General features: G+C 41.1%; 1 protein-coding gene across 4 annotated transcripts; it reads right to left on the bottom strand.

Moving 5' to 3' along the window:
- Window positions 1-13,449: 13,449 nt before the first annotated feature.
- On the bottom strand, window positions 13,450-60,432 carry LOC127644743 (single-stranded DNA-binding protein 3-like). Of its 4 annotated transcripts, none has more exons than XM_052128087.1 (18): window positions 60,280-60,432; window positions 59,746-59,818; window positions 58,905-58,966; window positions 58,600-58,684; window positions 21,254-21,343; window positions 18,749-18,823; window positions 18,434-18,493; window positions 18,296-18,350; window positions 17,805-17,878; window positions 17,463-17,524; window positions 16,003-16,051; window positions 15,872-15,907; window positions 15,715-15,781; window positions 15,500-15,570; window positions 15,315-15,384; window positions 15,142-15,170; window positions 14,915-15,016; window positions 13,450-14,809 (listed from the first exon to the last, which is right to left on the bottom strand). In XM_052128087.1, exons 1-18 carry the CDS (start codon window positions 60,333-60,335, stop codon window positions 14,780-14,782), a joined length of 1,146 nt encoding a protein of 381 aa, XP_051984047.1. In that variant the 5' UTR covers window positions 60,336-60,432; the 3' UTR covers window positions 13,450-14,779. The 4 variants fall into 4 exon arrangements, with proteins under 4 accessions (XP_051984047.1, XP_051984046.1, XP_051984049.1 ...); XM_052128086.1 differs by having other exon boundaries at window positions 17,463-17,548; XM_052128089.1 differs by lacking the exon at window positions 18,749-18,823.
- Between the last annotated feature and the right edge of the window lie 744 nt (window positions 60,433-61,176).

Here is a 61,176-nt window from a genome sequence, read left to right on the forward strand (position 1 = left end):
GTCATTGGCTGTGCTGCGGCAACTTGCTCGAACCAACGACGGGGCGACTCTGAACGCGCGATCAATGAGCGCGCGCTCAGAGCCAGCCAAGATTAGCATGGCTAAGGCTATATATTAGGCGCCCCGTCATGAGAGTTCTTTAGATTTAATCTCCTTCAGCGCTGGATCCTCCGGATTGTTGGAGTCTTTTCGCCCGCCGTTGACAAGCCTACAGCAGGACTGCTAAGAGGACACCGGCGCCTTCAGCCGCCTTCGAAGCCTTCTGCTACTCCATCCGGCGCGCATCACTGATATCCTTTGTACTTACAAGTGTTTGCCTCTGCGACGCTTTTGATTTAAGTAAAAGAGCAATTTTTGAGGCGTTGCTCCAAATGCCTTTAACCTGCGCCTCGTGCAGAGGCCCTCTTCCTGACAGGGACCGTCACGTTATCTGCACTCGCTGCCTGGGACCTGACCACGCAGAAGCTGCTCTCATTCAGGGCGGATGCCCCGAATGTGACTCCCTGGGCCTCGCCGAGCTGCGCGCTCGCTTTGCCGCCTTCGCCGCAAACGAGCCTGCTTCCACCGTGCTGCCGTCTCCTCCGTTCGAGCTGCGCAAGAAAAAGCGCCGCTCACAGAGGCTGCCAGAGCACGTGGAATTCAGTGACGTCACGCCGGACCAGCCCCCGCATGCTTCACCACTACCCAAGATCTCCCCGCATCCTGTCCAAAGCCGTGGAAGACCTCGGGCTCGACTGGTCTTCTCCGGAAGAACCCGCCCGCAGCCGGCTGGACGAGTGGTTCCTGCAGCGCCGGCAGGCCCCTCGACAGAGACATTCCACTTTCTTCCCCGAAGTTCACGACGAACTCACAAAGTCGTGGAAAGCCCCGCACTCTGCTCGCCTGAAGCCTTCTTTCTCTTCCTCGCTCTCCTCGGTGGACGGCGCGAGAGGCTACGAGGGAACCCCGCCCCTCGAGGAGGCTGTGGCCAACCATCTGTGCCCACCCTCCACCGCTGGATGGAAAGCCAAAGCTTCTCATCCCTCGAAGCCCTGCCGATCTACCTCAGCTCTCGCCGGCCGCGCATACGCCGCCGCCGGCCAAGCTGCATCAGTGCTTCATTCCATGGCTGTTCTACAAGTTTATCAGGCCAAACTTCTCCGCACCATGGACGAGTCGGGACCTGAACCTGAGGCTTTCAAGGACCTGCGCAGCGCCACTGATGTAGCCCTGCGAGCCACAAAGGCCACCGCCCAATCCATCGGCCGGGCCATGGCTAACCGGACTGTCCTTGAGCGCCATCTGTGGCTGACGCTAATAGAGATGAAGGACGCGGATAAGGCGCCATTTCTTGACGCGCCTATCGCTCCAAGCGGCCTGTTCGGACCGGCGGTAAAAGAGTTTGCTGAACGCTTCACTGAAGCTCGGAAGGATTCGCAGGCTATGCGTCACTTCCTGCCCAAGCGCTCCAGCTCGTCTCAGAGCCGCCAGAGACCGCCTCAGCAGCAGCAGCGAGCCAGGGCGGCGCCTCCCGTCTCCCAGCCAAAGAGCAGACCTGAAACGGACGCTCGATGCCGCTCGCATTCCGCTAACCGAAGGAAGCCGCCTGAGCAACGGGGTCCTCGGCCCAAGATCGTGCTGAACCCGGAGCCTCGTAAGTCTTCCTAGCAATAGGAAGAAAAAGAGAGAGTGCGTGTCTCGCAAAAGCCGGACCACTCTCTCTAAAACGTGTGAAACATTACCCAGTCCCCTTACAGGCGGCTGGAAATGTCTGTACAGCAGTCAATGGGCCAGTCACAGAACTCGCTCACCTGCAATCAAACGCCGTTTTAACGGCAACACACAGAAATCACAAAAAGAGTCATTTTCTGCGTGTGTCACTAAGGGGTCACGTGTCCACACTAAAGTGCGCATTCCCACGTATCAATACTGTCCAAACAGTGCCGAATACTTCCCCAGCTCCAGCTGGACGCACCATATATGTAGATCTTGTGCCTATTGTCATGTATGCACCACTACACGCAAGCACTGTTCCCACATTTATAAACACTTCCCCAGTAAAAGTGGGAAATACTATAAAGGTAGCGCGCGTGCCTGCTGTCCTGCATGCATAGTGTTGCCACCTGTCCCGGTTTTACCGGGATTGTCCTTCTTTTTAATAACCTGTCCCGGGAAATTTATCCACTCTCCCGGGACACTAAATGTCCCGGTTTTCGAAAGGCTACGTGAATATGTATATTCAACTATCTATTTTCTCTCCACTTGAAATAGCCTATGCGTTGTGCACAGAGTGGTCCGTGTCTCTTGTGTGTAGAATCCGCTATCATTGGCTCTGGGACGTGTGACGTGACGGGACGTGTTGTCTTCTTGGAAGCTAGCCAGTTACTACAGGCGGCAATTTGAGAAGCAGTGTGAAGAAGATTGTACGTCAACGTCGTTCGTTAGCGTTAACATGGGTGGCGAGACGGAAGACGAAGATGACAGTGTGTTCACAAAGACGGACAGGCCAGTAAAAAAGAAAATTAAACGTTCGACATACTTTAATAATGACTGGTTGAAAAATGACAATTACTCCACAACACCAGGCGACCCACTTTATGCTACCTGCTCCGTATGCTCAGTTAAAATTCTGGTTAAACATGAAGGCAAAACTGCTTTGGATGACCATGCTAAAACAAAGAAACATCAGAGTCGCGTTCAAGTAACCAGACAAGCCAAGGCAATTTCATCATTCATGATTACAAAAACTCAGAGGACAAGATTACTGTCGCCGAATTAACAGCTACCTATCACGGTGTGCGACATGGCCATAGCTACCTGTCAACTGACTGTGGGAACAAGGTCAGTGCAAAAATATTCAGTGACTCTGATATTGCAACTAAGATGTCTTGTGGCAGAACTAAAAGTGAGGCCTTAGTGGAAAATGTGTTGGCACCATTTAGTCAGCAAAGATTAGCTGCAGAGTTGCAGAAAGCGCACTATTTTGCGGTATGTTCTGATGCGTCCAATTCTGGGCACACAAAATTGTTTCCCTACACGGTCCAGTATTTCTGTGCATCCGAGGGAGTGAAGTATGGATTGTTAGACTTTTACGACGACTCCAACGAATCCAGTGAAGCCATATTCAAACAAATAGTGTCTATTACTGAGAACAATGGACTTTCAGTCAGCCAGATCAGTGCCTATGGTGCAGATAACGCATCCGTTAATTATGGTTGGCACAACTCAGTTTTTCAGAAACTCAATGAAGCTAACCCACAAATTGTGAAGGGCAATTGCAAGTGTCACATCATAAACAACACTGTCAAAGTAGCTAATCGTGTCTTTAGTGCTGGAGGGTGTAACGTGGAGGCCTTTGTGCTGAAGGTGTATAGTGAATTCAGTTGTTCTGCTAAAAAGTGGAATTGCTTAAGGACTTCTGTGAATTTACTAATACAAAATACAGGGAGATTCTGAGGCATGTCCCCACACACTGGCTGTCTTTGCTGCCAGCGATACAGAGGATTTTAGAGTGTTGGCCAGCTTTAAAGTCTTATTTTGTATCCCTGGGAAAGGAGGACTGCCCAAGTATCATCTGGACATTTGTGTGTGGTGCAAGTGATGCAGAAAATGTGGACTGTACTGTAGCTGAATGCATCCTGGCATTCATGCACAATGTGATGCAAGAATTTGATTCATCTATTAGGGTGCTTGAGAGTGACAGTGCTACTGTGATTGACGTTTACTCTGTGATGAACCGATTGCACAGTCAGCTTATCGCAAGGCGCACAGACAAATTCTATGGCAGCAAAGCAAAACAAATACTGAGGAGCCTTTTACCCCAGCAACAGGAACAGTTCAGGAGCCTGGTAGACAGATTTTTTGAGAAGGCAGTGCTGTATCTTGAGGATAAATTTGACTTCAATGACCAGGTTCTTGCACACATTGGCTGTCTCAGCCTTCACGGAGGACAATCACTCCAGTGGTCAGAGTTGGAAGTTTTAGTGGAAAAACTGGCCTTGGATGTTGAAGAAGACAAGCTGTATGGTGATGTAATCATTCTGAATGAGGCATTACACACCATTCCAACAGACCTTACCCCAGACAGAAAGTGGGCCTATTTTTTTAGCAAGGCAACTGAATCCACTGAGCTGTTGAAAGTAGTTGCTTTTGTTTTTTCCATACCAGTCAGTAATGCCTATGCAGAAAGAGTGTTCAGTCATATGGAGGATGTTTGGTCTGATAAAAGAAACAGACTGTCATTTGCAATGGTGAAGTCTGAGCTTCAGGTCAGATTGAATTTCAAATTGTCATGCACTGAATTCAAGACATTCATTGAAGAACAGAAACCACTGATAGCTGCAGCAAAGGGAAACGCCAAGTATAGATGGAAGACTACTAGTACATAGTCTTACATAGTCTTAGACTAGGTAAGCTAAGGCCCATTTATGTATGATTTTGTTATTCCAATGTCTGATTGAGACATACTAAATAAAAGTGGCTATAGATGTGGCTAAGGTATGGTAAATGCAAATCTAATGTCATCCCTCTACTTATTTCTTTAGCAAAGCAAAAGCAAGCAGGTAAGCTATAAGTTAAGTAAGATAAGTGAGAATACTTGAGATGTTTAAAATATTCACGACTATGCACAATCTTACTGCACAACGACCAATTGTGTCTTCTGAGTCTAATGTCTAATGGACATTTTCACTTGTGAGCAAAGCTGTGGCCGGGTCATTGATTTGTCCAGGTTTTTTATCAGACATAGGTGGCAACCCTATGCATGCACCCCTACACACAAACACTGTATGCATAGCCAAAAACCCCCCGCCGCGAGCGGGAGGCTTTATGAAAGTGGCGCACGTGCCTACTACGGTATATGCACCCCCACCCATAAGCATTGCCCATACAGTTTCAAACAAATAATTGTCTCATGCCGCAAGCATCACAGATGCGACGCGCAAGCCAAGAAACTCCCCGCTGAGAACGGGAAGCTTTATGAAAGTGGCGCGTGTGCCTATTACAATGTATGCACCCCCACCCATAAACACTGTCGATACAGTTTCAAACATTTCTCTGTCTCATGCCGCAAGCATCACGGATGCGACGCGCGAGCCAAGAAACTCCCCGCTAAGAGCGGGAAGCTTTATGACAGTGGCGCGCGTGCCTATTACGATGTATGCACCCCCACCTGAAAACACTGTCCATACAGTTTCAAACATTTCTCCAGCTCATGCTGCGAGCATTTCGGAGATAGCGCGCGTGCCTGTAATCTCACACGCACCCCTGCACTCGGCACTCAACAAGGCTGCTCAGCGCGCGCCCGCGCCTCTGACAGCTGTAAGCTCAGTGTTAGCACAAGGCAATTTGCCGGTGGGGCCCATACGTCACTGCGACACGCCCCCAGCCAGCATTCAGCCCATATCTGTGCGAGCAAAAGCCCCGACATGCCGAAATGGGTTTTGAACATAAAACACGGTTACTCGCTTCAATTCGCTCGCAGACCACCCCGCTTTTCAGCGGTGGTCGAGACGAAAATGAGGAGAGATGTGTCACATGTTCTACGCACCGAGGTGCTCAAACTAATAGAGAAGGGCGCTATAGAAACTGTTCCTCCCTCTATGAGCGAGGCAGGTTTTTACAGCCGCTATTTTCTCGTCCCGAAAAAGGACGGTGGCCTCCGCCCCATCCTAGATCTCAGACATCTGAACAAAGCTTTAATGATTCGCTCATTCAGAATGTTAACGACCAAACATATCCTCGCGCAAGTTCGCCCCGGGGATTGGTTTCTATCAGTGGATTTGAAAGATGCTTACTTTCACATTCCGATAGCGCCTCATCACAGGCATTTTCTGAGATTCGCTTTCGAGGGACAGTCATACCAGTACACAGTACTACCATTCGGCCTATCATTGGCCCCCCGTACATTCACGAAATGTATGGACGCAGCACTTTCCCCCCTGAGACAGCGGGGAGTGCGAATACTGAATTACCTCGACGATTGGCTAATCATAGCACAATCAGAGAGTCAGTTAACGACGCACAGATCTTGGATTATCAGCCATCTAGAATGCCTGGGTCTGAGAATCAATTTTGCAAAGAGCATGCTATCCCCCAGCCAGAATATCTCCTTTCTGGGAATAGTGCTAGACTCAGTGCAGATGACGGCGCGCCTCTCATCAGAGCGCATGCTCTCTATTCGACGCCTTGCAATATCATTCAGACCGGGCGCGCGCGCCCCCGTCAAACGATTTCAAAGGATGCTCGGTCTCATGGCCTCGGCATCAGCTGTACTCCAGCTAGGATTGTTGCACATGCGTCCTCTCCAACGCTGGCTCAAGAGCCGTGTCCCCACTCACGCGTGGCGCTCGGGCCACTTTTCAGAGCAAATCAGAGCAAATCAGAGCAAATCAGAGCAAATCATGGCTGTATAAAAGCCCTGACACCCTGGAAAGCCGTCGACTGGTATCGAACTGGCGTGAGTCTGGGCGTGAACACACAGAGAAAAATTATCACGACAGATGCCTCCAAAATAGGATGGGGGGCCCTTTACGAGGGCAGGCCTGTCTCCAGCTTTTGGTCAAACCCGGAAAAGTGCCTACATATAAACTGTCTGGAAATGAAAGCGGTCGCCTTGGCTCTCAGAGCCCTGCTTCCGTACCTGAAAAACGAACACGTCCTGGTCCGAACGGACAACATGACGGTAGTATCATATATAAATCGCCAGGGTGGACTCAGGTCGAGCTCCCTGCACTCTATGGCCAGGGAGCTCATCTCATGGTCACAGCACCACTTGCGCTCGCTGAGAGCAGCGCATGTGCCAGGTGTCCTGAACCAGGGAGCGGACATGCTGTCCAGAGACAAGGTTCTCCCAGGAGAATGGTCTCTCCACCCCCTGACGGTTCAGTGGTTATGGCAAACCTTTGGCAAGGCGGAGGTCGACCTCTTCGCCTCCAGGAAAAATGCGCACTGCCCCCTTTTCTTCTCAAAGAGCACGGACGCGCTCGCCCAAGTCTGGCCATATATATATATATATATATGACCTCCATGGGACCTTTTACCCAAAGTGAGGGAGACACCTTTTTAAAAAAATATATAATAATAATTTGATTCAAAATAACCTTCTGTGGTTATTTCTTTTTACACCAATTTTGTTCCATCAGTATTCAATACAAATAAAATAATTTCTTGAGTCTTGATACACTTTGGGACCAGGACAAAGGTAATTTTCATTAAGGTGTGCCTTTAGCCCCATTGTACCCTACATCATAAATATGCCCATGTGTGAATCACTCACACTCCCTCACACCATCTACTGTCCTCTCTCACCCAGCGCCGCATAATTGGTTCAACGGCTTCAAGGTGGAAGGTGGCATTTGGCCCAGGTCTTGTTGCTCTGATGGTGTGTTGAATATAACGACGGTCTTTAAACAGAGGCCAGTCTGCATCCCCAGCAGGGAGCGGCTCAGTAAAGCCTTTATTAATTAATACTGTTCATGGGAGGTCTGCAATTCATAAAAGCTTCTTTGATATCTCTCAAAATCTGCCCTTTGGTGGCTGTTTTATCTCCCAACTACTGCTGGCCCTTAACATTTTCCTTTTCACTAAAACCCATCGCACCACCAACATAGAAAGGCCATATTGACATAGACATGAAATCACATTAAGCTTGGGAAGGGTTAGGTTTGGTCATTTGGTGAAAAGAACTGAGAATGTTCTTATCCTGTTTTACATACAACATCTCTGTCCTCAAATAATTAGAATTCAAATAATTTATGTAGGTTTTCAAATAGAGGTCTGCAAAGGAGCTGCAGTGGATCTGTGGATAAGATCGTTTTCTTAAATAAAAAAAAAATGTATAAACTAAAAAAATTGTATTTAAATAAATATTAATGACCTGTAGAGCATTATTTTATGTAATAATTAGGGCTGTCGATATAATGTGTTAATTCAGTGCGATTAATTGTGTAACCTGACAGACAGAAAATTTTCGAGACTCAGTTAGCAGGGGGCAGTCAGCGCAACTCCACCTCTACAGGCAAAGCGCAGCTGTTAAGGCAACAAACCACACAGAAGGCTCAAGATGAGGATCCCTTCTTGCAATCAAACACAGCTGGACAGAGTATAACGCCAAATGCAGGGGTCTTAAGATGTGTTTATCCAAGTTTCAAACTACGTTTAACTTTACACAGCATCCTAAATATGCTGTGTTTATGATGTGACGCAACCGAAGTGAGACGCCCCAAAAGCATTCCGTCTGATGCATGTGTACATAGATGTGTCCTTAGAAAAACCCTTATGAAAAGTCTGTGTGCTGTGGACTGTTGGCCAATGATAGGCTCATGTTTTATGATATGGAAATAAACCAAACAATATATTGCTTTCTAAAGCCACTTTTTGTAATGTCTAACCAATGCTTGACACAATAATTTAATGCATTTTAATTGTCTGAATAATTGCATTAATTATGTCATATTTATGCAATTGAAGTCAGAAGTTTACATACTGTACACCATAGCAAATACATTTAAACTTTTCACAATTCCTGACAGTTAATCGTAGAAAACATTTCCATGTCTTAGGTGAATTAGGATCACTGCTTTATTTTAAGAAAGTGAAATGTCAGAATATTAGTACAGATAATTATTTCTTTCAGCTTTTATTACTTTCATCACATTCCCAGTGGGTCAAATGTTTACATACTCTTTGTTAGTATTTGGTAGCGTTGCCTTTAAATTGTTTAACTTGGGTCAAATGTTTTGGGTAGCCTTCCACAAGCTTCTCGCAATAAGTAGCTGGAATTTTGGCCCATTCCTCCAGACAGAACTGGTGTAATTGAGTCAGGTTTGTAGGCCTCCTTCCTCTCACATGCTTTTTCAGTTCTGCCCACAAATCTTCTATTGGATTGAGGTCAGGGGTTTGTGATGGCCACTCCAATACCTTGACTTTGTTGTCCTTAAGCCATTTTGCCACAACTTTGGAGGTATGCTTGGGGGTCATGGTCCATTTGGAAGACCAATTTGCGACTGAGCTTAAACTTCTTGTCTGATATCTTGAGATGTTGCTTCAATATATCAATATAATTTCCCTTCCACATGATGCTACATATTTTGTGAAGTGCACCAGTCCCTCCTGCAGCAAAGCACCCCCACAACACAATGCTGCCACCCCCATGCTTCACGGTTGGGATGGTGTTCTTCGGCTTGCAAGCCTCACACTTTTTCCTCTAAACATAACGAATGTGATTATGGCCAAACAGTTACATTTTTGTTTCATTAGACCAGAGGAAATTTCTCCAGAAATTTGCACTTGCAAACTGTAGTCTGGCTTTTTATGGTGGTTTTGAAGCAGTGGATTCTTCCTGGCTAAGCAGCCTTTCAGGTTATGTCGATGTAGGACTCATTTTACTGTGGATACAGATACTTGTTGTGGTGATGCGGGTGTGGCCGAGCGACGTCTGAGGAGAACGAGGCAGAGAGAGTGAATGTGGTAAGGGTTGGCTCCTGTGTGAAATCACCTCTAACAGCTGTTTTGTGTTGAGATGGGCAACACCCTATAAATTTTCCCTGAACAGCTCCGTGCTAATATGGTAATGTTCACCTTTGGGAACGCACTGGCTCGAGCCCAAGCACTGTATGAGGTAAGATCCTTGTATGTATAAAAAAGTATATATTGACGTTTTGAACATCTTATTACACTTATTCAGAAAATGACAAGCTTGGGATCATCTCTTTGAAGTATTTGTTATTCAATAAATTACTTTTTAAATTTGTGTGTAATAATAATAAAGTAGAGACGAAGGTTAACAACATTCTGCCCTCTTCCTGCATAAGGAGCCCAGAGTTCTGGAGAAACCTATTGTGGTGCAGAGTGTGGCAACTAATTTAGTCTCGGAGTTACGTAACTATGAGTCCAGTCTCGCCGGGTGACTAAGCTTTAAACTAGGGCTGTCAATCGATTAAAATTTGTAATCGAATTAATTACATGGTGTCCCGATTAATTAATCGCGATTAATTGCATAAACAAATATTTGCTGAGAAAGCCCCTCATATAACAATAATTCAATATATAATGATGAAATAATTATACATAGTTATCTTTAAATATAAAAAATTATATATATATATATATATATATATATATATATATATATATATATATATATATATATATACATACATATATATATATATATATATATATATATACATATATATATATATATATATATATATATATATATATATATACATATATATATATATATATATATATATATATATATATATATATATATATATATATATATATATATATATATATATATAATAAAAAATATTCAGATAATTAAAATGCATTACATTCTTCTAGCACATGAGTTACTCATTGATAAGACCATTCAAATAGCGGCTTTAGAATACAATGTATTGTTCACTACCATATTATTGAACATAAGACAATCATTGGCATACAGTTCACAGCAATCCATTACACAAGTGAATTTGTCAATCAGCTGGAGATTTATTAAGATTGCTTGTTTAAGAGCCCGTCAATCTACACCTGCGAGACATTTTTTTTTTTTAGAAACAAGCCAGGGGTATACATAGACTATACTATTATACTATATATTACAGATATATTTTACAATAATGCCAAGACATTATATTCATTACATAGTGCAATGGTTTTCAATGCTTTGGAGTTGTTGGAAGTACAAAGAGTATTTAAATAATATTTCAATTCTTCACAAAAAAGTTAAAATAGGGGCTTTATAGACATAAATTTACATTTATGTATAAAAAAACTTTGCAAGAAAAATAAACAGATTAATCAGCAAATATTAACTTAAGTTATCAAAACTGTGAAAACCAAATAAAATGTCTTTATAAAGCAAAGAAAAACTAGTTAAAATTGAGGTACATACAAACAAACAAAATTTTCTCCAAAATACTACAGCGTGGACACATTTCCAAAAAAAGGTGATCTACAGCATTACTGAAGGAGCAAAGTGGATCTATTTCAGGGAGCATGTTTCTTAAATAAAGATTGACTGGGTAAAAACGGTGTAACAGTTTAAAGGACACCTCCTTAACCTTGTTGGTAAAGACCATACATCCTGCTTCAGACATGCTTGTGTCGTGTCTCGGGTGTGTTGCGTCATAAAAATAAAATGTTTAGGTCACTGTGTCAAGTTAAATATAGTTTAACACTCAATCTTTAAACACATCTTGAGATCCCTTGGTTCGCATTTGCGCTCCTTCAAGTGTTTTGAACGCAAGAACTTAACGCACGTTTGTGTTGTGTGTCTGATTAAGGGTTGTTAAAGTTTTGTTCACTGTAATAAACTGCGCGTTGCTCACACAGCAGAAATTTCACTTACTGCCCTCTGGAGTAAAGAGGTGGTACTACAAGATTGCATTTTTCAGGAAAGCATTGCGATTAAATGCGTTAATGTTTTTAAGCGTTATTTTTTGTAAAATGTGTTGCATGTTATTAACGCGTTAAATCGACAGCCCTACTTTAAACTCTTCCAGTTTGTGGTGTTCCAGCTCAGCATGACTGACCTGCAGTCTGACAATGGAGTGAAGAACCTGGCATGGGTGGATGAGGATCAGCCTCTCTATGAGTTTGTCAAAGTTCGGCCACTAATCAAAAAGAAAGTTGTGCAGGGAAGGACTTAGCTTCTAACAATTTATTTACTTATTTTGATTGTGTGAATGATGGACTAATCTCAAAAGTGATTCTTACTGTGTGCTTATATAGTATGGGCTGTCCAAAATGTACTTCATACTACTACAAGGGGTAAAGCCAGTTTCTTTTCGGTTTGTAAATTCGACAAGTAAGCATTAAGATCTTGGAAAGTCCTGATTTAGATTTTGTGTGCAATGGTAGACATATGAGATCAGATTCTCTTGAAATGGCAGCGTTTAGAATCATGCTTCAGTTTTATCAGCCACCACAATCCAAAGAAGATCCAGTAAAATATATAAAGTCAAGAAATTGTATAATAATAAGTCAGGAATAAGTAGAATAAGTCATACATTTAAGGAATAGTTGACCTAAATTCTGTCACCCTGAAAAGTTTGTCATTATCTTGAATTTTGCTCTACTTGAATCATTAAAATAGCTCAAGTTGGACAACGATGACAGTTGGACCACTGATTTTCTGATTATGAATTCACACTGTGTTGGTATCGTGGTGATTTGGCCGTAATACCTCAGGTTGTGAATTCTTTTTCAATAATTCAATGATTGGAGTCAGCTTATACTGTGGTTACCACATGCAGTATGCGGAAAACATGAAATCTAGTCATTAAAATGGCATGAGCAATAGACATATTTGGATGAAAATTAATGTTTGAATGTACAATTAATCAAAATAAAATTGTGGTATGTCCTATTGTAATAATTCAACTAAATACTCTGTGATTTCATTGAATAAATATATAATCTGCAAGTGATCCACGCTTCAAAATGATTGTGTGGAGCCGGCCTCTAATACACTGCAAACACCTCATCATTATCATTTTGTGTGTGAGATGACATAGACATAGAGCACTCTGAAGTGTACAGCATATACAGACTTTGTATTTATTTAATTCAATCATAGCTTTACGGGGATTAATAATCACACCAGGCCATTGAGCAAACTGCTTATCTGGAGGTGAGAAACTTCTGTCAAAAACACACAGAAATGGCAAAATAAAAGCTTTAGATGTACACATGTGTTTTTGCTTAAATATTACGCTCGTTGTGCACATAAAATGTCCTGGAAATGTCTTGGAAAATTGTGCCTTGAAAAGAGTGGGAACCCTTAGATTTATGAAAGAAAAGGATGCAATTTCTTTTGCTGTGCATTCTCAACAGGACATGTCTTTAACAAACCACAAAACATAGCAGATGCTGCAGACTCTTTGAGAAATATAAAAAATTACCTTTGAATTCAAAAGCTTCAGAATGATTGGCTGTGAAAATGGGGCGTGACAGTGAAGCGTTGAGAAAAGTCATAGGCAGTCCTTAAATGCAACACCTTCCCTCTGTTTTTAATCTGTAAGTGTGGCTGGCTCGCTGACTAGGAGGGCAAGATCAGCGAAAACAGTCACGAAGCGTAACACCTCCCACCCAAGTTGGTTTTGGTGCATGCACTGCAAACACTGTACTTTTTGTTCTAGGTTCCTGCTGGTTTGTCAGGATATCAGCCTAACACCTTCAAGAAGTTCCTGGCACTCTACCTACATGGAGCAGCATGAACAGCGACAAAAACACCTTTGCCAGAATATAACAACATGTATTGTAATATATCATTTAACTCACATAATTGAAAAATAAATAAGTGTGAATGTAAAGCCTTACTGATGATTAAATTCCTTTGCACATCTTGAGTTTTGAGAATATTTACATTTAGCTTCTGCACTTTGCAATGTTATTATCAGTGGTCATAACCAATATTGAAAGAAAAGTTTGTATCATATATATTTATTTGTAGAAGACATATGAAACAGAAAAAAGAGTGGTATTTTAAAACAGATTGGTATAAACAGAAAAATAATTTAATCATAAAAAGTACACAAATCCTTTTACTTTGTCTTCCAAAGAACATAAACTATATACACAATTAAATGGTTAACATAGTACAAATGTAACAGGTCAAGTGTGGCTGTACTGTGACTGACTAGCAAAAAAAAAACATATAAAAATAGACTAAACTAAATAATTTTAAGCAGAAAGTCTTCAAATGTGACTAAGAGCAAATGGAAAACATAAAACTACAATAACACAAAAACATTAAAAGCCAATGAGCAAAATACAAAACATCCACAGTTATGTGAAAGGAGCACACACACAGGAGCATAATTAAGAAACAATGATTGCAAAGAACAAGAATCAAGTAGTGAAAAGTCAGCCTGATAGATTATAGGTCCAGTGGAAGTAAATACAGCAAATCCGTCCCTTTATTCACTTCAATCTGACTGTCATTTTTGTTTGTAATCTATCACTTTAATAAAGTCATCTGAGGTTCCCATGAAAAAGTCGATCATGTTATAAATGACAGACTTCTCCAAATGTCCAACCTGTCAACACATTAGAAAGGCTTTAGCAGTTAAATTCAGTGTTAAATATATAACCAAACCTTGGAAAAACATGGCATGAGACAGTAAAGGAAAATAAAATAGATTTATGTATCCCAAAGTCAATTTTCTTTCCAAGTAGGTGATAGTAGGACAGCAGTTTTTTTTTTGCCATTCTTTCAGCAGTTCCACTGGTCCATACCTTCAAATCGGCTACTGTCAAAGCCATTTCACTGTACTCACTTTCGAGGAAGCCATTACAGTGTTTGGAGATCGGAGACTAGACCTCAAAAAGTCCAATGGAATGTTAAACAGAAATGGTGCATGTTCTCTCCAAGAAGCCATGTAATAAATATTTCACAATAAATCCACAGTGTAGATGTTGTCATGGTCTTGTATGTTTGAGATCCACTCCAAAAAAAGAGGGCTTCCTTAAGGAGCTGGCACCAGGGCAAAGTTATCTTTAATGTGCTATTTTAAATAAAATTACAATTAATTAATCAAATGGCTGTAACATAACAAGGGTGCTCCCAACTCAAACAGGTCCTTCCTGTAAGCTGAGCACATCCTTCAGTTCTTAGTCACTGATGTTGGCCTTGTTGAAATGAAGAGCATCCACCTCAACCAGAGCTGGTGTAAGATTTGGTTCTCATGGATAGGTGAGACTAAACTTAGACATCACTCTGGTAATTGGTGGGGTTGGTCCCTGTTCTTTGTGACACCTGCATTTTGTGTCTTGGAGATATCCTTCATCACACACTCATTGTCATTGTCGGTGAGTACTGAAGAAAAATGAAAAGTTCATTAAAAGGCATCCAAACTGCCTTCAAATCTTTCATTTATTGTTTCATATGTAACAATCTTTGCGTGTATGTTTTGGGTCTCACATTTTCATTTTGGAAAGAGTGGAGGAAGCTTCCACTTAGTTCACTGTCATCTCTTGGAGTTCCTGACGGGTTACTCATACAACTCAGATTATTAGGGGAATTCTGCAATTTAGAGAATAAACAGCTCACAGTCTTTAATCTTTCAGTCAGAGGCATGTTCAAACATGAGCAGACTTGCTTTGCTAATTTTCACAGAATTTCAGCCGATATGATAGGTTTAATAATACCTTTGGGAGTCCATCAATGTCACCCGCGCCTGTGAGAAAAAGAGAGAAAATTAGACAAGATTCAGTCTAATTTGCAGAGCTACACGTCACATGGGATTCAGTTTGTCTAATTTGGATGGTAAAGAACATTGTTTAAAATAATTTTGTAGTTGCTATGGTGAATCGAATTGTACCTAATGAGCCATTCATGTGATGAGGCTCCAATCCTCCCATTGGGCCATCTGACCCTGGGCCCATAGGAAACTAAAACCCAAATACATGAGAACAGAAACAGTGAAAGATCAAAGAGACGATTAATTCAGAGTGTCGCAATACTTCATCATAGTTACAGACAGCGCGGTAGAGTGGAGTAACTCACACTAGATCGGTTCCCTCCTGGTGGTACTGAGTTCATCAATGTATAGAGGTTTTCACCTGAGTTGGTGGAATCTGTAATAATTAATCACATATACTCTTTTAAAAATGTTATTTCACTTATTATTCTAATTTTATGGGCCATAAAAGTGGTCCATTCGACTCGTGCACTATATTATAAAGATGAAGTATCATATAGTAATTAGACAGAGCCGTCACCTGCTGGACTTGGCATGATTGGCGTTCCTGGAGGACAGCCACCTCCTCCTGCTCCTCCTGGAGGGCCCTGTGGAAGTACACACACAACATACTGAGACATTGGTGGTAATTTATTTCATTATTAAAAAACACAAACAAATGTCAATTAGGGGCTTACCACATACATCCCTGGGGATGAGGAGGAGTATAGGATCTGTGAAAGAAAAAGGTAAATTAAAAGTTATTAGCTACGTTTGCTAGAAACCCTAAAAATAAGTTTTGATTATAGTGCATTTCATTATTTCTTACTGTGTTTCCATTATTAGAATTAGGCCATGGTCTACCTGCTCCTGGTCCCCTGTTGAGACAAACAAAGCGAGTTCTATTTTTTAACACCAAATAAGTCTCTGGTTCATAATCAGACTGACTGAAGTGTTCAAGAATCTAAATAAAACCAAGGACAAGCAGTTCAGTTTATACCTCTGTATTCACGAACAATGACAGTGCTCATCAAATTGTTAATTTTCTCTTTTTTTCCCCTTAACAATAAAGCTCTTTATAGGCCAGTGCAAGACTTCAGAATCAAAGGATTTATTTCTGAGGTGTTCACAGTTAACTCTGGATTTGTCAAGGCGAATGAGAAATACAAAACACCTGTTCTGAAGCTTTAAATAATAAAATTGGCCTATAATGACAACTAGATAGGTAAAGTTTGTCATGACAAACTTTGATATTGGCTTCACAAAGCCTTGTTTAAAATAGGTTTAAAAATGGGAATTTAAAAAGTTTATACAGGCCTTAAAGTCAAACGTATAGAGACACACTGCATTACTAAGTGGTTACTAGGCTGTTCTAGCTGGTTGCTACGTATTGCTATGGTGTTCAAGTTAGTTGTTTTGTCCGTTGGAGTTTGAAATCATTAACATTCCATGAAAGAGTCTTGGCCCATTCCGTCAATGCAAGTCTATGGAATTTGATAATTCGTCGTGCAAAAACCGTAAAGGGGGTCACACACCGGACGCATCTGGCGGATAACATGGCACGTTCTAAAATTTTAAAACAACTGTTTTTAATGAAGGTACGCCCAGCTACGACTCCGGAGGCTGCTCAAATTTCTTCTACTCCACGGAGCACAATTTGCATATTTTCCATTAAATTCGACACAAATCATTATCAGATGACATAGATTATTTACTCCAGCTTTGTCATTCTTGAATGAGGGAAAAACCTTGGTAACTTTTGTGTGTACTGTCTGCCACCAGAACCGCATCAGCGTGCACTGTGTTTGATACCCATGCTGTGTCCTAGCCGCAATGCAGCGCTTCTCATCTGGTGTGTGACCGCCTCAAGTCCGATCATTTAGAAAAGTAATAGCAACCTGAGTCCGAATAGTCTGAAGGTTTGTACCAATTTTAATGGATGTAGCTTGAAAGCTGTAGGAGTTACACTTAGTAATTTTGGTCTTGGTGGTTTTGAAAGCCAACACAATGATGTACATTGTTCATGTTAAAAGGCTCAGGTGGACATGCATCACACTGATAAATGTGTAACCAAATGTTTAAACTCTTCAAATGAATAAACCTAGACCACTGACGTGCACGTCACCCTGAAAAACTTGATTCTGATTGGTCAATCTAGTGGAGCTAAAAATCGCACATCCACAAATCAGAATGCTCAACTGGGAATTGCGAGTCATCTTTCCTGTCAAAACTGCTAATGCTAGATAAAGAATTGAATGTTTATGTTGGATAGGTTGTGAAAGGCCTTACATGTGCACTCCTGGCATTCCCGGGCCCATGGAGTTTGGAGGTCTCATTCCTCCGCCATAGCTCTGTAATGATAACCAAGGATCAGACTAAGATACCAAGCACCCCCGAGATGACACCATGAGATAGGAGAGAAGAGAAAACAAGCACGGTTAGTTTAGAGAAAAACATACTGAAAACACAAAGGATTATGAAAGAATGCTCTGGTAAAGACTGTAAATGTAATCATTTTTATTTAAGAATTAGTATAGTGAGTAAAGGTCATAGATAGGTTCTAGGTCAAAGGTAATAGGGTTTGAAAGAGAGTTGAGAAATACAGTCTTTAAGACAAATTATGATCCAGACCTGTAGTCCTGGTCCCATAGGGCCCATTCCTCGAGGAGCTTGCATTCTCTGCATAGGACCTAGGTTTGGATGGCCTGAGCACACAATCATTTCAAAGTTTAGTATTTTTTGGTTTTATCTCACTGACAGGTTTTGTTTGGTTCAGTAATGAAAACATGCTATTAGCAACTACACTTCAAAGTGAGAGTCAATGAGATGACAAATGTGGTCATGTACTGACGCAAGTAAATTATCATTTAGAACCCTTTCTTACTTGTTGGTCATGTAGGGTCCATCATATATGGAGGTAAAGACAGACAGTGCATTACTAAATGGTTGCTAGGGTGTTTGGTTGGTTGTTAGGTGATGCTAGTGTGTTCTAACTGGATGCTAGGCTGGTTGGATGGCCAGAATTGTTATATTAAAATATACTAAATAAGGGAGAGACTTTAACTTAAAAATGGTGAAAAGTTCACCATTATCTCACAATGATCCCATTAAACCTTTCTTACTTGTTGGTCGTGTAGAGTCCATCATATTTGGAGGTAAAGGTTGCCCACCAGGAGCCTAAAGAAACAGAGTTTGATAAATCAGCAAATGTGAAAGAAACAACCAGGACAAAATAAGGTGTTTTATAATGTGGGGCATACCGGGTTACCCATTCTGATGGTTGGCCTAGGTCCTCCAGCATAGCGCGGAGACATAAAGGGCTAGAAATGAGGGAAAGAGACAGTCAATGTCATAATGCTCAAATCCACAATGCGTTTTTGTATATCTCCCTTTTCTGATACATCCAATACAGGTCTTGGCGTCTCCACTAACGAGCTGATGAGTTGAATCAGGTGTATTTGATTAGGGAGATTTCCAAAATGAATAGTGTTAGGGGCCTTCAGGAACAGGGTTGGAAACCACTGGTCTAGAGGTATCGGTATAAAATGGAGTCAAATCTATCTGAGTGTGATTACCTGTCCATGCATGGCCATAATGTTAGAGTTAGGAGGTAGCTGAGCAAGAGGGGAGGGTTGGGAACCAGGCACTCCCTGCAGAGAGGACAGCAAGAGGAAAAGGAGGTTTCCATATAATCAACAGAGAGATAGAGAGAGAGAAAATGTCAAGAGAAAGACAGAGCAAAGTCAAAGACAGGATAGGTGAAAGCCACAAGTGCAGATTAACAGAACAGAGCCAAGAGGCAAAAGCTCACAATATGTTTGATTGAGATGGATGTGGAGCTCAGCACTACTCAAAGAGGGCATCAGTAACTCACATTATATCCAGGGATAAAGAGGCTTTGTTTAAAATCCTATATATCTAACATAATCACACAGGAAATTGACATGACATTTCAGGTACACTGATATCAGCATCATTCAGACAAATTACTGATTTTTGCATCAATTCAAGCTTGAACACATTTCCTTCTAGCACTACTGACAATGTGTTACACAAGCAGCCTAGCAGGATCTGGTCCCATGGTAACCAGGAACTTAATGCGTTCACATAGTCTAAACAATTGTGAGCACAATTTGTAGGATGCATTTTCACTCTAAAATAATATTTTTACTCCATTGGCACTTAGGTTTAGGGTTGGGTTTTGGGTTAGGTGGTAAAGTTTATTAAATTGTGCATTCTTGCTTACATCATTTACAAAAAATACTTGATTTTGGTGCCACTCTGTGGAGCTCACACGTGCCCATACGGTTAACACTTATTTCTTCGGTCACTGGGGGCAGTGATTTAAATTTAGGTTAGCACACAGAACTTTCCACCTACTGCAGCCAATTTCACAGTGCTATCAGTCTCAAGTTATACAGTATGGTTATAATACAGTATTGTTCAATGTTCAATTGATTGTTTAACAAACATTCCAAGGTGTTGATTTATTTCCTGTAATTGCATGACTATTAAGCAGTTCCTGGTTTGTTGACCACAGTTTAGTGTCAAATCAATTTGCCCCTTTCTGACCAATCTAGTAACAGCAGCTTGGACTACTTTATCAAAAATACATAATATATGGAATAAGGAAATATTGCTGGACACAATATCCTTTTTGGGGAAAAAAAGTATAAAAGTATTTTATATAGACACTTACATGTGTTAAAGAAATGTTAAATTCAAGTTCAATAGACAGTATTTGCAGCATAATGTTGATTACCACAGAAAATACAACTCATCTCTTGTTTATTTAAAAAAAAAAAAGTAAAAGCAAAAATGACTGTTACAGTGAGGCACTTACATTGGAAGTGAATGGAGCCAGTCCATAAATGCTACGATACTCACTGTTTCAACAGTATAGCCACAAGATTTAAACATCATATATGATACCATGATTTAGTGTAGAAAATAATTTACTAATCTCATCAGTGTAAAGTTCTATCCAATATTACTTCATTGCCTTGATGCCGCAACACTGATAAACCTGGTAAATGATTTTATCACACTAAAATAAACAATGTAGAGTTTAAGGTTTATGGATTGGCCCATGACTTCCATTATCAGTGCCTAACTGTAACTGAGAATTCAGTTTTTTTTTTAATTAAATGAGGGATCTATCGAAAATGTGTGTTTTTTTGTTGTTGTGGTAATCGACAACATAACACGAATGCTGTTGTTTGAAATTGTATTTTCCACAGAACATTCCTTTAACTGTGATATAAGAGCAATAAATTAATTTACACCCAACATGCATTACCTTGAGAATTATTTAAATTTTTTTAAATCATTAATTATTCCTTACAAATAGCATAAAATCCAGCAAAAATATTAAAAATTTTTAATTACTTAATGTCTTTTTTTAAAGCAATTTATCATCCTTGTCACCATTAGAGCACAATTGGGTTTAAGTGTAGTCCAAATAACTACAAAAGCACTCAACTGTTTTAAGTTTCCCTGCGTGCACTGATGCATGGTTCAAGACTGGGATAAACAAGTTCCATGCATCTACAGCTCTCAGAATCTTTGCCTTGTGTTTACCACAATGTCCTCCGAGGGCTATGGCATCATCTAGTCTGAGAATTTTCTCCAAAAGCTTCCTTGCCTCTTTTATCCACCAAAGTCATTATAAACATCCTATCATCCAGAAATCTTTTCCAAGAACTCATTTAGGCATTTTGCTGAGTCACCCTCTCAGAAACCATGCATGTGATAAAGATAACTCCGCTGCTGAAGGTGCATACCACAAACACATTTAACACTGCTCAGCAGGGTAACAATAACCCAGCTCTCAGAATGGAGAGCGTGCACAAGCCTGCCTGCCATTAGCAGCTAATGGTCGCAATCAGACTGGTTCCCCACAGACACCATGCTTGGCAGATGACCAGAAGCAGTGGCATAATGGCTCCTCTGTGTACTCTGACTTAGAACCACCAGCACATGGCTGAGCACCTGAGGATTTCTATTTAGATTGTGTTTGATGGGTAATGGAAGGGGGTTAAAGACTGATGGACAAGAAGAGGAAGACAGGGGTGACTCACCTGAAAGAATCCGGGGGACATGGGGCCACCTGGCATGCCGTCCCCAGGGGGCATGTTGCCTAGGACTGGACTCGGGGCTGCGGCGGCGCTCTGTAAAGGAAGGAGGAACCATATGATAGATAGTGGAGATCTTTAAGCAGAGCTGCAATGCATACACTTATTTTATGAGTCATTAAATGTTGACTGTGGACAAATGGAGTCTGAATCATCTGAGATTGGCTGTAATTAATAGGCCCATGTCTGTAAAACCCTCACTTTTAGCCCACATCTCAACTAAACTTCGGTTGACATGAAAATACGCACACTTCTGTGGCATATATTAAAGGAAGTATAGCGTGGATGTTGACTGGATAGAAATGACTAGCCCCAATGAGTCATTACTACCAAAAAGGATCACATATAACTCAAAGGAACACTTATCTCACCCAGGGTCACTAAAAAATAAACCCATGTCATAACATAAAATGGCATAGTTAATAAAGGTACTTGAAACATAACTATAACACCCAATTTTTTTGTAATGTTAATTCTCAACATCCCCAAACACTCCCAAAAACCTGCACAGATGTACCTCATTAATTAGGCAAGCCAAAAGTAAGTCCTCAAGCATAAACAACAACAGATGTTACAGGATATTCCTGGTAAGGACTGCAATTTTATGTAGTTTTAGCACCTGCCATTCATTTAAAAAGGTAAATGTGCCATTTTGTCCTTTGCACTAAGAAAAGTGAAAAAAATGCAGGTGTCTGATCAGTCCATCTAACCACTGATCTACAAAAGCCCTGGACCATGAATGAAAAAAGCCAGAAATGAATGAACGTGGATGAGAGCCATTCTATGTTGTTTGTAGATGTGTCAAGAACATAATATCATTCATACACAAGTCCAGATGTTTATGTAAGTAGTTATAACTTGCATGATATGACTTATGTGATAGTCGTTAACTTATACTGTTATGCAATGTTATCAAGCTTATCATGTAAAATAACACTTTTATATTCTCTATATGGGTTTCATGTTATTATTCTTTCAAGAGGGAAATTTCTCTTAATTCAAGGTAAGGCAAGATTGATATTGAAGATCAGTCATAAAGTCAAATATTGTTTTGCAACATTAACTCTTAACTCTTCAAGTCACACAATGTTGAATGCAATAAGCTGCTTTAAAAACTTAATAACACCTTAAAACCACAGGGCATATTGTGCATCTTGGAAGCTGGTCTGGTATAAATTGGCCATATTGACTGCAGAATGATGTGATGATGTAACAACCAGCACAGTTTACAGGGTTTTGAACAAGCGTTCTTAAGCGCCTTACTTTTCGTCTTTTTACAAGGAAGCTACTATGCAATTTTCAGGAGTCCTTTTAGATGTACCCACCTCTACAATGTCTTGTAAATCTAAAATTGTGGTTGTTCGCTTTACATGTCTATCAAATGGTTTGTTCCTGTCAAAGTGGGCGGTCCTTAGCCAGAAAAAACTGAAAACAGCAGATAAAAACTCATCTGTCAAGCAGAGCTGCATTAATGTGGCATTAACCCTGTGTAAATATGCATGATAAGTCATCACTCTCTATCAGACTCTCTCTGAGAGAACTCTAGGAGGGAACAGTTGGATGGTCTCTCAAGTTCAATCCCCTGCACTCTTACTTCAGCAGCTCAAGGTCAACAGGTGAAAGCTGATTACAACAAAGGTCAGAGACAATAAGATACTTAAGACAGGTGAGATGATGTCTTAAACTGAAATCCTTCTTAGCAGATGCTTCTTAATACAGATGCTCCTATTGGCAGGGAACATAGTGGAAGATTTTTCCAAACACTTCAAATAACACATTAAAATGAAGTCTGCCACTGTGCTTTACATGATACAGATGTTTTTTACTCCACCAGGAATCTTAATTTTAACTGTTAAAAGGAGCAGTTCTGAAAATGTTGTTTCAAAAATATATGGTGACTGAGACATGCCTCAGTCTGGGTGGCGGAGAGCGAATCTCAGTTGAGGCGGTTAATCCACGTATCTGATCACGTGGCTAGTTGAGCGTGTTACCATGGAGACATAACGCATGTGGAGGCTTCATGCTATACTCAGCGGCATCCACGCACAACTCACCATGCACCCCACCAAAAGTGAGAACCACATTATAGTGACCACGAGGAGGTTACCCCACGTGACTCTAAACTCCCTAGCAACCGAGCTAATTTGGTTGCTTAGGAGACCTGGCTGGAGTCACTCAGCACGTACTTTAGCATTTATTGAGATTATTAACAGCCTTTTTTTATGACGAGCAGTAGATATAATTAATATCTTTAGAGAGCAACCTGCTCAGCTCTGGGAGAACATACAGACTATGTGTTGACAGCATCTTCCTGTACATCCTCATATGGGACTCTCTTAACACTTTACATGTATTGCTCTAGCAACTCTAGTTCATCAATACTTCATAATCCTCTCACATTCATGAAATCGGCCCAAGAATGACATCATTCAGGGCATTTCCTATAGGCTGATTTATATTTCTGCATCGGACCTACAGCGTATAGGCTTCGCGTGACGTTCTACATTTGACGTTCCGTGCTGACAACAAATTGTCAAATTAATTAATAACTACTCGCCTGAATAACACAAAATGGGTGTAAGTTTATACTGCGGCCTGCCACTGTCTAATTTGTCCTGCCACAGTTACATAATGAACCAAAAATATTTTTACACTTCTCACAATAACACAAAATCGTTGTCATATAGTTTTGTTTTGCGCCGTTGCAACGACAAAGCATCTCTCATGACGTTAGCTGTCAGTCTCCTCACTTATGTCGACTGACATATCTGGCTGTTTGTCGTGAAAACCAATTTATAACGTATGCAACTTTATATCTAGCTAGATAACGTTAGATAATTATCTAATGTAAAACATATTACCAGCGGCTCTGATGACGTATCTATTTTCAGCATCTGAGGAGCTAGTTGGCTCATCATGTAACATTAGGCTATTTGTAATGTTAACTAATCAAGCTGAAGTAACGCTACCGTTTTAACTCCATCTCGTTTACCATGCTTTGTGGGTATGACTTTTAGCCTTGTTATCACCATTCATATCTATACAACCAATGTCTTTATAATTAAATTACATCTAGAGAACAAAATTGATTACAAGAACACAAAGTTCTTCATAGTTCTAGCCTCTTAATGTTGCTCTCAAAGTGCACCAGTTTGATGCATTTATCTTTAAAATTTAAAAAATGTCTTCAGGGGGAGCATGCCCTCTAGAGGGACCAAGGTCCACCTACCACAGTCTCACAAAATCCTGTGACTTTACAAGTTAAGGTTGGTAAGCAACTTTATCACACTAAAATAATGTCAACACATGCATTGTTTATGGTTTGTGGCTATACATTTGAAACAGTGAGTATTTTAACATTGACATATTGAACCCATTCACATTCATTGTAAGTGCCTCACTGTTACCCAGATTTGTGCTTTTTTTAAAGAAAAGGAGAGATGGTCGAAATTAATTGCAACTTGTATTGAGCCCAGAATATTCCTTTAACACAGTAATGATAGGTCACGAAAATGTCAGTCATCTGAATGCCAGCCAATTGGTCATAACAATGACAGACTGACAGACAGGGAAAGGCCAGGGATGGAATATGGAAACACAGCTAGAAACTGAGAGTTTACACTCCAGAAAAATTAACTAGCTTACTTTCAGTATACTTGTCTATGTCTATTTTTTTTTTTTACAATTTAGGATGTGATGTTACATCCTAACCACTATGGGTGATTACGTTTGACCTTTGTCATTACTTTTGACTTATGACTCTCCTCCTTATATGTCATTTTGTTTTCTTATTTATGGTGGCATGAATTCAACTTGGCTTACCAAATCTGTGATACTTCAAGTAAATCTGAATTATTTTCCATTCCATTCTACTGTAATGGACAGATGTGTAACTCTCTCAAAACATGTAATTTTGGAGGGGAAACAGTTTGGGGATGATCTTGTCTTGTTTATAAGTAAAAAGGTATTGTTTTCCTTTATGAATTGATTTAATATTTCATGCATCATAGGGTTGAAAGTTATTTTCTGACCTATAATCATACAAATCTTCTGAACCACAGTTTTGGTCACTCTTCTTCCCCTGGTTTAGAACCCACTTCCTGTGTTAAACTCTCTAATCAGTCCATCACAAGCCCCTGTGGGGATCTCAGTACACACCTACCGGCACCACCCATCAGTTTCAACAACCTGTCAACAGTCAAGCTTCCTCTATTTCCTGCCTATAGTCATTCTCACCGAGTATGTGGAGGTCCACTAAAGTGATACACAGTATGTGCAGTGACCAGCACTGTGATAGTGATGATAACGCCTTTTAATGTTCTCTCTAATGAGAACATCACATGCTCACATTCCCCTCTCATCTGATATGGGTGTGATGAAGCTCAGGAGTTGCACATTAGATGCCTCTTGAGACAACAGACCTGCAAGCAAAGGCGGACAGAGCTGCACTTCATGTTCTGAAATCATTAAATGACAATCCTGGTCTTGCTGTGACCACAGTGCACAAAAGATTCATCTGGCTGGGAGAATGAAAACTAATATATTCATTTGATCCTGAGCTAAGGGGTACTTGATCGCCTTGGTGGCTCGTTTGAAGGTTATTTGAAAAGCTCAAAGTTATGTTACATACATGTGGCTTAGGGTTCTGTGGCCTTCAAAGTTCGAGACCGAATATAGCTATGGATTAATAATATAACAATTGTGTGGTATATAGCACAGGAAGCATAAACTGTGACCGTTTAATGGACATGGAATGTACACATACCAATTGTGAGACCAGGAACTTAGATAACACAATCACACTCTTACTTTGCCATTTTTAGCTACACATGTTTAATGATTAAAAAAGTCTGACAATAAAGGCTACTGAGAGCAGCCATAAGAAGAAGAAGATTTGTTTCAGGTTAAATTAGTTTTGTCAATGTTATTGTTAGACATTTTCATGAGCGCAATTATTGGTCATTATTCATTTATGGGAACTTGGTTAAATGTAACCATATTTTATTGACTTACGAACTGCATTACACTTATGACAAGTTCTCTAGGAAAGGTGTGAGACTTGAACAAATCTTATCACTCATAACTTCATAATTTTTGACAATGTCCATAATGTTTAAGGGGGTCATGATACGAGGAATCCCTTGATCTCTTGATATATTAGAGGTCATTGTACCATAAAATCATACTGTATATTTCAGAACTTAAAGCTTCCTCCTCACTGCGAAAAGAGCATTTGTTGAAACCAAAATGCCAAAATGACTCGTTCTCTATTTCCTCCATACTTTGATAGACATTTGGATCTGCGTCCACAACAACATATCAAAGCCTACTTTACCTTATCACTTCCTGAGCCCCGCCCAGCAGTGGTGAGCAGAGAGATGGCAAGATGAAAGCAGAGAGCCAATCATAACACTGGGTGTTTACAGTCAAGTCTTAAAGGAGAAGCAGCACCAAAACCGAGCATTTCAGACAGATGGGTCAGAATGAGGTGGAAATTTGTCATGTTTTACAAATTTATGACTGTGTTTTGTGCAAAGAACTTTCCTAATATTATAAGCAAACCTCAAGAAACATGTTAAAATAATTAAAAAATGTATGTCATGACCACTTTAAGGCAAAAACTTACAGTATATCAATTAATTTACGGCCAAAAAACACAGTATAGAACTTACATCAGCAGTCTTGTCTTTAAATTCAAGTGGAGACACAACAAACACTGTCTGGGGTTCCCCTAGCAATTTTATTCAGATTCACAAATCGACTGACTAAACGAACCATTTAGTTCACTTTTTAAACTGATTAGACCAATTCAAAAGGATCAAATTGATTGATGCGTTCTTTTTGTCTCGTCTACCTTACTGTTGACCAAAATAAAAATAAAAAACCTGTCAATTGGTGAATTTTATCAGTAATTCCGCTGGCGAGATTATCACTGGATTTGGCCATTGAACATATCACATTTGCTGATGAATATTAGGGGGAACACTGGTCCAATATGGAGGTTTCTGAATATCTATGACAGTTGCAGACATTACTTTGTGCCTTTGGTGGGAAAATATTCAGTAACAGTTAAAAAAAAAAAATTATTAAAACAATTCAGTTCAGCAGTAAATGAAAGCACAGCGTAGTTCTAGCGGGAAGACTAGCAGCTGTACATCATCACACCATTAGCTTGGTAATTCCTAACCAATCGCACATAAGCCAGTGCTTTATAAGTCTGCTCACAATCTATCACATTGTTGTTTCAGTGTGCTAACACGGCAACCTCCACCACCCCACCACCACCAGTTGAGCCCCGCCCCGCACAGGGGTAGGCTCCTCGCCCCTGCCTCCTATCTCCGGCAGGATATGACGGTTCCGAGTATAACTCCCTTGGACCGCCAGACGGGGCCTACGCCAAAGAGAGACATTACCTTTCTGTTTTAAATTCATCACATAAATGGCATCTTAAACCTCACTCAAGCCTGCGTGTCTTCCCGATAGAACCTTTATCCTGAACCTAACCTTTTACCAGATATTTCCATGTGTAAATAACTTGTGTAAATGGTTTCTTGAGCATGACCCTGGTAATGTCATAGGCCAACGAGAAGACAATTCCATTATTAATAAATCTTAGAAGAATATGGACTGTGATAGCAATTCATTCCATTGAGCATCAAGAAAAATGCCACACTGAAGCAAAAAGACCAAACACATTGTTTGCACAGAAAGCATGATTAGACTTACAAAGTGTGTAATCGAGTAGATGGCTGCTTTACATCCAGCTTATCACACAGCATCGATTTTAACAGTCAAAACACATCGTTGTTGTTCTCCTACGGTCTGTCACTTAGTGAACAGGTGTTACTGGTTTGCTTATTCACACATTTGCTTTCCACATGGAGTGTCGGCCAGCTCTGAAGAGAGGCATCACAGGAGATAAGTGCCATCTGCCTGGTAACAAAGCCCCTTAATCTGACACCATCCATACATCTGCCCTCATCCCAGATAAGATACAACAGCCCAGAAGTTAAATGAATGATTACAAAACACTGAAGAGAGAGTGAGAGAAATCACTGTGTACTCTGTTTCTACTTAGTTCAACTTGGTTACATTCACACAGTCAGTGTTTGGGACTGACAATTGTATTTACTAAAAGGTGGGACTCTAAAATTGTCCTGTCCTGTTTACACAACAGTCAGTCCCCTTTTCTATTCTCATGATAACTGTGAATAATGTCAGTAACCTTAAACCACGTACACACTAATACTTTATAGTATGAAAATGCATGGATTTCGCTATGTTTACACCTCTCACTCACACTAAAATGGCATTTTCCTCCACTGAAAATTGAGCATTTTGAAAACATTACCACATACTTTGGAAACTGATTTTTCAAATGAAAACACATTAGTGTGACTTGGGGTTCACGAACTGGTTCGAACCAACTCAAAAGATCGATTTGCTCACAAATCAAACTTTCCTATAGCTTGCGAACAAGTTTACTCTACGCAAGCTCTACACAAAAGCAGTATCTAGCAAATTAAACATATCTGAGCAGAGCACAACTAGGAAAATAAATATGCATTAAAGAACTTTCCATGACATTGCCATATCTGTAAAATACCATGGAGACCAAATATCAAAGATGGCTACTTCCATCAATCACAACTGACATGGCGTTATTTAAAGGGATAGTTCACCCAAAATGAAAATTCTCTCATCATTTACTCACCCTCATGCCACCCCAGATGTGTGACTTTCATTTTTCTGCTGAACACAAAACATTTTTTTAGAAGAATATTTCAGCTCTGTTGGTCCATTCAGTGCAAATGAATGTTGCCCAGAACTTTGACGCTCCAAAAAGCACATAAAGGCAGCATAAAATAATCCATAAAACTCCAGTGGTTGAATCCATTTCTTGATATACGATATGACAGGTGTGGTAAGAAAAACATCAATATTTAAGTCCTTTTTACTATAAAATCTCCTCCCTGCCCAGTAGGTGCATGAATAGTGCAAAATGCCAAAAACAAAAGAAGAAGGAATCTTAGGAGAGAAGATCGCTTTGGAGGGATAGTGAAAGTGGATATTTATAGTAAAAAAGGACTTAAATATTGATCTGTTTCTCACCCAAACCTATCATATAGTTTATCAAGAAATGGATGTAACCACTGGAGTTTTGGATAAAGTAAGCCATTATTTTATGATGCCTTTTTGTGCTTTTTGGAGTGACAAAGTTCTGGCCAACATTCACTTGCCACAATGGACCAAAAGAGCTGAGATATTCTTCTAAAAATGTTAATTTGTATTCTGCAGAAGAAATAAAGTTATACATATTTGGGATCGCATGAGGGTGAATAAATGGTTTTTAATTTAATAAATGAGTCAAATCAAGATACATTTTCATCTGTCAAATCCTAATTATTCAACAGAGTATATATTTTTTAATTTGTGTGAGTGTAGAGTCCAGCATTTGGAAAAAATGCAATTCACCCACTTGAAAAAATGTAACACACACATGAGAACATTTTGTGTGCAAAAGAAAGTGGCTATCACATCATGTGACAGACAACTTTGTCCACTGTGTTTCTGATCACACAATACACATTAACTCACTCTCAAAATTCGAACTTAAATATGAAGAAAACTGTTTTTAGCACTCCATAACAGGACTGAGAACCTTATTCTGCTGCTGTGTGAACAATGCCCTAAAGAAATGGGGGAGGGAAGTTAGAGAGAGCCAGAAGAATTATAGGAAAGCGAGAGAGAGAGAGACCACAGCCTGGGGCAACACCTCCTGTCTGATGTTAACAGTGAAGTAGCCAGCTCCCCTGGTGATCCATGAATGATTACCAGAGACACATTGTGAGAGATTTAAAAAGGGGAGGTTACATTAGGACACAAAGGGACCATAACTGTCCAGATCTACAGAGATATAGTGATATATGATACTGTGAGCTGTGGTGTGGATTTCTGCCACAAGCATCTGATCCACTAATAATGCATAATCTGTGCAATTCTCAAGCCATTCAGACAGAATCAACAAATAGATCCATGATTTCCGTTAATGAGCGCCAAGACCATTACTGTCAAGAACTAATCTATCAGGCCACTGTAATGCTGAAATCTGATAGGCTTGCAGTTTAATGGCTATTGACAGCTGTTCCTCGGGGAGTCGGGACTGGTGTACAGCATCAGAGAGCAGTCCACTTCAGGCACGAAGCTCTCTCCATCTGCTGCTCATCTCCAGTAGCTTTTCTGTCTTTCTCTGTCCAAAAGGGGCTCATCTCTTCTCCACCCACAAACCTCTCAGTAAAAAGGGCATCTGCTCAACTGTCCCACCCCCCATGTGTCAGTGGTTATGTTCGGAATAGCATAGTATTGATACTATTTTTGAAGTATTATTATGCAGTATTATTATACAATTACAAAAATACTATTTTAGTATAATATATTGTATAGTGCAGTACATCCTATTTTGCCATACTATTTTGTAAGGCAGAATGTTAGCTTCCGTCACCATTCACTTTTATTACATTTCAGTTATGACAACTCTTGGAATGGTTTAAATAAATGTTTATTGATGGTTATGAATGAATGAATGAACATTACATTTATATAGCACTTTTCTGATACTATACTCAAAGCACTTTACACAGTGAACAATTGGACTAAACCACCACCAGTGTGCTGCATCCACCTGGATGATTTGACGGCAGACATAGTTTGCCAGTACGCTCACCACACAAAAGCTATTGGTGGAGAGGAGAGAGTAGAGTGATACAGCCAATTAATGGATGGGGATTATTAGAAAGCCATGATTGACAAGGGCCAATGGGGGGAATTTGGCCAGGACACCGGGAATACACCCCTACTCTTTTCGAGAAGTGTCCTGGGATTTTTAAGGACCACAGAGAGTCAGGAACTCAGTTTAACATCTCATCCAAAGTATGGCGCCTTTTTACAGAATAGTGTCCCAATCACTATACTGGAGCATTAGGACCTACACAGTCCACAGGGTGAGCACCCCCTGCTGGACTCCCTAATACCTCTACCAGCAGCAAACTTAGTTTTCCCAGGAGGTCTCCCATCCAGGTACTGACCAGGCTCAGCCCTGGGACGCTTTCCATTCCAAATGAAGGACTTCGCTATACTATCAAATTGCTTGAAATAAGAGAGGGGGACATCTACAGGGAGAGATTGTGGTAGGTAGATGAATTTTGGAATACAAATCATTTTAATAACATTAACCATCCCAATTATCGATAAATGTAATGAAGCCCACCTATTCACATCACTCGAAAACCTTTTTATTAAAGGGTCCAAAATTAACTCTGACTAAATCATATAAATTTGCTGGGAATAAAATACCCAAATACTTAATGCCCTGTTTGGGCCATTGAAAGGCACCCGGTTGAAAAGCCGTTACTGGGCAGTACGCTGTCAGAGCAAACACTTCGGATATAGACCAATTAATTCTGTATCACGAAATTTTTTAAAAGGAATTGATAATTCTGTGGAGGCAAGGCAAAAATCTAGTGGGGTCGGAGACGAATAATAAAATATCATCTGCGTAAAGTAAAAGCTTATGCACTACACATCCCGCCATCACCCCTGGAAATCATCCTCCTTTCTTATCGCGGCTGCTAATGGTTCCAGGGCAAGACAGAACAATAATGTGGAAAGAGGGCATCTCTGCCGAGTGCCCCTATTCAGAGTAAAATAATCTGAAATTAATCAATTTGTTTGTACCGCTGCTACCGGGTGTCTATAAAGTAACTTAATCCATCCAATAAAAGTATTTCCGAACCCATATATTTCCAAAATTTAAAAAAGATAATCCCATTCTACCATATCAAACGCCTTTTCGGCATCAAGCGAGATGGCTGCGACCGGAGACAGATCATTCGCCACTGACCACATAATATTGATGAAACACCTAATGTTGCCACAAGAGCTGCGGCCCCAAATAAACCCCACCTGATCTATATTTATAAGATCAGTAAAGTAAACTTTACTTTATCGGTTAGCCAGAATTATTGACAACATCTAGCTGGATCAAGGAAATTGGATGGTAACTTTTACACTCGCTTGGATCTTTGTCCTTTTTAAGAATCAGACTGATCCAGGCTTGTGTCATGGTTGGAGGAAGCTTTCCATTCTTTAATGATTCCGTATAAACCTCTAACAAAAGTGGAGCCAGTTCTGTAGCATAAGATCTAAACAATTCGAGACTTGCCTGTAGGCAGGGACTTAATTACCTCGTCAAGCTCCTCCAAGGTTATCTCAGAATCAAGTAAATTTTTTTGCTCAGTCATCAGTTTAGGAACATCTAATGGTTCCACAAAGTTTCTAATATCTTCATCAGTAGACGAAGATGTGGAACTATAAAGATTAAGACTCTTTAAAAGCATTATTAATATCAATGGCCGAGGTAAAAATTGCACCACCAGCAAATTTCACTGAGGGAATGGTAGATAAAGACTCTCTCTGCTTTATATATATATCCAAAACCTTCCCAACTTTGTCCCTGAACTCAAAGTATGACCATCTTGCCCTGAATAACCAAAACTCCACCTTCCAAGACAATATAGTATTATATCTGTATTTCAAACGATCAAGTTCAAACTCCACGAGTTCTCGTGCTTTGGAATTTTTGGTGAATGAGGCATACTGTAAAATCCGACCCCTAAGAACCGCCTTAAGTGCCTCCCAAGCAGAATATACTTAGGACCAGTTGGTCTCCATACAAACATTTATTTCAGCCTTTAACATTTGTTGTAAATCAGGATTTTGCAAAAGGGATACATTAAAGTGCCAACTAAATTATTTATTTTTCTCTGTACGTGGCATCTCTAAACTCACCAGGGCATGATCTGAGATGTTTCCAATTGAGAAATTCACAACAGATGAAACGAGGGACTTTGATATCTAAAAAAAAATCTATTCAAGAATAAATCTTATGGACTGATGAAAAAAATGTATAGTCCCTACCAGATGGGTCCAAAAGTAGCTAGATATCGGCAAGACCAAGAGTTTTACAGATCCTGTGAAGCATCAATATTGCTCTAGGGGGCTTGCACACTTTTGATTCACTATCATCAAGAACTGAGTCCATCAAAAGATTAATGTCTCCTCCCAATATTATACCATGAGGGGTGCCAGCGGCTTGTAACAAGCCCTGATCATCAACGTTAGTCATATAAATTTTAGCCAAACCAACCTTTGCCCCAGAATTTCTGCTAAAACAATAATGATTCTCCCTAATTTATCTTTAATCTGTTTGAGAGAGTTGAATTGTAGATACTTATCAATGTAATGACTCCCCAGCTCTTACTTGAGCCAGCACTAAAGAAAATATTTCCACCCCATGTCTTCCCAAAGTTTTCAGCTCCCTGCGAGGAATGATGTGTTTCTTAAAGAAACACTATATCAGATTTCTTACACTTAAGAAAATAAATAACCTTCCTCCTTTTTATGGGATTGCCAAACCATTCACATTCCATGTGGAGAAAGATAATCCACTCATATTAATATTTGACATTTTGATATAATAGACAAAATAAATTCTGTCATAAACAAGATTATACAGACCTCATTCCAACATTAGTGCAAGAATCAAACCCCGAACTGAGCTGGCGGTTTATGAGTGCAGCAGATGACGAAATAATTCCAATGTCCCACAAAAATACTCCAGAAAACAAACTCCAGCCAACAGGAGGCATAAGCACAAGGAATGAACAGATTCATCCACAACTGTCCTGAAGCAGTGTTATTCCACAAAACAAACTCCAGCCGCTAGGTGGAACCAGTACAAAAATAAACAAAACGGGCATCCCGGTTCCTTGGATGGCCAAGAGTCAAATTCACTCGGAGGCTGCATAAAAAAATACACCATGACTTACTCAGTCTGTCAACTTTATAAAAGACATGGGCATGTAGATATTTTGTGGCCATGCCCAGCATTCACTCTCAATCTGGACGGAAACCCCAGTGCAAAAGCGATCCTCCGTCAATGCAAAAGTGTCTTGAAGGAGTGTTATTCCACAAAACAAACTCCAGCTGCTAGGCGGAACCAACACAAACAGAAACAAAAATGGTGCCCTGCTTCCTCAGATAGTCGAGTGTATGTTCAGTAAGTCAATCCACTCACATGAAAAACCACCAAATGGCTTACTCACTCCAATGTATTTATGGGGACACATGTATATATAGGACAGTGCTTGCTTGAGATTCATAAATACTTTGCGGACATCCTTTGTATCTATTAACAGATTGGCCGGAAACATCAGTGCAAAAGCTATCTTCCGTTGATGCAAGAGTTCTTACACTCCTTGAATAGATTGTGTTTCTCTCTTGTTGAGTCCAGGAACATGAAAATATTGTGATTCTTCCAAGAAAGTTTTCCTTTGCTCCTCACCTCACGCAACACAAGGATGATCTCGGAAATTTGGCCAGAATTGATCGGGGCCTGTTTCCCTCAGCCAATCTGCCGGGACTCTGTGAGCTAGCTCGATTTCCAGTTTATGGCCTGTTATGTCAAGCAGACTCGGGAAGAGCTTGTCTAGGAATTTCACCATATCTCTGCCTTCTTCATGCTCAGGAATTCCAACAAGCAGTATGTTATATTCGGCTCCTATTTTCGAGATCTTCCAGTTTTCCCAAAATGTTTTCCAGGTCTATTTTGGTCGCTGGCAGATTAGCAGATAATTCCATTTCTGATGACTCCAGATAATTTATCCATTTCTCAACATCTGCCACTCTTGTAACCAACTCAGAGAATTTTGTTTCCATTGCCGTAATCGATCGACTTATTACAGCGAGATCCGCCAAGTCAGCAACAACCTTGGTCAGCATCACAGACATGTTGGACAGTTGATGCTGGATTTCTCCCACCGTACCATCCAAATCGAGTCCCCAGTCTGCAGGCCCGTCAGAGGTTTCAGCTTGAGCACATAAGTGTCTTTTAATGTCTCCAGAGCCTGAGGATTTTGACTTCTTTGCCAAGTTTACCTCAAAGAGCAAATATGTAACTGGAAGTATGGAATCTCACCAGATTATAACATGAAAATAATAAAAAAAGTGTGCAGAGCTCGTCGCTCACACTTCTGCTCCTTTCACGGCGTCACGTGACCTCTTCTTTCAACATAATTATTATTTATATGCTTATTAGATTAGTTTTTCTCTGTTCTCTTCCAAGAGGTTAAAAAAAAGTTAAAATGTGCCTGACATTGAATTGTGTTTATTCTCAATATTCGTCTTGTAATAAAAGTTTTTTAACCAACAATGGCAAAATACCAGTTTTTATTTCTGATAAAATGCCCCTCTAACGCTAAATTTAACATGCAAAATAATGAGGCTATGTAACAACATTGCAAGCAGCATACTGCAGCATTCTATGTTTAATGTTAACATGATCACATGGGAAATCTACATGCTGCTTCTGAATGTTCGTGTACCCAGAAATCTTTCCCATACCTGGCAAACGCTGAACGTTCCCCGAACACTAGCATATAGTTCCTGTTTGTTTATTTTTTGGGAAACCAATTTCTAACATTCTAGGAACTTCCTCTTTAGGTTGTATTTTTATTACCAATAAACAAACCTTTCCATAAAGGTGCAGGGAGGGTTTTGTGGGACAACTTGAAAATAACTTTTACTGAACATTCTCTAATGATAATTTTTTGTTTCATTTTTTAAAATTTTAACCACAAGCAAACCTACCCAGGACACTCCAGGGAGGTTTTTATATGACATCTCAATAATAACTTATTCAAAACATTATCTAATGGTTGTATTTATGTTTGATTTTTTCCCCCTCACACTTTCACTATTTTTCATTTTCATGTATTTGAATATTCTTCATATACATTGCATAATCTGGCAATTAAAAACATTGTGTGACAGTTTTAAGTGTTAACTGGACTCAACAGAAAACAATTTTGTTCTAGGAATTGCCTCCTTTCACACTACATCCTCAAGGGAATCTGCAAGTAGCAGTACCAGGACATAAGTGGCAAACATGCACACTTGCTGCACCCAAGGGCTCTGTACTGATGCCTTGACTGCATACTGCTACTCCCATGAGTTTAGTTTGGCAAAAATGATGCAACTTGCTTTACAATAATAGTAGCTGACAAACAATGTGTTCTAAAAAAGGAATTCAAGCAGCAAAGAGGCCATTAGGAAACTCAATCCAGGTCTTGTCCAACTCATCTGTCAAATCCATTCTAGAGTCTTCCCTTGCAATGTTTTATTTGATAAGCTTGTAAACATTTTCCCTTCCCAATAAATTATTCAGAGAGAGGGTTCTGTGGTTCATGCACAGTGTTTGACCTAAAGACTATTTTGAGCAATCGTTTGATAGGCAGAGAGACTCTTATGAGCTCTCAAATGTACTCAGAGGACTGGGAAATTAGCCAGGGACAGCGGTTTATGGGCACTCTCTATTGCCCTTGTCTAATTGACCTCCCTGATAAAAGCGTCATTACTAGCAATTAAGCCACAAGATGCAAAACAAGGGTCTCTAGGAGCAAAATCTACAAATGAATGGTTGAGTACGAAACAACAAGCTAGGTTCATGTAAGCAAAAAGTCACTGGAATACTGGAGGGCCAAAGAATAGTGTGTCTCTATTTCTTTTGCACAGTGCGCATCTGCATATGACACAAATTTCTTCACAAGCACAGTTAGCAAGGACTGTCCATGTGCAATCCAGTCTTTCTAGACAAGCGGACATTTAGCTTCATTGCATCTTGTTTGCACACATGTCTGCTGTTGACTGTACTAAAACCAGAAAGCAGTCATAGTATGCTTGCGCCAAATGCATCTATACAGGCTCTCAGTAAAAAGAGAATATTTTAAATGGCTAGAGCGCTCTACCGTGCGCGAGACAGAATGGAAAGCAAAAAAGTATACCCTAACCTCAAGTGTTAACATTTTAAAACGTAACGTAAATAATACCTAAAACAATGTGCTTGGTTGAGGTGTGATTTTACTTTCCTAAAGCCAAAAGTACACAATGCATGTCTTACAGTTGGTGCTCTGCGACTCACAGTCTTGTTTTCTGTTGTGATAGTGCATACAACACAGCCATCAACTACACAACCATTCGTCCCTGACTGAGGCCATGTGTAGGGCTACACTGGTATCAAGATGCGTTTTGGGTGATCCGATCACAAATGTACACGCGAGACACATCACCGTTACACCAAGTCGTCTCTTTTGTCCACTTGTGTTCAGTATTCGAGGAGAGAGTCTCTGATTTCATGAGAACATATATCAAACATTACATTTGTTTATTACCGAATAATAATAAAGCACAAAAAATTAAGCAACGAGAAAGAAAGCGATAAAAACCGGCACACAGTTTCACTTAATTATTCACAAACATGACGTTTTAGTTATTTTGTGCAGTACCTGTAACTGAGCATCTAGTGTTGTATATAGTGGATTTTTGCCTGGCATATAAAAAAATGGGTTAAATATCTCATAGACCTACATTGAAGGCAGGACCTGAGCCATATTTAAGGATTTAGAATATCATACAGGATTGGGGATGGGCTTTTTGCACCCAAAAGCCAGTAAGCAACCACCTAATAACCACCCAGAACACTATAGCAACTGCACAGTAAAACAACGTAACAACCACAAAGGGGGCATTCAAAGGATTCCAGGGGACGCTGAGAGCAAAATAGTAGAGAGGGGGTGTTAGGTTACAAATGGGGGGGCTTTTATCACTCATAATAATCAAATCAATCGTCAAGTTCCTCTTTGCATTAAGACATTTATCTAGACTTGGAGTATGTCAATTGGTTCTCAATTATACGGGTTGGTACGCATTTATACCACGGATCATGTGATTTTGAAGTCAAGCGACGCAAATGAAGTATCTGGTTTAGCAGCGTCAAATACACAGGCGGAGGCAAAACCTCTGCTAATGTACCTGTATGGCTCTGTAGATGGACACAGCTCAATGGACAGAGCAGCATGAGGCAAAGAAGGTGCATTTTTACTCACAGACCTGTCTCAAGCTCTTAAACTCGCAGCTTTGCGAGAATCAGTGAGAAGCAAGCTGCAAGATTCGGAAACCATTTGAATTTGGCACAGAAATCTACATCACCACCCTTGAATTCACTGTAGTAACACTAACTATACTTTAGTCAATCACTACTTCAGCTCTATTAAATTTGTCATATGCTACATTAGGGGAGTGAGGGAATATAATTCTTTTTTTTTTTACAACTTTTTTTTTTACAACTATATTTTGTATTTATTGTTTGTACATGTGTTTAGAGTAGGTCTACTGTTTTATAGAAATCATGTTACATCTAAACATGGCAGTGAAGATCCATGCTTCCATGTGCTTGCTTACTATGATCTTGTTACAAATACCACTGTTAAAACTATAAAAATAAATAATTAATGAACAAATAAAAATATTCAGAAGGGGAAATGCAAAATACACTATTTTTTAAAGATGAAATAGAAATGTGTAAATCCTAAAAAAATGTTTTTTTATTTTTATTTTTTTAATGGTTTACTTAATATAGATTTCATTTACATTATATTACATTCATGCATTTGGCAGACGCTTTTATCCATAGCGACTTACAGAGCCCTTATTACAGGGACAATCCCCCCGGAACAACCTGGAGTTAAGCGCCTTGCTCAAGGACACAATGGTGGTGGCTGTGGGGATCGAACCAGCGACCTTCTGATTACCAGTTTACCAGTTATGTGGTTTAGACCACTAGGTGTAGTGGTCTGTTTTAGATAACCTTACTTTTGTTGATAAAAGTACATTTACATCTGCATCCAACACAAAATCAATGCTGTAATGTAGAATGAGCATATCAGTAGGACAAAATATGCTAAATATTATTGGTCTTTTCACTTATTTTTGAAATATATGAACAATATCACTTTTATTATTAGTTTCTGTATTCACATTTTCATTTTATAGGCCCCATATGTAGTTTCCATCTGTTTGAATTCAAGAAATGCAAGGTTTAGTCTCACATTCATGACCCGTAAGCCTGCTGAATATATTAGCAAAACGTTCAAATCATGCAATGCATCGATGTTGCTTCGGACAAATTAAGCAAATAACACAAATATTGAGTTCTCTTATAAGAGGTTCTCTCGTATTGCGTAAGCTCGGTTACGCTACGGGGAAAGATTCATCTTTTCTGAGATATTGAAGCCAAAAAATTATCCTTAATTTTGTATCATTTGTCAACGCAGTGCAGCAACTGCAGACCTTGAGCGGGCTAGCTAGCGAGCTCATTGGTTGCTCTGCGGCAACTGCTGCAGCCTATAGACGAACTTGGGCAAACTCGCGTCCAATGAGAGGTGTCCGAGCGCTTACTGCATCAAAGCCCGCCAAAATGGGCGTGGCTAGAGTGCATATAAGCGTAGTTCGTAGGCTGGAACCCTGATTTTCATCTCTTCGGCGAAGCTCTTCGCATCTCTGAACTGGAAGCTCGTCGCCGTTCGAGGGGCATCTAGCAAGCTTGGACAGCGCTCGAAGAAGCCGGCCGTCTCCGCCACCTTCAGCCATCCTGCGAGCTACGCCATCCGGCGACGTATCCTTTTTTAGAGCAAGCTAGTTCTTAACGAACTTCACAAAAGAGTAACGAGCGTCTTTTTTAAGATGCCTCGCACCACTTGCGCTTCATGCCGCGCCCCTCTCAGCGGCGTAGACCGCCACATCATCTGCGCTCTCTGCCTGGGACTGGGACATGCAGAGCTCGCCCTCGCTGAAGGTGGATGCGACCTCTGCGAGGAGCTTCCGATGTCGACCCTGCGGGCTCGCCCTTCGCCCTTCGCGCCACCAAAGCTGCAGCCCAAGCTCTAGGTAAGTGCATGGCCTCGCTGACTGTGACCGAGAGACACCTGTGGCTAACGCTAGCCGACATGGGAGAAGCAGAGCGCTCCACGTTCCTCAACGCACCGCTGTCTCCGACCGGTCTCTTCGGCTCCGCGGTGAGTGGCATTGTTGACCGCTTTTCAGAAGTCCAGAAAGCCACCCAAGCCATGAACCTCTTCCTGCCGCGTCGCGCTAGCTCCTCTGCAGGCCGCCCACGTGACCAGCCTCCTGCACGAGCCTCTTCACAGCGCCCAGCTCAACAAAGTCAGACTTCTCAGCGTCGACAGGGTGGCCGCCCTCGATCGGCTCAGACAGCCGCTGCAGACTGCCGCCTCGCGGGCCTCGGTCTAAGGTTGCGCTGAAACCTGAGCAACCGAAGTCCTCCTAGCCTTGTTGAAAAAACGACGGCTCAGTCCGCCGCGGCCGGACCACCGTCAAAGCTTCGCCCCGTCAGTCCCCCTCTCTCAGGCTACTACAGTGGTGGATTCAGCAGCCAACAAGCCGGTGATACTGCCCGCTTTCCTGCACTCAAACGCCGTTTTCACGGCGACCCAAAGAAATCTTGTAAAGAGCAAACATGCCTTATGTGTAGAAAATGTGCCCACAATCCAGTGTTCACCTCTACACACAAGCATTACACTTCCCGTGTCCCGATCAAAGCCCACTCACATAAAGCGGACACAGCCCGCTCGAGTGTTAGAGTCAATAAACGCGCTCACGAATACGTGCGCGCACCCATTCTCTGCCCGCTCTGTCACACGGCCAGCAAACACTTCTCTGTATGTAAGTCCCGTGGCCGTGACTATGCTCGCGCATCACTTAACAGATGTGACTCTTTCCCCATTCACCTCAATCGGAAGTCACTCACAGAACAGCCTGTCCCTGCTGTCTGCGAGCAGTCATGCATAAGCACAGTAAGCGCGCTCACACATTCTGTTCAGTGCGCTGTGTGCAGCAATCAGGGTGATTTGGCCATTCACCCTCTAGCGTTACGCTTCAAAGCGTGGGAAGCTATCCCAGGGATATCCAAATGGGTGTTAAGCACAATAAAACAGGGCTATTTGCTAAAGTTCGATCACCGCCCTCCCCGCTTCAGAGCGTGGCTCGAAACTATTGTGAACACGGAAGCAGCCTGCATGCTTCATTCAGAAATAGCAAACCTTCTGGGCAAAAGGGCCATAGAGAAAGTGCCGCCTTGCTGAGCTGAGTCGGGGTTTTACAGCCGTTATTTTCTTGTTCCCAAGAAAGACGGCGGCCTCAGACCAATATTAGATCTCAAGGGTTTGAACAAGGTGCTTGCAAAAAGACCGTTCCAAATGCTTACAATCAGGAAACTCCTCGCGCATACGCGCCAGGGGGACTGGTTTATCTCTCTCGATCTGAAAGATGCCTACTTTCAGATTCAGATAAATCCCCGTCACAGGCCATTCTTGAGATTCGCCTTCGACGGCCAGGTTTATCAATACACCGTCCTTCCGTTCGGCCTGTCTTTAGCACGCCGTACTTTCACGAAGTGCATGGATGCGGCACTCGCACCCCTGCGGAGTCAGGGTTTGCGAATTCTGAACTATTTGGACGACTGGCTGATTATGGCACAGTCAAATACGGAGCTTCTGTCTCACAGAACAGTTCTCCTCAGCCATCTGAACAGTTTGGGTCTTGCAGTCAATTGGACCAAGAGCTCACTACAGCCCAGTCAGGCAATTTCCTTCCTTGGAATAGAACTAGACTCCGTGGCAATGACGGCTCGCTTATCTACACAGCGCGCACGCCGTGTTCAGCGACTAGCCGCGTCCTTTCAGATGAACAGCCTCACGGCTCTGAAAAAATTTCAGAGAGTGCTAGGTTACATGGCCTCAGCTGCAGCAGTACTTCAGCTGGGTTTACTGCGCATGCACCCGCTTCAGCATTGGCTAAACACCCGCGCGTCTCGCCGGGCTTAGGCCACAGGCCGCCAGCCCATCAAGGTGACTCAGACCTGTATTTCAGCTCTGCAGCCCTGGACAGTGGCCGAATGGTATCAGCGGGGAGTGACGATGGGAGCTGTATCTCGCCAAAGTCATCTCGACAGACGCGTCCAACACGGGTTGGGGCGCGGTCTCGCGAGGGCTCTCCGGTTTTTGGCCTATGGTCAGTTCAGGAAAAGCTCCTTCACATAAATTGTCTGGAAATGATAGCGGTCGAGTACGCGCTTATGCGCTTTCTCCCGGTCATTCAGGGTCACCACGTCCTGGTCCGTTCGGACAACAGATCTGTGGTATCCTACCTAAACCGTCAGGGCGGTGCCAGATCCAGGAACCTCTTCCATCTGACAAAACGCATACTGAGTTGGTCCCAGTGTCACCTGCGCTCGCTGAGGGCGACACACGTGCCAGGCCTCCTGAACGACGGCCCAGACAGACTGTCCAGAGACAATATTCCTCCAGGGGAATGGTCCCAGCACGCTCAAACAGTCCAGAAGTTATGGCGCATATTCGGCAGAGCAGAGTTAGACCTCTTTGCGTCAGAAGAGAACTCTCACTGCCCAATATTTTTCTCGAAAAGTGAGGACGCGCTGGCCCAGGACTGGCCCAACCACCCGCTTTACGCCTTCCCTCCCGTCTCGCTATTGCCACAGGTAATGCGATCAACGACTACCCGTCACTCTGCCAGAAGGGGTAATAAACACCATCATACATGCTAGAGCCCCTTCCACGAGAAGACTCTATTCATCAAAATGGTCTGTGTTTTCAAAATGGTGCACCGACAGAGACCTGGACCCACGGACATGTGGGGTGTCGTCGCTGCTCGTGTTTTTACAAGAGCTGCTGGATAAGGGCAGATCCCCATCCATGCTCAAAGTGTATGTGGCGGCCGTCGCGGCGTTCGCTGAACCCCTGCACGGCCAGTCACTGGGAAAAAACGAGCTGGTCATCCGCTTCCTCAAGGGAGCTAGAAGGATGAACCCCCGCGCTCCATCGGTTCCTATCTGGGATCTTTCTATAGTTCTCGAAACTATGAAAGCCCCCTTTCGAACCGCTTCAATCCGTGGATTTGAAATACCTTTCACTCAAAACCGTTTTTCTGACTTCCCTGTCATCAGTCAAACGTGTGGGAGACCTTCACGCGCTGTCTGTCAGCGCTGCGTGTCTTGAGTTAGGACCAAGTGACTCCAAGGTCATTTTAAAGCCTAGACACGGCTATGTTCCCAAGGTGATCGGTACTCCTTTCAGAGCACAGGTCATTTCCCTATCGGCGCTGCCAGCATCCGATAGCTTAACGCGACGCCAATCTCCTTTGCCCAGTCAGAGCACTGAGACTGTATACTGCACGCTCCGCCTCTTTCAGATGCTCTGAGCAGCTTTTCGTTTCGTTCGGAGGGCGCACCAAAGGTCTCGCCGCCTGAAACAGACACTGTCTAGATGGATAGTGGACGCTATTGCTGCCGCATATGCGTCAAAGACCTGCCATGCCCGTTGGGCATTAGGGCTCACTCCACTAGAGGCATGGCCTCATCGTGGGCATGGTCCAGCGGGATTTCCATTCACGACATATTTGTGGCAGCGGGCTGGGCTTCCCTCCACCTTTGTCAGATTTTACAATCTGGAAGTGCCCGCCCTGCAGGCAAAACTACTAGCGGTTTAATACGCTACAGCTCCCCTGGTGAGCTGCAATGATGGGACTCATTCCACACAGACCGCACCGCCGCTCTGTTGTTCCCTTCCCACTATGTGCTTATGTATTACACACACACTGGCCCGCACTCTTGCCGGCCAAATATTATTTCCCCACTCACAAGGGCTCCCCGGTCCCCCACCCCGGGGCTCATGCAGTGGATGCTTGGTGCGCACGCCGTTGACAATGGGTTCCGTCAGACGTAGCTAGCTTACGCAATACGAGAGAACCTCTCGTGAAGAGAACGAATCGGTTACCTAACGTAACCTCGGTTCTCTCTAGATGAGGGAACGAGTATTGCGTAGCCGAAATGTTTCTTTACTTTTTAGATATCTTTACTGGAAAACAAAGATACTCAATAAGAATAGGATTTTTTGAAGTTTATGTAAGGACTAACATGTAAAGCAACTAAGCTTGACTGAGATATATAAAATGTTGGAAAGTTATTACAGGAGCTCATTCTTTAAATAACACCCCATCTAAAAATATTAGCCAATCATTGATGGTACTGTCAAATTTCTGTTAATGGCACACCACCTTAGGCTGAACAAGCAGAACTGACATTACAGAATGGTGAATTATGTCTTTGTGTCCTTTGAGACTGCCAAACAAGAACTGTATGACTACTACTTACTGTAAAAGTGTGTTTAGGGCTATCACCGTAGCAGGTAAACAGTGGGAGCTGAAAAACTATTTTTACTTTGAAATTAATAAAGATATCTATAGAGACACTGTGGGGGGAGGGGAATATCGGCAGTCAGGCGCAGGCAGACACAGGCACGATGTGTTCGCCCGAGGCAGACCACCCAGGTCACCTGCCACCTGGGCTGTTGTCATGACAACCATATCCTTTCCAAACAACTACATTCAGGTGAGATGATGGAGAGGGGTGAATGAGCAGAAATGCTTTACATGCCATGCTGATTAAAAGCGTGTGCTCAGTTCTCTGTGGTTTGTATTAATAGCTAGACCCACATAGGATACAATTTTTTTTATTTTTGATAAATCTGCAGAGCAAATTTAGATATCATAAAATGTGTTACATAGAGCTGAGACTACTACAGTCTTGTTGGTAGTTCAAACTAGTCTAAGTAAGATTAGCCGAGGTACTTAATAAATTAACAAGCAAGGGTTGGAGGATGTATAGTTTATAAATTACATTATAAATTAATTTGGCAAAAATCTGTTGAACTGGTGCAGATTCCACAGGCATACTCATAGCTTAAAGCTGCTGTGTGCTATTTCTGTGTCACTAAAAGCAGCAAATGGAATTGGAAAAAAATTAAATAATTTATGATAGTTTCCACACAGGTTTCCCAAACACTTCTTCCATTGTTCAGGCAAACAGGCAGGTGGTTGGTTGATTGATTATGGATGGGAATTGAGACGGGTCAAGTTTAGCATGGGAATCAGAAGGAATTTAGGATCTGATTCCTCTTAACGATTCTGATTCTGTAACGGTTACATTAATGATTCTTTTAGTTCTTTTGAGGAAGAAATAGCCTATTTGGAAATAAGAAATGCAAATCTTATTGTATTTACTGCCCACAGCGGTCTGTTACCATATGATGCGATAATTTCATACAGAACAGATTCTTGCAAAAGGTCTTTAAACAGATTTTTAATTAGTATATTTTATTAATTAATTTTTTATATAAAAACAAACACTAATTAAAACACAACTCATTATATGTGTATTTTAAAGGGATAGTTCACCCAAAAATGAAAATTCTCTCATCATTTACTCGCAAGTACTTCAGCCCTTTTGGGCACCCACTCATATAATATTATTTCTAAAAACATTGATTTAACCACTGGAGTCTTATGGATTATTTTTATGATGGAATTTTTGTGCTTTTTGGAGCATAAAAATGTTGGTACCCATTCACTTGCATTGTATGGACTTACAGAGCTGAGGTATTCTTCTTAAAATCTTAATTTGAGTTCAGCAGATGAAAGAAAGTTAAACACATCTGAGATGGCATATGGGTGAGTAAATCATCAGAGAATTTTCCTTTTTGGGTGAACAATTACTTTAAATAACACACTGTTATATCAAGAACCATCCAGTATATACTCAATATTCACTTATTTAAGTCTCACATAATAGGGCTGGATATTGGCATATACTGCCAGGATTACAAGTGTATGGCTGTGTAAGCAGAGAGTGCGGAAGCTAAATTAGCCTGCCTGCCGTTCTGACCTGTCTCCAATTGAGAATGTGTGGTGCATTAAGAAGCGCAAAATATGGCATATATCTGCGGTATAAAGTGCATGTAACAGACTTGATGAGCAGATGCAATAGGAAATCACAGAAAAAGACTAGCACATACCAAATAACATCAAGAGAGCTAGGATGTATTTTTTGCCAATAACAGAGGCCAAAATGTTTGCAAGCAGAGCTCAATAATAAGTCCCTAGTTTTCATTGTTGAAGTGGGAGCTGGGTAAACATCCAACACGAGTCATTTATTTGATACACTTTTCAGTTTAACACACTGTTTGCCTTTCAACAACACACACACAAGATTGCTGTGTGCATCTCTCTCTCTCCACCGGCGGATTGACTGCCCTTTTAACCCCCTTCAGCTCTCACTACAACACAAAACAGCTATTATTTCCCACGGATGTCAATCCTTAATGCTCTTTATCTCCCAGCCTCTCTCTCCACAGATGTCACTCGGCCACACCCCCATCACCACCACATACCCCCATCGCCCGACTCAGACCAGGGAGCCATTCGGCCTGTCCCCCCCATTTCTGGATTGGAATCCACAACAGCCATCTGAGCCAACGGCCACCTTGTGGACCACCTCGAACTTAAAAGGCTGGAGAGCTAGATACCAATGTGTGATCTGCACATTGGTATCCTTCATGCAATGGAGCCACTGGAGTGGGGTGTGCTCCAAACAGAGGGTGAAAGCACACTCCAACAGATAGTACCGGAGGGTGAGGACCACCCACCTGATGGCCAAACACTCCTTCTCCACTGTGCTGTACTTCGTCAAGAAAACCTCCGGGTTGTCCTCTGGTGCCAACTTGGTGAGTGTGAACTGCATCTGCCAAGGTCCGGCGGTAGAATCCCCTAGGTATCAAGCTCCGTAGCACCTGCCCGTCCTCTGCTTGAATTTGAAGGATGACCCGGAATCACTGTTCCTGGCACAGCTCAAGCAGAGCCTGATGTTGCATTTGGTGGATGCTGGCAAGAGTCTTGATCAGCTCGGCGATGGACGAGGACTCCATTATGGCGTATCCTCCAAATTCCTGGGTTTCGGCCCCACTGCGATAAGTCTCTAGCTTTCATTGTTAAGGAGGAAGCGGGTGCCAGGTAAACATCCAATGTAAGGCTTTTAATTAATACACTTTTCAGTTTAACATACTGTTTGCTTTTCAGTAATACTCATAAAACTCGTCTGTGTGCATCTCTCTCTCTCTTCTCTGTTGGTTTGAACTGCCCTTCAAACCCCCACAAAACATCTGTTAGAGGTGGGGAGGTATCCCACAGGTGTCAATCCTTACCTCTCTTCCTCTCCCAGCCTCGCTCTCCACAGATGCCGCTTGACCATGCCCCCATCACCACAATGAGGAATTCAGGCATATCAGTGGCTGCTAGTCTTAAGCCTGGACTCACGAACACAAATTCCAACCCCTTCAAAGTCATACCCCCCAACTCAACCTAGAAAGCAAGGCAACAGTCAAGAAAAATGAGAGAGAGAGAGAGAAGTAAATTCCTGGAATAGCTCAGAGGTAGAGGGCCGCCTTTCTAACCACTCCTGTTGCAGCGTTTCCACGCAACCTATGTGCTGAGCCAAGAGCAGGGGCTTCCTTATCAGCGAGCAAACTAACCACCATTATACACAAACACAAACACACACACACACACACACACACACACACACACACACACACACACACACACACACACACACACACACACACACACACACACAGATACGTGCTGCTGACCCTGAACTCATGTATGAAAACACAAATGGAGGCCCCTCATATTTTCCTGGCCCTCATTTTGTTTTGTTTATCTGCAGCATACGGGAAAAAGTCGAGGATTCAGCCAAGGCCTGACCCAACTCCCCTCCCCCAGCCTCCACTCTTGTTCTCACTCTGCCCTCCAAAAACCCTCTCTCTCTCTCTCTCTGTCTTTCATTTCCTTCCTGTATTCTCCACTCCCCTGCTACTCCCTACACACAGTCACACTTTATATTAGGTGTCTTTAACCTATGTACTTGCATTAAAGGGTAGAGCACTTGATACAAAGAACTAATTGTCTATATACATCATATTCTGCACAACTATTACAAGAATCGTATTTGCTGACATAATGGCAGTGTATATATATATATATATATATATATATATATATATATATATATACATACACACACACACACACACACTATCAAAACTACTATTCACTCAATGTTTCTCATTCATTTCCAAATCATCAAATGCATTGTTAAATTTATATAAAAGTACCAATTTACAAAACAAGGCCAGATTATTTCCTATTACAATGCAAAGCCATAAGCAGATGAGACAAAAATGGCTCCCTATTTCTGTGGTTCGGTCAACGTAGCTAGTCTTTCTAAAAATAAATAATAGTATTTACGAATACAATAGTAGCCTAAACACTTTAAAAACATTATTTATTGCAACACAGTTTCACTATACAATAGTATAATTGATTTTACCTAAAATGTTAGCCTATTTAATGTGATACTATAATTTTTCCCAAAATACCTCAGTTAATGTTGCTACTGTAAAATCTTTATATATTTTAGGAAGGGAAGGTGATTATATGTAAAGCATGATAACTGCACCAATTCCTAGATCGATTTGGCAAAGATAATTTTTTCCCCATCACAATAATATTAATGTGGAAAAATTGTAATACTAATATTGTTATTTGGCATGCAAATAATGATACAAAATCACAAGGAAAAATATCACACTACTTTAACATATCGATCTTTTTTCCCACCTATATTATTTATGTGATTATCTAATCAGCTAATCATGTGGCAGCAGTGCATTGCATAAAATCACGCAGCTATGGGTCAGGGGGCGTATTACAGAAAGATTCCAACTTCAGAATCCTATCTTATCTGCTCGGTTACCATGGTAATTTCGGATTGGATCTCATTTAGGACAAAATCTATACAGAAATGTAAGCACAGCATAGTTCTAGTGGGAAGACTAGCAGCTGTACATCATCGCACCATTAGCTAGGCAACTCCTAGCCAATCACATGTAAGCCATTGCTTCATAAGTCTGCACACAATCTTTCACATTGCTGTTTCAGTGTGCTAACACAGCAACCTCCACCACCCCACCACCACCAGTTGAGTCCCGTCTTGCACGGGGAAAGGCTCCTCACCCCTGCCTCCTATCTCCGGCAGGATATGACTCCGGTTCCGAGTACAACTTCTTCGAACCGCCAGACGGGGCTTACGCCAAAGAGAGACATTACATTTCTGTTTTATATTCATCAATAAATGTCATCTTAAATTCAAGGTGCGTGTCTTCCTGATAGAACAACATTTCCTAAGTGAATTATCTTATCTTAACTACAGATAAGAAAAGAGTAGTGAAAGAGTTACAGTCACATTACATAATAGCGATACAAACCCAAATGTTTGATAGTGGTAACACTTTTGGAATATACAGATAATGTGCTGTGCGTTGATGACAAAACACTAATATATAATTACAGATTATATATAATTGTGAATGGAGAGCGAGACCGGAAGATGAAAGCAGTAAGGAGTTACACCTGTGGGCAATGTTCTGTGTTGCAGTGAGAGATAAAAGGGAGCTGAGAGCCACAGAGGAGAGGAGTGACACATGCATTTGTCTGTTAGTGTGTGTGAATTGCTGTGTGCACTGAAAAGTGTTTATCAAAATAAATACAAGAGAATGTGGACTGATTACCTGGCTCCCGCGTCCTCATTTCCTTGATACATGAAGAGCATGATACAGTGGTGCTGAAACCTGGGAACCGAGGAAGAAGTGCCATCATGGAGTCCTCGCCATTAGCCAAAGTCATCAAGACTCTTGCCGGCATCCACCAAATGTAACATCAAGTCCATCTGGTCCTACGTGCGGAGCTGGAACAGCGTTTCCAAGTCCTGCTGCAAGGCCAGGGGGAAGACCGACAGGTATTACGGAGCCTGATGGCCCAGGGGAGAACTCTAGCAGCGACTCCGGCCACAGCCACAGCCATGGCCATGCCCCACATCATGCTTGCAAAGATAGGGCTGCAAGATGAACCAGGGGCCTTCATTGAGCTCTTTGAGTGGGCGGCTGAATCGTGGGGCTGGCCCAAAACCCAGTGGGCAGCCTAACTGCTGCCCTTGTTGTCCAGGGAAGCACAGCTCATGGCCCAGCAACTTCCGGGCCATCTTGCAGCAGGTCAGCCACAACCCTGAACAACATCAGCAACACTTCCGCACGCTGCAGTATAGCAATTTTATTCACCCGTTCACCCTCGCCCAACATTTCCATAATGCCTGTCAAATGTGGCTTTCTGGCAGAGGATTGCAATGCCAAAGCTGTCATCAATCTTGTGGAACTGGAGCAGTTCGTCAGCAGATTACTGAAAGGAATGGCTGAGTGGGTCCAGTGCCACCATCCGGCATCGCTGACAGGCGCAATTCAGCTAGCTGAGGACCATTTGGCGGCATATCTGGGGGCCGACGAGCCCCCTTCTCTCCCTATCTCTCCTGTCTCCTTTCGTCCTGCACCCTCATCTTCCCCTTTCCCCGTACCTGCACCACAGAAATGGTGCTGCGTCCCTCCAAAAGGAGCACTACATTCTCAGTGTTTCCCTAACCCACTGGCTCCCTCTCTCTCTCTCTGCTTCCCCGCAGGTTGGTGACTCCGCTGCCAGGTGTGTAGTGGGACAGCCTGGGTCAGTCTGCAGGCACTGTGGGGAACCCGTAAACTTTCAGGACCAATGCCAGGCGATGGAGTTAGGGATGTTGGTTTGGGTCCCTGATGTGCCACAGGCTGCCTCTGATCGAGCAGGGATGTAAAGTATACCAGTAAGTATTCAAGGGGTACATACCAAGCATTGGTAGATTCAAGATGTAATCAAACCTCTATCCACCAATGCTTGGTTCAAGACGAGTCTTTGGATACAGAACGGAGGCTGAGGTGTGGACATGGGGATGTGCATGAATACCCTTTAGTGACTGTCAATTCAATTCCAGGGACCAAAGCATACTATTGAGGCTGAGGTTAGTCCCCGACTCAACAATCCATTAATTTTGGTGACCAATTGGCTGGCGTTCCAAACTTTATTGAAGGGAATGTGTGTGGATGGGTCCTGCAACAAAGCAATATGGTGTGGGATTTGTGACCCATTGGCTGGGGAGGCATTTCCGGGGCCGTCCGCATCAGGATGACACAAGTGGAGAGCTCGACTCTTCCCCCCCTTAGAGGGATAACCCTATGGGATTTACCTCTGGAGCAGATGCAAGACGAAACATTTAAGTACACTTTCGACCAAGTGAGAGTTATCGACAGGGCAACCACTTCAGCCTGCGGTTGCCCTCTCATACCCATATTTTGCAATTATAAAAGATTGGTTGTATCGAGTGACACAGGACCCTCAGACAAAGGAAGATACAACCCAGTTGTTAGTATAGAGCTGCCAGGAAATGTTATTCCAGCCAGCTCATCATAATCCAATGGCAGGCCACTTAGGACAAGAGAAAAAACTAAACCGTCTCATGGCCTATGTCTACTGGCCGGGCATTCGCGGGGATGTTCGAAGGTGGTGTGCGACGTACCGCGAATATCAACTGGTGACTCCACCAGCCAACCCAAAAGCACTATTGCGCCCTCTACCGCTGATTGGGGTCCCCTTGAAAAGAACTGGGATGGACCTCATCGGGCCAATAGATCGGTCAGCATGCGGGCATTGCTTTGTGTTAGTCCTGGTGAATTACGAAACGCGATATCCAGAAGCAGTGCCTCTTCACAACATCTCAACTCAGCGTGTTGCAGAGGCACCCTTCAAAATTATCTCCCGAGTGGGGATCATGAAAAAGATCACACTTTACACAAACTTAACGAATTAGTCAATTCAAGTGGTTTTTATTGTCGTTCAACTATATACAGTTAGTACAGTACACAGCGAAACAAGACAACGTTCCTCCAGGACCATGGTGCTACATAAATCAACATAGGACAAACACAGAACTACATGAGACTACACAACTAAATAACATTTCTATATAAAGTGCACATGCAAACATGTGCAAAAAGTACGGGACAGTACAATGAATTACTACAAGGAACAGGACAATAGGCACACAAATTACTTGGGATATAATAGATTCGGACCAGTGTGTACCATCCTCAGACAGACAGCAGGTCAAATGATTTAATCAAACCCTTAAGAACATGATACAAAAGTTTGTTCACGATGATGCTCGGAATTGGGATAAGTGGTTCGAGCCCCTATAATTTGCAGATCGAGAGGTCCCACAAGCCTCCATGGGATTCTCCCCATTTGAATTATTGTATGGATGTTGGCCGCATGCCATGTTGGAAGTTCTAAAGGAAAATTGGTAGGGACCTTCACAGACTTAAAACTAAATTCAGTATGATCTTGACATGAGAGCAAAACTCCACACACTAGCGTGATTATCACAGGAGTATTTGCTACAGGCTCAAGAACATTACTCCCGACTGTATAATAGGAGAGATAAAGTACTTGTATTGCTACCCACATCGAGCTCCAAATTACTCGGAAAGTGGCAAGGGCCCTTTGTGGTCACACGGTGAGTTGAGGACGTTGACAATGAGGTCGAACTAACAGATAGAGGCAGAGCACGCAAGGTATACCACTTCAATCTCTTAAAACATTGGAAAGAGGAGGTACCCGTGGCTTTGGCGATGGTGATTCTGGAGAGTGGAGTTAGGACTGGAGGTAAATTTAAAAACTCAAAATCAAGTCACCCCGGTCCCCTGTGGAGTCCACTTCTCACCATCCCAAATCACAGAGGTGGCCAAGATGTTACAGCAGTCATCAAACTTTTATTTCTGCAGCATACACATTAAAAGCGTGTCAATTTTAATTCTCCATTGTCACCTTTCTAATGTTTAATTCACAGCAGCAGTTGGTTGCTCGGTAACAGACAAGAGAGTTGATTATCGAACTGGATGGCATGGATTATGATTTCCTAACTAGAGATAAAATACGATTTTGTAAGATAAAATACGAATCCTAAATCAAGTTAAGATTTGCTTCTGTAATATGATTTTGTGAAAAATCCTAACTTAACTTATCAGATCTTAAGTTAAGACTTAAAGATAGAATGTTTTCTGTAATACACCTCCAGGAGCTTCAGTTAACACATCAACCGTTAAAATGGGAAAAAAATATGATCTCAGTGATTTAGACCATAGCATGATTGTTGGTGCCAGATGGGCAGGTTTGAGTATTTCTGTAACGGCTGATCTCCTGGGATTTTCACACACAACAGTCTTTAGAGTTTCCTCAGAATGGTGCCAAAAACAAAAAAACATCCAGTGAGTGGTAGTTCTGTGGATAAAAACACCTTGTTGATGAGAGAGGTCAACAGAGAATGGCCAGATTGGTTCAAGATGACAGAAAGGCTACAGTAATTCAGATTACCTCTACAATTATTCTGATCAGAATAGCATCTCAGAATGCACAACATGTTGAACCTTGAGGCGGAGAGGCTACAACAGTAGAAGACCATGTTGGGCACTTTATTAGGATCATAGTGTTCCTAATATATGCATCCTATTTTAGAATTATAATACATACCATTACAATAGTATATATTTACACTTCAAATTAAGATTTGAAGTACTAACTGTACTAAGAAGAGAATTTTTCCATATATAATTTCATGCAGTTGCTTTAAATGTAAGTATAGTGTAACTACACATATGTACATTGTAATGAACTGTAAGGTAAGTACATGAAGTGGTACCATGAGTTAAACCATGAGTAACTGTACAGAAATGAAAAAATGCTATGTACAACAACACAGAAAGGGTTGTAAATGTTTCCAAGGATTCAAAGAACTTCATAATTAAGTTGATTCGTTTATTTTGTGGAAACAAGCCCTATAAAATGAATGCACTAATCTGAGGTCTTTAAATATGACGGTTAATGAAGAATGGCTAAAGAACAGGTTTCCCACGCTTGGGGTGTCTAGACACCAACACGCACCTTGTGTCTAACCAGACTTGCCCTGACAGGCTGATCTACGAACCTGATAAACAATATAAGATATAATAATTTTTTACAGCCATTATATATCCCTGATGTCACAGTAAAAAACAAACATGAAAGAAGGAGCGAAGGGAGGAGGGAGAGTGTGCAATTGTGTGTGTGTGTTTGTGCATGCTGCCAAATAGGGCCCCAGGAGACAAATGATTGAGATCCTAAGTGTAACCTTACATGTGATTCCTTGAACCTGTCTGATCAAAGCAATCAGTCTATTTTAATATAATTACAGAATATACAGGAGACTGAATTGTCTTCATGCTTTCAATTGCCAATAACTGAAGACTGACAGCCAAAGACACAAAGGTGTGAGGAAAATTGAGCTGTGAGAAGATTTAACAGTAAAATCAATGATTCTCAGCAAACACTTGCTTCTTTGCATTCAGCTGTTGATCCAACTGTTTTGATACTCTCTCATGTAAACACCTGTCTGGTTTTACAGAGCAAAATGACTCCATTGCCTCTGTTTGGATGTGATTCAACAATTGTCCACAGCATTCCTAGAATACATCAACCAACATATGACCGGAACCATCTACTAATATTCTTTAGCTATTTAAGTAAAGTTATTGAATTTAAAGTTAATGTGCTTCAATTATGAGAGGTATGTGTTCTGGTTCCTGGCCATAGCAGTTTTTTGCCTCACAGGGAGGTTGGGTGGGTGCGACACACTTTCTGCTGTGTCAGTGTTATAGCTAAAAACCAAGAGAAGACCACCATTATCAGATCCTGCAAGCTCCCTCCCCCATCCAATCACATCAACCACCATTTCAGGTTTTAAAGGGCCAGGTGGTCTTATTAGATCTCACTGCTTTGTTTTAATGGCACAGAGATATACAAAGACTAGGGCTGCCCACTGATAGTTGACTAAATGTTAGTCGATGAGAAGAGTCTTGGTCGACCAAGATTTGATTGGTCGGTTGGTCGCAGAAAAAACTCTGACGAAACTGACGAACACCTGTATTACCACAGGTTGGACACTAGGTGGTACTATGAGGTAATTTTTGATAAGCAGGGTTAGGGTTAAGCCTACACAATAAAGCAAGAAACATTGATTTCAAACATTGACTTTATTATTTATTTATTTTAACTAAAATATATGTGGATATATATGAGTGTGGATACAATGACACCCGGGACGGAGAGGTGCGGCGACCTTGGTGTGCGCACATGTTAAGTTTGTACATTTGTTCAGAGATAATTTCACCTCTATAGAAATAAATTGTGTCAAAAAATGACCAAAAAAATTACTAAAACAGCAATTGTGAGCCTAGCTCCACCACGGCTCAAACCAGATTCAAAACCACAACAAATAATAACACTAACTAATATGTTAATCATGTAAGAATGGTTTCAAGTTCTTAAGTAATTATTCAAGACTAGTAAACAGTCAGTAATAAAATAACAATAAAAAACAGCAATGAATAGAAATATATTCAAAATAATAGAACAATAAATACAAATTAAGAAAACTCTGTGCTTTTATTAACAGCTTTAAAAGTGTTTAACAGTAGATTGGCTCTCAAGTATTCAAGTAAACATACAGAATGAAATGCAACATAAAACTACTACTGGTCTTCACTGTATGATTATAATACATTAATACTTTTTAAAGCTACTGAAGTTATTCAGTCAAGATCAGTGAGTGTTTTCTCATTTTCTTGTGCTGTTTGTTTGATTATTATAATGACACACTAGACGGCAGCAGGTCTATTAGCTTACATTTATACTTACAAATCTGACATTTTAATACAAATCCGCTTTTTTCTCTGCTGTTTATGTTCACTTTAGACATCACTCTCTGTGTTTACATGAATACCTCACTACGATGGCATTTTGGTGGAATTTTAAAATGTATTTGACCATTCAGGTGCACATTAGTGCATGTTCAGCACACACACCTATGCCGCCTGTCAATCAAACAGGGCGCCGCTGTTACTAAAATGCCTGCGAATTATAAAATGAGTACTCGACTATAAAATTTTATGAAAATGCCCATCCCTTTAGCAAACATTACAGCAAATATCTAGATATGTACAGGGGTGGACAATGTACAGTCTTCATAGTATTGTAACGAACCCCGCTCCTCTAGTTCTCCCTGCTTCATCGAGCTCACAGGCTCGCTCCCCGAGCTCACACGCTCACTCCCAATCACCCCCCTCTGGCTCTCATGCACGCTCCCAATCACCAGAGTATTAGTTTCACCTGTACTCATCCCAATCACCTGGTCATTCGTTTCACCTGCACCGCTCGTTTTTCCCCCTATATATATCACAACCCTTTCGTTTCACTCTTGTTGGTTATTGTTTAGTTTACCCCTTCGCTTTGCCAGCTCTAGTGTTCCCCTAGCTCCCCTGTCTATTCAACTCGCTTGTTTACCCGTTCTACTATTCTGACTTCCCCGGCTTCGACCCTACGCTTTCCTCGACCACTCTTTCGTAGATTTGCCCTTTACCATATCCTGATTCCCCGGCCTCGACCTTGCGCTCCCCCTGACCACTCTTCTTCTGGATTTACCCTGTTGTACTTTTGCCTGCTAATAAATAAAAGTCTCTTATTGTGCGGGTTACAAGTATTCATGGGAAGTTCCTACTTTGAATTGTTATTCTATTGCCTTTGCACTAAAGTTCAAGCAATCTGAGTGTCTGGTGTGGAGGGGACAGATGCTCATAGCACTGAACTACAAAATAAATCCTCACAGCTTACTAAACTTAATCCTGCCTAAGAACATGTACAGAATTTTAAAACTCTGGGATTTGGAGAGATTTGTATAAGACTGTTTTTTTGTTTTAAATAACAGAAGTTTTTCCATTTGTGACCTTCTAACCCTTTCCTATTGTGGTCAAGTAACTGCAATGATCCATAACAGAAGAGGATATTAACAATTATCTAATCAAAGAGCACTGATATATTCAAATATTCTATTAATGTTACTGATGGGAAATTGCTGACAGGAGGTCAGATTTTGTCTTAAGACAATTTTCATTTGTTCATATCGGTCATTTTTCTCATTTTTGAACAGCGCTCCAGTGGCTGCAGTTGGAACTAGAGTTAAACACATGCATATGTTTGCGCAACACACTTCGCAAGCACAAAACATGAGCAATCAGGGTCAATTTTAAAATTCTGCTTTATGTTTACAAGGCACTATCTGGTCTCGTGCCCAAATACATCAGTGATTTTCTCGTCCCTTACTCCCCCACCAGAGCACTCAACTTCTTTTAAGGTTCCTTATAGTTGCTATACTGCAGATCTAAGGGTGATCGTGCCTTCTCTGTGGTAGGTCCTAAACTCTGGAATAGTCTCCTTTACCATGTGATGTCATCTTCTTCAATAGGCATTTTTAACATATTACTTATAATGTATGTATATTCTTTAGCATTTGAATAGCACTTTTTAATAAGTTAAATTAGGTAAATACTTTATGTAGTTTTTAATTGCATCAATTTATTTATTATTATTTTTTGTATGTATATAATTCTGTCATTGTATATTTATTTGATTGATTTGTAAAGCACTTTGGATCAACTTCTGTTGTTTTTAAATGTGCTTTATAAATAAAGGTTGACTTGACGTGTCAGTCATTATCTGAGTTGAGTTTGTAATTTGCTTGATATACTCCTATATAACATTACACTACTCAGAGTTCAAAACAGCGTAAAACATTTTCTTTGCAAATGCAGAAGCTCACATGTGAGAAATCAAAAGTGATGGATCAAAAGTGATTAAAAGATCAGTAGTGATGTCAAAGGCACATCGGGGCTGATTTGGGGGCATGAAAATTCTAAACTAACATGCAGATTTTCCAAGTAGGCACAGCTTAACTAGTTATCCTGTAAGTTTATTTCTTCATTTGCTTAATATGTACTTTTACACTGACCACATTTACATGCACTTAAGAAAACAGTTTATTCCAGGGTTTTTGCAGAAAACAATGTTCTGAAACGTCATGTAAACGAGATCACTGATTTCCTTATGCCGCTTAAAGCATTAAGAGAAAGCAATTTAACAGAGCGTGGAACAGGCTGGGTAATAAATGTTATACACAAAGTGCAAAGAATTCAACATTTGTAATGTAAATGTATATGTAAATGTAGCCAATCTCACTATCACTTTGTGTTCAGTGTTATATAGTGAAATAATCATTATTTGGACACTCAAGCCAAATTCTTTGGGCTTCATGTATTCTATGTATAAAAATTCCAAGAATATATCTATTCTCTGTTCTCAGAAAGCTATCATGTTCACAAATCCATGTTTACTGTACACAGTCATGCAGAAATTATGCCATCCACTTCAAATCAAGTGTGCTGATCGGCAAAAGGATATTCAATATAATTTAACCAATATAGAATCCAAATAAAAAGCTCACCCAGAATCAAAACAATAAGCGACCATCTCATAGAGTGTCACACCAAAAAGGTTTGTTCATGCTGACATTGCAGATCTCTACTGTATGACTGTCATTTTGGTGAATGGTGAATTAAGCATCAATCACTTACATAGTCATGAAAGGCCTTTGCTTCACTGGAGTGATCACATGTTTCCCTTCTTTCAGGTGCCGCACAGTACAGGTCCCAAAACACACTGCACAATAAGGACATTGTTCGTAATGAGAGGATACTGCAGCATCACAGTGTCATCATAACAGTAGTACACAAGGAAACAGAGCAGATAACACAGTATTTAAAAAAGAATATTTAAACTATGAGTTTTTATTTATAGTATCCTACAGCTAAAAGATTCTAATTCTAAAAACTCTCATAAATGACACTAATCAACTCCTAAATAAAGAGGTAATACTCACCACCACCAAGAGTGCAGAAAACCTGGTGGTTCCCCAAGGGTTATGTTCTTCTCCCATCTTATCTGAATATAATAAAAACAGAGACAGTGGATGAAGAAACATTGGCAGACATATGAAAATACAACGTTGGATGTGAACATGCATGTCCACTTTAAGGAATTGTTCACACAAAAATAAATATTCTCTCATCATTTACTCACCCTAATGCCATCCCAGATGTACATGACTTTCTTTCATCTGCTGAACTCAAATGAAGATTTTTAGAAGAATTCCCCTTTTGGTCCATACAATACAAGTGAATGGGTGCCAACATTTTCGGTGTAAACACAATCCATACGACTCCAGTGGCTAAATCCATGTCTTCAGAAGAGATATGATATGTGTGGGTGAGAAACAGATAAATATTTAAGTCCTATTTTACAATAAATATTTTCCTCCTTGCTCAGTCAATCTCCATTTTAACTTTCACTTTCACATTCTTCATGCATATCACCCCCTACTAGCAAATATTTCCAGCAAATACTTAAATATTAATCTCTTTCTCACTCACATCATCGTATCGCTTTTGAAGACATGGATTTAACGACTGGAGTAATCTGGTTTATTTTTAGGCTGTCTTTATGTGATTTTTGGAGCGTCAAAATTTTGGCACCCATTTAATTGCATTATATGAACCTACAGAGCTGAAATTTTCTTCTAAATATCTTCATTTGTGTTCTGCTGAAGAAAGAAAGTCATACACATCTGGGACGGCACGAGGGTGAGTAAATGATGAGAGATTATTCATTTTGGGTGAAACATCCCTTAAAGGAAAAATATGTTCTGTTAACTTTATACACACCTCTGATAAAAACGTCTGTGCGGATTTCTGTGCTCCCACATGTAACAAGTATTCATAGACGTACAATGCCAACCTGTAGAATAAAAATAAAATAATAATAATAATGCCATCTATTCTTCCTGTTCCACTAATACAATTGTTTTCCCAGAGATTCAATATTGCACTTTGCATCAAGCTACATGTGTTTGCATTTACAGCACATACAATAATACATTCTAATGGTTCAAAACTGTAATTTCATCAAGGAAAAACAGCGACAGTAAACAGAGCGACAATAAAACTGTAAAGGGCGTTTGCAAACTGACATAACTCACTTCTCATTTGAAGTGATACAAACAACATAATTCAAAGAGTGCGAACTTAATCTATTGAGAATGACAGGTTGCAAAATTGGAAAACATGAAACATATATAATATCAGCTTTCCACTATAACATCACTGGAATATCTTAAACAAGAGGAGTCGTGATAGGAGTCAAAATATTATCAACATCAAATCAGCTGTGCATGAAAATCAGAGAGAGACCTGGCTTACTTTTCTCGCGCTTGCCCGTCCGATGGCACCGCGGTCCCTTTCCCTTTCGTGAACATGTCTTGCACTCAATACAATCGCTTCTGTCAGCTTGACTGCGATGTGTTTCTTTCTGCTCCAGCTGTCAACGTGCAGCCCGCCTCTGACCCCATCCGCTTCAACCGACTCTGGCCAGTGGCCACAGTCAGATCTTGAACTGTGGGCGGGGACTTGTGGGGCATGATTGACAGTTCTATAGACCAATGACTGAGTTCGACATGGCATCAAAGTCAATCTCAACTAAATAAAAGTTAAAACAATGAAATAATCTCTTCGAAAATGACGGGTCATTAGTTTTGAGGTGTTGGTGAATTTTAATAATTAAAAAAATCTAAATAAATTACGAAACAACCTCAACAGTTCCTGTTATAAGAGGGCAGTTTGTTTGTTTATATAAATCAGCCTGTCTAATTCATAAAATAGCTTGTGCTGTTTTCACCACGATGGATGGAGCACTTGGTTGAAGCAAATTCTCGTGCTTTCAAAGACTTGTTGCGCCACCTGTCGGTTTACACAATACAGCAAAATAGTTAGCAGCATAAAAACAGGTGTCTGTTTATAGGGGTAGTTAACCCAAAAATGACAAATTTTTCTCTCATGACATCCCAGATGTGCTTGAGTTTCTTTCTTTCTTCTGTAGAACACAAATTAAGAATTTTAGAAGAATATCTCAGCTCTGCAGGTCCATACAATTGTAACATACAATTTGGGCTAATTCATCGTTCTTATTTAATATCTGAATGCCTATTAAAATAATACAATTTTACATTTGTCATGGGCCCCCCTGGACCTTTGGGCCCCTAGAATCGTTACCACCTTTCACCCCATTAGCAACGGCCCTGTTTACCCACACATGTCTAA

The sequence above is a fragment of the Xyrauchen texanus genome, chromosome 6 (assembly GCF_025860055.1).
Source record: "Xyrauchen texanus isolate HMW12.3.18 chromosome 6, RBS_HiC_50CHRs, whole genome shotgun sequence".
Lineage (NCBI taxonomy): Eukaryota > Metazoa > Chordata > Actinopteri > Cypriniformes > Catostomidae > Xyrauchen > Xyrauchen texanus.

What these genes read in the sequence shown, in the direction of transcription:
- LOC127644743 (XM_052128086.1), bottom strand. Translation starts at nt 60,335, where the DNA reads ATGTTCACGAAAGGGAAAGGGACCGCGGTGCCATCGGACGGGCAAGCG. An exon ending in CCATCAGAATGGGTAACCCG is followed by an intron (nt 18,351 to 18,433) that starts GTATGCCCCACA and finishes CTGTTTCTTTAG; the next exon opens with GCTCCTGGTGGGCAACCTTT. An exon ending in CTATGGGACCAGGACTACAG is followed by an intron (nt 17,549 to 17,804) that starts GTCTGGATCATA and finishes TTGGTATCTTAG; the next exon opens with TCTGATCCTTGGTTATCATT.